Raw genomic sequence first — 72,089 nt, 5'->3', positions numbered from 1 at the left:
TTAGTCACTCCTTCATCAGCAAGATAACAAGATTTGTCTTTATTCTTCTTAAATTTGTATCTCTGATATTCAGGGTTAGACTTGTATGTTCTTCTAACTTCTTCTCTTAGTCTAGCATGTCTATCAGGGCATCTTAAGCCATATGACCAATCTTATTAGAGTTAAAACATTTAAAGGGTGCTTTACCTTCATACTTACTTCCAATTGGACCTTTAGGAATTTTCCTTGCAAATAGTGCTTCAAGTTCTTCAAGTTCTTCATTTTATTTTCTGCTTTCATCAAGTTCTCTTGCATAAAAGGCTTTCCAATCAGATTTATCAAATGATGATGCAGATGATGTTGATTCTTTAAAGGATAAATCTGTCTTTATAGTAGCAACAAGACCAAATTCCTCAATTTCAAAGGCTGAAAGTTTTCCAATCAATGTATCTCTAGTTACTGATGTATTAGGCATTGTTCTTAACTCATTTATAGCAGTGACCTTCATTTTATATACCGGTGGAAATCCTCTTAAAACTTTTGAAACAATTTCATCTTCACTTAAGGTTCCTCCACAACATTTAATACCCAAAACAATTTCATTAACTCTTTCCATAAAAGCAGAAATCCTTTCATCTTCTTCCATTTTTAGATTTTCATACCTAAACCAGAAGCTTTCAAGGTTTGCAATTTTCACTGTGGAATCTCCTTCATTCAATGTTTCCAAATGATCCTAAATAGCTTTAGTAGTTGATCTATCTGATAACCCCATGATTTGCTAATCTATTAATATGCTCAAATGTGCTTCTCTTGCTTTGCAATCATTTTCTTCATCTTTAGTCAAGTTAGGTGGATTAGGTTGGCTTTGAGTAGGAGCAATATAGCCATTCTTTGTAACATCCTAGATGTCCTTTCCAATTCAATTTAAACGTGTCTCCATTCTAATCTTCCATATGCCATAGTTGGTTCCATCAAGTTTAGGACTGTCCTTCCTGAAACAGTTAGTAGACATTGGATCTCCTCAAGCTGTTAAACTTCTACAAAAGAGGACTAAGCTTTGATACCAATTGTTAGGTCCTAGAGACAACTGAGAGGGTGGGGGGTTTGAATCAGTTGTCAAATAAATTCAAACAAAAACAACTTAACCAACTTACTACTTAAAACTGGTGAACCAGTCTTTTATACCGATGGACAGTTTTATCAGATAATTGCAATACCGATAAAGATTAATGCATGAAACAAAAAGACAAAGTCATCCACAATAGTTAACACCAATATTTGTACATGGAAACCCTGTAAGGGGAAAAACCACGGTGGAAAACCTTACCCACAATTAGATGATACTACTGCAGATAGTAAGTGTATACAAATAGGGTCTCCACATGCAGAAAGGCCAAGTGCCTAGAGCTCACTGCTCAAACACAAAGTAGGAGTCACATTGACTACAATTGGATGGTTAAATTCAATAAGGATGTACTACTCAAAATAGCATCTTCATATGCTAGATTCAGTACCAGTGTAGTTCTGATATGCTTTCACAAAAACCTTGCTTCACCTTCAAATAATGTCTGTGAGTATAGCTCTGCTTAATCTCGCATATACCTTCACACAATTCTTCTTCGCATTCCACATTCGATCTTACAAATAAGATCTTACATTTATATCATAACCTAGGACCAATTTTAGTAGGTTGGCTCTAAGAGATATTACAATAAAATCAATTTACAAATAAATTAATGCCCGATGCAATAACCGATTCAACATGTCGGCTTAATGCATTTACAACAATAATAAGTCATCTCCATAGCATGCCATGCTGATCTGGAAAAGATAAACCTGCCAGTGTATAACCTGGACCTATTTGTCGGTAACAGCAAATATGCAAATACGAATATGCTAATAAATGATTTTCTAAGACAAAGTGTCCAAATGATGTCTTCAACATAACCAAGTGTTTTCCATGCCATTCCAAGTGTTGGTGATCATTATATCCTACCGGTGTACTAGATACCGGTGACTGTACATAAGTCATTTGCTTGCTGGTGAATTTTGGTGATTCTTGAAAGTGCCAGAGTTGATAAGGTTTAGTAGGTGTTGACATCAATGACAAAACCATACCAAAATACCAAAAATCTATCGAGTTCTGGTAGAGTGGTTTGGATATGTCATTCATGTTATTCAGATGTGTATCACATTTAGTTGGTTCGAGATTTGGTGATCTGGAAGATATCATATATCCTACTAAGCCTTTTGGTTACCGGTAAGGGTTCTACCGACAGAGCTTTATTGAAGATATTTTGATGGATTTTATTGTTGGCAATTGACACTTATCTAGGTTATAAGTGTTATCATTGTTGGCAACTGATGGGGTTTACCTAGCCTGCTCAACACTCCACCTAGTTGGTGTTGCTCAATTCCACCAACTCACCGGGCCTAGTTGCACTCTAGACCTCCAAGTCCTTCTCAATCTCTTCTAGGGCTTTATTCTTGACCTTACTAAGGTATTTTCTTCAGGTGTTTTAGTTAGGAACCCTATCAATTCATTGTGCTTCTCAGGTGCTCAATTCTGGCCCCTTGGCTTCAACTTGTCAAAATGACCTCCAAGTGTTGTGAGAGGATGTAGAGGTGTAGAGAGGTCTTCTAACATGTTTTTAGTGCATTTGGGGTCCATTAGTGTTTTGTAACCTTGAGGTTCCTTAACGATTTCAAAATCTAGCCTAGAAAAGGGCTACAAGGAATGAGCCCTAATTAGGCCTCCAAAACCGGTTTTCTAGTGGTTGAGGGAAAATGATTCAAAGGACCCCCAAACAAGTTTGGTTTTTATTCAGAAATTCACCCATCCCTAAAGGATTTTTGTAGTTTTAGGCTCTGGTCTGACCGTACAATGTGTGAACCCCAAAATGAGGGTTCTGAGGGTTTATAAGTCCTTTAACTGACATTGAATGAACAACTTGGGGTTTTGATGTCAAATGGATATTTCAAGGCTCCTCCTTGAATATAAAAGTCTTCCCCAACTCCATGGACCACTCCAAACTCTGAAATAGTGATCTTGCACTCACCCTTGCACTTTATACCACTTTTTCACCTTATTTTCTCTAGTCGGGTTGCTCCTAGACTTGCCTAGAATAAGGGGGCAGTCATGTTTAAACACTTCTCCAGAACTTGAACCTAAATATGTAAAATTTAAAGGAGGTTTCCAATGGTGTCCCAACTATCTGTGATGGCAGCACAGGTGAGACTTATGAGGCAACCATATTTACAAGAAAATTACTATTTACAAGCCAACACTGGTTGTTTACAAACTTGAACAAGAAAACACATATGTACAATAATTACAAAGCTCTAAAATGAACCAAAAATACAAAAAAACACAAGATTAACTCAATCCATTGAAGGATCAAAGTATTCAATCCATATTCTATTGCAAAATTGAGTAAAACAAGCCAAAATGTTGTCAACAAGACTGAAAATGAGTAGTTTTAGTTGTTGGACTTACAAAAAACACTTCAACAACCTTGGAAAACATGAAAGAGAGGGTTTATATATCTTTCCCATGTATGGAGTCCTTCCATGGCATTGGTAAATCCCTAACTCCACTGCTAACCAATTTCAGGAAAGACGTTGTCATGACAACTTTCAAAAGTTGTCCTAACAACTTTTTGCAACTTTGTGATTTTTGCACTTTTGGTCTCTCCAACCTATGAGACCTACTTAAAGTCATCACATATGAAATTTCAAACATTTCTAAGACCTATTTAATCCTCTCTAATTCTTTTACCAACTTTTGACACTTTTGACCAATAAAAAGGCCAAATACCTACCCAAACTCACTATTTACACAAAAATGAAAACCTAAGTAAAATGAACTCAACCTAGGCCTATATTGACACAAAATACTCACTCTTGGACCCTCCTAGAGTCCTTATTCACTACTAACTTGGCTAGGGTTAGTACAAGCCAAAATTGTGAAAGTTAAATTGCCTAAGTCCTAGGTGCTCCTGCACCATTCTCCCAAACAAAAGAAGATTATGTCACCTCTTTGGGAATTAGATTCTGATCAATTCCAAGCTTTTGAAACTCTATCTCCATCACCCATGTAGCTTCAACATGATCCATACCCTTCCATTTGATTAGGTGCTCCCAATAGACTTGATGCCTTGTCTTCTTGGTGATCCTTGAACTCAACACCTTCTTGGCCTTTGGATTTGGTTTGGCTGGTAATTGAAGGTTGTTTACATCAACTAAAACCTATGAGTGACTACAATATGAACCTTGAACTAGTCCCTTATATGCAACTAAGTCTTCTATATTGAAAACTGGTGACAAGCCTATGTCACTAAGTAGATCCACCTGTTGTTCTCAAATTTTGATTTCCCCCAATCCTCTTTGTAAGAAAATTTGATAACTCTATTTGCATATGAAGAGGAAAACAAGAAATAGAATTCCAGAATAACATATAACAAGGTTTTAGCAAAACCTTCTACACTTTGAACTTATCCAAAGCTTAGGTGGGTATACCCTTTGTGAATACTTTCACACTTTTTAAATTGAGATCCATAGTAAACCAATGCTAAAAACCTATGGACTTCATCACCTCAATAATACTTAAAATATTAAAAGAAAACATGCGTTAATTTTCAGTTTTGACCTCCAAGAAAGATAGAAAAAACTCCACAACTGCTACTAATGTCTTATCCAGGCTACAGAGTCACCCAAATTAAAGAAGAGTTCCAAATTTGAACATTCTCATACATTTCATCACTTCGACTTTCATTAACCCTATACATGCCTGACATATATATAAGTTCTTTCCCTTTAAACTAAAACCATTTATCAAATTCACAACAGAAAACAATTGATTTACTGACAGAGATATTTCACACATATTTAATTCCTCTCTTGAAGAGAAAAGCTAGAAACATATGAATAAGATTTCCTTACAATCCATATTCAATTGAATAACTCTAAATTATTCAAAAGAAACCAGCAAACTAATGAATGCAGACCAGAAGACAACAAAGATTTAAGTTCAGAAAGTTTTGATCAGTATATTCATATTCATATTCATTTTGAAAATCTTACATAACTCAAGGTAATTTTTGAAAGAACCAAAAAGCCCTAGATATATTTCAGCAGAGTTTCTTTACAAATTCTTGTGATCATCTATTCTCAAGTCTTGGTATCTATTTATAATAATATGGATGCAAAACAAGCTTTGGAATTTCCTAGGAAAAGTTTGTTAGAAGCATGATTCTTGCTGAAAAGAAATTACAATCATTCCATTCCTAACGACCTTGAAATTGGTTATTCCACTGCAACATCTTCTAACTGTTCTTGAACCTCCACTTTTTGCACTGCATACTTGCTTTTACATTTTTGAAACACGTCATCACCTGGCCAGGAGAAGCTAACAATTTTCTTCTTCAACTTACTCAATCCTTTCCATGTGTTTCTTAGTTGCTTAACCTCTGTCTCCAAAAAACCATAATGTGATTTCATTTTCTCAATTTCTTCAATGGTCTGAATAAATAAAGATGTGTCATCTAAATTGATGACCTCATTTATTCATTGGGACAAGTTATGTCCTAGCTCATCAAGCCATACCTATTTATCTTTCAACTAATTTGGACTAACAAAACCCCTAGGAAACAGTTCAAACTTAGGGTCAGCATATTCCTTTTGATATAAGTTGGCCTTTCTCTCTAAACCAACTCTTCCTTCTGCTAACTTAGTCATGCCTTTTACTAAATCACAAGTGGATTTGATATTGGCATTAGCCTTTTCCTCTTCATGAGATGAATACATAAGTTCCAACTCCACATCCCTAGGCATCCACTTATTCAAAATTGGCTCTAGAGTAGCCTTATCTTCTTTCAAATCAGTCAATATGCTCACAATTCTTTTCATAAAAATGTACATAATGGAAGCCCCGATTGTGTTAGCAAAATTTAAGATTGTGCCTCTGACCTTTTCTTCATATTTACTTGCAAATAGGGCCTGAGCCTATTTTTACTTTTCCATTTCATCTTGTATGGTTTTAGTTGCTTGAAAACCAGAGGTCACAGGAGAAGGGGGAAATTCAATGATGGGACTGGTGGGTGGAGGTCTTGTTGGAGAAGAGGCAATCATTAGGGTAGAAGATTCACCTCTCTGGTATTGCCCTACCAGTTGACTCTTTAATTTGGCAATGATATTATTCCTGGTGGTTATCTCTCCTTTGGCCTCATTATAAGCCTTTAAAATTGTCTCTAGTTTTACCTGGAGATCATCCTTCTCCCTAGCTTCCTTCTCAGCTACTGTCACACTGAATTTTGTTGATTCTAAAACTGTGTTGGCAGCTTATACCACTCTTGTGTCTTGCACCCTTTTCACAATCATACCTCCAAGGTAGCTAGACCCTGAAGTGTCCTTTCTCTTTCTATTCTCATCCCTCCTTAGAGACCACATGACCAAAGCAACATGGTCCTTGCTAAAAGTCACCCCTTCCAAGGGCTTTGTTTCTTTCCTAACTGCTTCAAGCACTAGTGCATCTGCTATATCCCATTCAGGGAGAATTAAGACACCAGCTTTTGCTACCATTTCTCTCCCTGCTAGGGAGTAATGGTTTTGAACTCTGCCATCATTTCTTGTTTCACTTCCTCCTCCACTACAGTTGCATCTTTGTGGGGTTGTTCATCCTTCCTCTTCTCACATCTTGCTTTGAGTTGTTCAATATGTTGCCTCTAAACAAATTGCATAAAAGATCTCATTGTAACAAAATTATTATCAGCCAGAAACTCTTCACTGGCATGTTTGATGGTAGGGTCTAACTCTTTTCCTTTAAACTCATCTGCAGTCAAGTTCATTTCAGCACTTAGTGGCTCTTCAGGCATTCCTTCTTGTGTTTCTTCATAAGTATAGGCAATCTCCCTGAGACTTCCTAACTGCAACAATTGCTCAGCCACTGCATGTTCATCTCCCACAAGGATTGTGGATTGGGATGGAAAGTGCAAAGGATCACCAGTTTGTATCTCTTTTCCCACCCTTTTCCTTTTAGGGGAATATTAGATTTCAACCACATCTTCTATTGGTCTTTTCCCTTTTAAAGTGGAAGACTCATCTATGATTGGCACTAGCACACTGTACTTTGGCCTTTTGTGTATCACATATTCACCTGGAGGGATGGCCTTGGCAAAGGCAAGCTTGGCTAAAACCAACTTAGCCTTTTCAGAATCATTTCTCATTATAACTTCCCTCTTCTCCTTTAAGGTTTGCATTAAGTCTTCAAAATAAAGAATCAAGAATTTAGTTTTTTCCTCAAAGGGAGTAAAACTAGACAAAGGGTCATAATTGCTATCAAATTGGTGAATAAAATCAAGAGCCCTTTTGTATTCTATCCACTTTTCCTTTCTTAATTTTTGTTCATCAAGGCTGAATTCATTTCTGATTAGATCCTCAGGAAAATGGAACTAATGTGGTCTGCCTTTACATATAGCTCTCCTTTTGAACATGCCATTAAAGAAATCTTCAGGGTCAGCAAACCTAGACACTCTAGTAGACAACCTGTATGGCTGCAGGAAATCATCAAAATGTTTCCAACCACCCTTGGTGATTACAAATTGTACAATGGTGACAGTTGGGAAAATTGTTCCTTTCCCTCTATTCGTTAGTTCTGCCTCTTGCAAACCTCCGATTTGTCTCAAGACCTCTACAATTCCTATCTTCAATGGAACTTGATAGGGGAGCAAGTATGGAGTACCTCTAAAACCATAAACTCTGAACACAATAGAGACAGGGTATAAATATATATCAACCCAGTTGTGAACAATCTTGATATCTTTAGCGAATTCCTTAGGCCTAAGGAACTCTAAGAGAGCTTTGGGGATCCTAGGGTTTTGTGAGCACAAGAGGATCCTAATCCTAGATGTAAAACATCTATCAAACTTCAAGTAACTTGCATCCTCTCTGTCCCAAGAAAGAATTGTGCTCCACAATTGAACAAGCATCTCCTCACCATCCTTCTCCTTAACCAGGTCTATTTCCTTAGCAAAATAATCAGCACCTTTTAATAAAAACATGTGCATAATAAGAGAATACCATCCAAAAGGTCTGTCTACCTTAGAATTATTTATCCCTATCAGCCCTGCATTAATTGCATCAGTGAGATAAGGTGCAAAATCAAAAGTTACTACCAGAGAGGGGTTCAAAATCTGTGCTATCATTAGCATATAGTGGGTTGGCATGGTTGTTTCAGCATCTTCCCCAAAAATCTGACATAGGGACCAATACATCTCTTTAGCCCTCAAAGTGAATAAATTTAGAGAGAAGGGTTCCATGGTACTAGGGCCTACAATAGTCAGTCCTCCTATTTTGACAAAAAATTCTTTCAAAGGGCGACTCTTGAGGTGATCTCTATGCACATTATAGACATGTGCAAGTGTGTCATTGATCCAAGTGGATTTTCACTAAAACTATTCAACACTTCCCGCATCTTTCTCTCAACCAATCTGGCTCCAAGGATCTCAAGATACAAAATGGCAAGTTTAATATTTGTTAAGGGTGGGCCATGGAAATAGGGGCTCGGGTTTATCTGCATCCACACACACCCACCAATTTACATTATTTTAAAACCACATTATTTTAAAACCAAACAAATAAAGCCCAATCATATCATATTTATAGCCCCAACTAATAATGTAAGGCATGGGTATTATGCGGATATAAAGATTATATTATGAGCCTAGATTTATACGGGCCATTGTTTTTAAAGGGACAGGTTTATTTTAGAAGATTTATATGTTGTAAATAGAGGATATGGTTGATTTTCCAAATCATATGGTTTTAAGCCATATTGGGTAAAATTTGTGTATAAAAGGAGGGGTAAGTTGTGAGCTAGAGGTGGTAGTGAATTGTGAGGAAATTGGGAGAGAGTTGAAGATTGGAGGTTTGGTGAGAAAATTTCTTTTGGGTGTTTGATAGTGAATGGTTCATCTTTGTGCATTGGGAGCTTAAATTCAAGCTTGTTGTACGTGGGAAAAGGACTTTGTAATTCATTATCATCCAAGGAGAGATAAGGAGTCTTTGTAACCATTTTCTAGAGCTGAATCAAGGATCGGCCACTCCATTGGAGGGACCCAGAGACGTAGCCAATTGGCGAACTCCATTATCAACTTTTGTTTTGTCTTCTCACTTCTTTCCCTCTTCTGTTCAATCTATCATTATTTGATTATTTTGTTTATTTAAACAATTTGATTGTAATTTTAAGACCTTCATTTAATCATTGCAAAAGTTAACATTTCATGTGCAACAGTCATAGATCCTAACATCAGATCAAGTGGTATCAGAGCCTATTTGACTAGTGTTTGCAGAGGTGGATGTTAACACGATCTAAGAGACAATATGGTGAAGGCACACTTGCAGAGTATAATCCTGAGATTGTTAACCGAAAGACTTTTCCATTGAAGATGTCAGAAAGTGCAACTGAACAGGAATACCCCGAGCTTAGTGAAAGAGACTTTCAGAAAGCTTTATTTGAAATGAAGGCTATGGTAGAAGTGCTCTACAAAGAGAGGTAAGAACGAATGAAGCATGAAAAGGGAAAGTCATTGAAGGACCATGGAGATCAAGAGGATAAAGAAAAGTGATCGAGAGGTGGTGATTCACCACCAAAAACTCCTCCATCTCCTTCTCCTCCTTCTTCCCCTTCTTCTTCTTCTACTTCTATTAATCCTTTCAAGATCACATCTAAGCTTGTAATTAAACTGGATGTAAAATTTGAATTACCTAAGTACTCTAGGGAGTTAGATGCTGAAAAGTTAGATGATTAGGTCCAACAGGTAGAGGCGTATTGTAGGATACAAGGAATAGTAGAAGATGCCTCTAGGATCTAGTTAGCCACTCTCCGGTTGGGAGGAACAACTCTCACTTGGTGGGAGAGTAGGTCTAGAGAAGAAAGTGCTCGCCATGGTAATGTCGGTATGACTTGGATGGAATTTGTTGCTTCTCTCAAGAAGCAGTTCTACCCTTTGGGTCATATGCAACAATTGACAATGAATTGGCAAACCTTTAGGCAATCTAAGGGTCAGTCCATCCAAGATTACACCAATGAGTTCAGAAAATGGGCTATTGCTTTGAATGTTCCATTGTATACTCAGGATACACTGCTTAAGTACATAGGTGGTTTACATTCTTACCTAAGACACTCTATTTTGATGTTGAATCCTAGTAATTTGGATGAAGTTAGTGTTCAAGCCACACATCTAGAGTCTAGGGGTAAGAATTTTGACAATGATAATTTTGTGCAAAAGTCATTTAAGGTTGCAGAAACAAAAAGAGAAAAGAAGAGAGCTACTGTTAAGAAAGATTTCGCATGTTCGCATTATGACAAGAAAGGTCATGATGAAGACTGTTGTTGGCGGTTGCATCCAGAATTGAAACCTAAGTGGGATCAGAAACAAAAAGGTAAGGAGAAGGCCGCAAATGTTGTTATGGATCTTGGTTCGGAGTCTGAAGATGAAACTAAGATAACAACAATGGGTTTGAAAGGTAAGGCTCCTATTGCCAGTGTTTCCTTTGATAGTTGTGCTTCTACTTCTCAAGTTGACAATGTCCCTGAAGATAAGAAAAGAAATGAACTTTTTCATGTAAGGGTTGTTGCTAAACATACTAAAGTTGATGCACTCATAGATAGTGGATGCCAAACTAACTTAATCTTAGAAGATGTTGTAAGGAATTTGGGATTGAAAACTACTCCACATAAGAGACCTTATCCACTAGGTTGGGTTTGCAAAAGCAGTAAATTGCAAGTAACAAGGCAATGTACTTTAAGGTTCACAATCTCAAGTAAGTATGTTGATAAGGTACAGTTCAATGTGGTTCCACTAGATGTTTGAGTAATAGTGTTGGGTAGCCCTTATTTGTATGATCGGAAGGCTATTTTCTACAAAGAATTTAATCAATATCATTTGTTTAAAGATGGCATCAAGTATATTGTACACTCTCACAAGGTTAAGACTAATGAGTCTTTTGCAAACATAGGACAGTTAAAGAGGGTGATTAATGCAAGTAAAGATTTGTCTGTTATGTCTATCAAATTAGGTGATTCTAGGCATGAACTTGAAGCAATCAAGGCTAATCAAGATCAAATGCCACAAGCTATGCTAACAGTACAGTGTCAGGAGACAACAAATGAAAGCATTGATGATCCATGGCCTCAACTTATGGTTGAGAGTTTGGAGGTTCCCTTGGGGAAAAATGTTCCTGTTGTGAAAGCTAGACATGTTGTTGATTCAGTCAATTTTTTACCTACATTGTTATTCAGCTTGATATTAATCAGTAGTTATTGGTTAGTAGCTGGAGCAGTTGATGTACATGCTTATGGAAGTGATACAATGATGTACATGTTCAACAACACTGTTGCAGTCTTGATTGTGATAATGAGCCAAGTGTACAGATGGACAGATGATACAGGACAAGTGGGGAGGCCATGCCCTCACTTAATTTATGAATAAATGTAACTTTTGGAGGTCCAAAATTTCTCTAGTGGGGAGGATTGATCCAGGTGGATTTTCACTAAAACTATTCAACACTTCCCGCATCTTTCTCTCAACCAGTCTGGCTCCAAGGATCTCGGGATACAAAATGGCAAGTTTAATATTTGTTAAGTGTGAGCCATGGAAATAGTGGCTTAGGTTTATCTGCATCCACACAAACCCACCAATTTACATTATTTTAAAACCAAACAAATAAAACCCAATCATATCATATTTATAGCCCCAACTAATAATGTAAGGCATGAGTATTATGGGGATATAAAGATTATATTGTGAGCCTGGATTTATAAGGGCCATTGTTTTTAAAGGGGTAGGATTATTTTAGAAGATTTATATGTTGTAAATAGGGGATATGGTTGATTTTCCAAATCATATGGTTTTAATGCATATTGGGTAAAATTTGTGAGCTAGAGGTGGTAGTGAATTGTGAGGAAATTGGGAGGGAGTTGAAGATTGGAGATTTGGTGAGAAAATTTCTTTTGGGTGTTTGATAGTGAATGGTTCATCTTTGTGCATTGGGAGCTTAAATTCAAGCTTGTTGTATGTGGGAGAAGGACTTTGTAATTCATTATCATCCGTTATCAACTGGTGTTTTGTCTTCTCACTTCTTTCCCTCTTCTGTTCAAGCTATCGTTATTTGATTATTATGTTTATTTAAATAATTTGATTATAATTTTAAGACCTTCAATTAATCATTGCAAAAGTTAACATCTCACGTGCAACAGTCATAGATCCTAACATCAGATCAGTCAAAATTGATGTGCTCCAAGTAATTTGACATCTTATTGAGTTTGAACACTTTCCTTAACTCATCATCATTTATCTCAATTAAAGCTCCCCCGTTTACATTTCTAACACATTTGACAATAGGGTCATAATTATTGGCAATTTGGGTTAGCAAGTCTACATCCATGAAAACCCCAAGGACTATGAGCTTTCGTACATCTAACTCCCATATACTGTTCATTGGAGTAGGGGAATGTCTCTGGCCAAATCCCACTTTGAAGAGTCCCAGACCTGATATCCCTAACTGTGAATCTCTTAACCAGTTTCCTTTATCATACAAACCATCGCCAATTCTCAGACGGGGATCCTTGGGCACTAACTCTTTAATTTTAGTAGCGGAATTAGTAGACATGGTTAATTCTTCTAGAAAATCATCACATATGGCTCTCTCTTGGTAATTAACTTTCCTTGTGAAATCTCTTGGTAAGCTTCCTCTACTTCAAAATAATCTGTGTTGATGAGAAGGAGATGTCCTCTGAAATCAAACAAATATGGTTTTGAGACTAAGGAAGAAATCCCAAAGATTCCTAAGATCTATATGAGGATTCAAAGGAAGAAGCTCAAGGAAGGGAAGCTGCAGAAATCCATTCTCACTCCTCTGATAGCTCAGAAGAAAATTTTGAAGTAGAGGAAGCTTACTAAGAAAAGGAAACTGGCCAAGGAGTCTACTCCCACCCTCGGTAAGAAGAAGAAGTCAGATTTAGACATTGCTCTTGAATCTGGTAAAAGTGTAAAGGTTATTGCTCCTCTTTCTGTTGCTGAATTGATTGATCATATCATAAAGGATGGTATTTTGAGTAACATACAACACTATTATGGTGATATGGATGATAAGGAACAAAAGGAGATTGAGGAATTAGTTTTGTTATATTTAGACATATATAAGAAAGCTTTACTTGAAATTGAGACTCAAATACCTACATATTTGTATAATAAGTTAGATGCTAGGAGGTTATCGACTATTGAGGAGGATAAGCATATTAAGATTCAAGAATTGCTAACTGTTTGTGGTCCTATAACTGATGAAGAGATGCAAGAGTGTCTAGAGTTTGCTAATAAAATAATTTTACGGAGTAGACACTGGCATATAAGTCTGATGGTGGGAAGATTAAATGAAATTGTGAAAGAAACTCATGAGGCTTGGGTTAAATTCTTTGTGGATAAACCAAGTTTCTTTACATCACCAGATATTCTACCTAAGTCTAGCATTCCAGACATCCTGGTTGATGATAAAGGTAAAGGTATACTAGGTGGAGATCCACCAGTTTTAGAATGAAAAAGATCCGAGGACATTCCTCTAACAGTCACACTTGTATAGGATGTTGAGATCAGTAAACCAATAGATAATCCTCTGGTAATTGATGTTAATACGATTGAAGTTCATGAGGTTGAGGAAGTGGAAATAAATGCACCAAGTAGTGAAGCCACCAATGGCGAGGTAAAGGATGAAGTAGATTAGAAGGTTGAAGGTCAGGTTGATCAGACTAAGGTCCGGGTACTAGCACCTTCACCGGCTGTTGGTCCCTCATTATTGGCACTTGACTCATCCAGTCAAGAAGATTTTGGTCATCTTGGAAATAAGAATATTGAGCAGATGAGTAGTTTTGAATTGATGTTTGTTGCAACTCATAAATTAAGGAATGGTCAGAAGATAAGAAGGTTATTGAGAAAGCTATTCCTATTTTGTAGCATCTTGCACTAGAATGCAAGATTGATTAGGTAGCCAGTCCATCCGGTAAGTTGAAAGGTTTGATTGAGCACATTGCCAAAGAGTATAAAACTCTTCAACAGGTGTCAAATTGATAGTTGGTGGAAAGCTATAATGTAGCTAGGAAGTTCACCTGTGATAATATGATCACATCTGACAAGGCTAAGATGATAGATGAGATGACAAGGATTGATGAGGCTCTTCATCAATGCAGTCAGATATACTAGTCTTTCACTAACACAACAAAACTAACATCATAACTGGATAAAAAGGTTAAGGAGGATAAGGACAAGTTGGAACAACTTGTGGTAAGTTTTGATGGTACTAAATCATAGATCGACATGGTTGATGGTCAAATTTTTGTTTTAGAGTTTGAAATTTTAGCCCTGGAGAAGGAAAAAGACAAGTTAATATGGTGGGTCAGAGAGTTGAGAGGTTTGGTAAGTCCCCGACTAAATACTTTGTTACTTCATAAGTAGGAATGTATGGAACAAATGAGTTTTCCCACACCAGAAACCCTAACAAAGGAAGAAATGCACACTTACATTCTAAAAGGGTTTGTATCTATTTTGGGAACTTTGAAATCTGACAGGGATACTTATTTGGCATTTTTGAAGAGTGCTTATCCGGATATTTCCAAGTATATCTAGATCCCGTAATCACATTTTGGTTTGTACAAAACTTCATTTCTTATTCTTTTTGCTCCGGTCTTTGGCATTGCTATCAAAGGAGTTCAGGTGGATGTGAAAAATGTTTAGGGACATAAGAAGTAATGTATAGCTTAGGGGGACTAGTCTTCTAAGATCAATTTTGGGAGATTAGTTATTAGATGGGAACCGATACAGCACTTCAGTGATTCATTTTTCGTAGGAGTGTTGCCATCAGTGCCAAAGGGGAAGATTGTTGGCAATTGAAACTCATCTAGGTTATAAGTATTGTCATTACTAGTAACACACTTTATAGGAGATCTGACGATCAAGGTAGTTGACATTCACTTCACCAACATTTAGGGAACCGACAAACTTGGAATCAATATTCTAAGAACGACATAGGATATTGATCCTAATCGTTTTGATACTTAATATAAGTACAGATCCAATAGCCAACAAGATGAGAGGGGGGGGTGAATCATACAAACTTAATCATCCATAAAAACATCAGATTCAACCTCGGTAACATATATATCAATAATATAACCAAAACTGTTAAACATGCAAACTCAAAAGCATATGAACATCATAAACCTCATAACACTAGATTTAACGTGGAAACCCAAATAGGGAAAAACCACTATGGGATTTTGGATCCACTAAGAAATATACTCTTCTAGAGTATGCTCAATTAAAAGAAAATCCTATTAAAGATTACAAACACATTGCTAGATGTGACTCGGTTAAGGGATTTCCCTCAGATCTGTTAGGATATTCACTTTGTTAGAAGTGACCTTATTAAAGGATTTCAAACACTCAATCAGAATGTCACCTTGCTAGAGGGTTTACATATAAGACTGTTAAGTCCACTTGGTTAAGAGATTTTTTGTCACTTTCACAAAATAAAAGTAATAAAATCTATCTGCAACTTCACATCTAAAATGCTAAAGAAGATTCCTATTTGTTCAATACAATCTAGACATAGAACTAATCTTGTCTATCTACTAGGCTTCTATACTCTGTTATTCAAATAGGTCTTCAAGTTTCTATGCTCGGTAATCACTATGTAGCATCCCTATGCATACACTTGCTCGCATACATTGTTTATCAATAGTTTCCTATTTATAAACAATTAGGTAACCACTTAATCTCCTTGATCACATTTACCATGATCAATCATAGCCATCAGAACTTCAATCTTGTCCAGGTTCAATACATCTTTCGATCTGAAAACATTTTACCCCACCTTGGAACTTGCATAATAGTCTTGGAACTTGTGCCAGGGTATTGCGGTTCAATCTGAGCTATAGATCTTCATGCCGACTTTCCATTGCCTTAGATTCATTAACAAACTTCTTCCATGGCTCACCAATCATTGATTAGTTCCACCTCATTAGCTTCCTTCATTAAATACCTTATGTAAACATTTAATGCATTCTGTTATAGCTCGGTTACAACTCGGTAACAACTTGGTGAATACTAAAATTCACTTGGTAGACATTCCACCTTCATTAACCGATAGCGATAACCTTAGGGTTTACCAACTAGGTTCCTTAGGGTTTACCAACTAGGTTATTTGCTTGATAACATAGTATAGTATTAACCTTTACAATTTACAACATATTTATGATGTTAAAACAATCTAAAACATCATGATCTCATCATTGTCTGACTCGGTAATAGTTGCCCATTGAATACCTTATTCATCCCCTTATTCATCAAATTCTTTCCTGCGTCTTTTACGACATCTTTATAATCTTCATATCATACTTCTCAAGATATGGCAACATCATACTGAATTAGAAAATCAATTTCTTGACATCAATGACAAAATAATAATATCAAGACAGTAAAACATCTTTAATCAGTTATTTCCATAATCATCAACAACCTTCTCAATATCCTTGTGAAATGCCAACAATCTTTCATTGTTTGTTATAATGCAATATTGCCAACAATCTCCCCCTTTGGCATTGATGTAAAAACCAATTGATTTGACCTTAAAAGATTCGGATTGCTGTGATTCTGAAATGCTGAAATGCTCTCCCCCATACATTAGACTTCTCCTGTTTCAGTCTTCTTTCCAATCTGTAGTCTACTCAGTTTTCTTTAGTCTTCTCCCTTGATAGGTCTTCTTCCTCTTTATAGTAGTCTTCTCCCCCCTTTGACAACAATGCCAAAAAGAAAAGAACTAAAACATAATTTCTTTCTATAAGAAGTGATTTCCTGCTGTTGTGTATCAACTGAGTCTCGGTCAGAGCATTTGTCTTCAATTCCTGTTCCCTGTAATATTTCCTGTATTAATTCAAGTACACTTTTAGAAAACATCCTAAAGTGTATAACTCAGCATCAACTCCCAAAAGATATTCATTAGAGTCATCGGATTGGTGCTTTCACTGAACTCGATCAGTGAGTAGAAGATAGGGGTAGGACCCCTAACTTACTTCTGAGATATTCAAAAGTGTCCTTTGGTAGTGGCTTGGTGAAGATATCTGCTATTTGCTCCTTTGTGCTAACATACTCCAACACCACTTTCTTCTCTTGAGCTTCTTCTCTAAGATAATGATATTTGATAGATGTGTGCTTTGTCTTAGAGTGCATAACAAGATTCTTTGAAATATTAATGGCACTAGTATTGTCACAAAATATAGTTATTGGCTCGGTAACTTTCTCATTTATACCTTCCAACAGTTGTTTGATCCATGCAATGTTGGTACAATTCAATTCTGCAGAAACGTATTTAGCTTCTGCTATTGACTGTGAAACACATCCTTGTTTCTTGTTAAGCCAACTCACTAGTCTTTCTCGTAAAAAGAAAGCTCCTCCACTTGTGCTTTTCCTGTCATCAATGTTGCCTGCCCAATCAGCATCAGTATAAACTTTTAAATCAAAATCATTTCCTTTCTGATATTCTAAGCCATAATCCTCTATGCCTTTGAAGTATCTAAAAATTCTTTTGATTGCTATCATGTGTGTTTCCTTAGGATCTGCAGAGAATCTTGCAACTATACCTACTACATGTGCTATGTCTAGTCTACTGTGAACAACATATTGTAGTTTTCCAGTCATGGATCAATAGAGTGTCTCATCAACAGGTGCAGATTCATCATTCTTTGATAATTTGCAATTGGTAGTCATAGGAGTACTTACTGGTTTTGAATCATCCACTCCAAATTTCTTCAAGATTTCCTTTATGTACTTGGATTGAGTAATGAAAATCTCATTTTTCATTTGCAGTATCTGTAAACCTATAAAATACTTTATCTCACCGATTAATTACATCTCAAATTCTTTGCTCATTTCATTTCCAAAGTTCTTGCATAAAGAGTCATTTCCACAAAATATAATATCATCAATAAATATGGCTGAGATCAGTATTCCATTTTCATCATTCTTCATGTACATGTTGCTATTCTCACTTGTCCTTATAAAACCAATCTTAATCAAATAAGAGTGCAATCTTTCATACCATGCTCTTGGTGCTTGTTTCAAACCATATAAAGCTTTGTTCAACTTACATACCTGATCTTTATTATTGTCTTCAACAAATCCTTCAAGTTGTTCAATGAAAACTTCTTCTTCTAATATTCCATTCAGAAATGCAAATTTGACATCCATTTGATATATCTTGAAATTCTTGAAAGCAGCATAGGCCAACAATGTTCTTACTCCTTCAAGTCTAGCAACAGGTGCAAAAGTTTCACCATAATCAATTCCTTCTTCTTGAGCATAACCTTTGCAACCTAGTCTTGCTTTGTTTCGAATGACTTCACCTTTTTCATTTAGCTTGTTTCTGAAAATTCACTTTGTATCGATTACATTTTTGTCCTTCAGTCTTGGGATTAGTGTCCATGTGTCATTCTTCTTGATTTGATCAATCTCTTATATCATAGCATTTACCCAATCTTCACTATTAAATGCCTCTTTTACTATTCTTGGTTCAAATTCAGATATCAAACATGTGTTCTGTCTTAGTTTGTTCCCTGTCATCATTGGGTCATCCTTATCTCTTATAATCTAACTTGGTGCATGATTTCTTCTGACATACTTGGCTAATACAGACTCGGTAGGCTCTGTATAATCTTCTTCATCACTCGGTAACTAGATATCTTCTTCATTTTCTACAATAGTCTTCTCGGCAGGACTTCTCGGTTGAACATAGACAAATTCATCATAGTCTTCTGGTTCGTTGGAATTTCCTTCATCATTTCTTTCTACAAATTCATCAATTTTCACATTTGCACTTTCTACTATTTTGTTAGATGATTTGATCAGACATTTGAATGCTTTACTTGTAGAAGAGCAACCTAGAAACATTCCTTCTTCACTTTTCTGATCAAACTTGCCATTTCTATCATCTTTATGAACATAGCATCTACTTCCAAAGATTTTAAAATAACTAACATTAGGTTTCTTATCATACCAGATTTTATATGGTGTCTTCAATGTACCTTTCTTCAATTGAACTCGGTTCAAGGTGTAAACTATTGTGCTTATTGCTTCCCTCCAAAATGCTTGTGGCACCTTCTTTTCAATCATCAGTGTTCTAGCACAATCCACAATAGATCTGTTTCTTCTTTCAGCTATTCCATTCTGTTGTGGAGTTCTTGGTGCAGAGACTTGTCTTTTAATACCATGATCATTGCAAAATAAGTTGAACTCATCAGATGTGAATTCTCCTCTTGTATTTGATCTAAGACATTTTAGTTGTCTTCCTATTTCATTTTCAACTCTTGCCTTGTACCATTTAAACATTTGAAAAGCTTCTGATTTTTCTTTTAAAAATATTACTGACATCATCTTTGAATAGTCATCCACAAATAATATGAAATATTTATTACCATAATAACTTTGAACTTTCATAGGACCATAAAGATCAGTGTGCACTAGATCTAAAATTCCCTTAGAAGTGTAAGACTTACTTGTAAAGCTTGATCTTGTCATCTTACCCATTTGGCATCGTCGGCACATAGCATTCTCAAGTTTTTCAAGACTCGGTAGACCTCTTACTCTGTGCTTCTTACTTATTTTGATCAGATTATCAAAATTGACATGACAAAACCTTTTATGCCATAACCAGGTATCATCAATCTTTGCATGCAAACACTTATTCTGAGTTGAGTCAAGGTAAAATGTGTTACCTTTTGTTTGTGTCTCGGTAGCAGCTAGCTTTCCATTTTTGTCATGAACTTTGACAATTCCCTTCTGAAATTCTATTCGGTACCCTGTGTTGTTTAGCTATGCTACACTCAACAAATTGTAATTCAAATCTTCAACCCAATAAACATCATTGCATCTTGCATTATCAAGAAGTGTTATAGATCCTTTACCTTTTACTGAACATGGTTCATCATTACCAAATCTAACATAGCCTCCATCATAATCTTCTAATATAACAAACTTGTGTTTATCTCTTGTCATATGATGTGAGCATCCACTATCTCTAATCCAAGAATCATTAGTGTTTATGTGAGGTATTAGGGATTTTTCTTCATACCTCTCTTCATCTGATCCATCCTTGATAGCCACATAAACTTCTTCCTCTATATCAGTCTCATCTTTTTTTATCATTGTTAGATTCCTCATTAGCTATTAAGCATGTCTTTCTATCTCTTCTTCTGAAGTCTCGGTGTCCTCTGTAATGATTATCTTTTTGTCTATCATCTCAGTAATCTCTTCTTTCAGTAGAATCTTTGTTAGGATAGTTAGAAGCCATATGTCCTATCTTATCACAATTGAAACATTTCAAATGTAGTTTTCCTTTATACTTACTTTTTCCTCTCGGTAACCTTTTGGCTAATAGTGCTTCAAACTCTTCTTGCTTTCTGATTTCTTCATACAGTTTGTGTACTTCTTCCATGTTCTTCTAAAATCTTTCACTTGCTCCACTGTGATCTCCTTCAGAGTAGTTATACTTTCTTTCATTGTAATCATTAGATTCATCAAGATGAAAAGAACTAAATGCAGATTCAACTTTATTTATCGAAGATCCACTATTATCAAAATTACTTAACTCAAATGCATGGATCTTACCAATAGTAGCATCTAAAGAAACTGGCATATTAGGTACAAACCTCAATTCGTTGATTGTAGAGACTCGGATTGCATAAGGTGGTAGAAGGGTTCTTAACAACTTACTTGTTATATCCTTTTCTTCAATAGTTCCACCTGCTCCTTTGATTTGATTGACAATCTCCTTTAGTCTTGTACTGTACTAAGTTATGTTCTCACCTTCATTCCTCCTCATAGATTCAAGTTTTCCTCTTAGACTATCTACTTTTTCTCCTTGAACATGTTCATCTCCTCCATATACTAATATGAGCTTATCCCACATTGCCTTTGCATCATTGCAGCCTTCTAGATCATTAAACTCTGAATCGGTCAATGCAGATGTTATTTCAATCATTGCTTGAATATGTTCTTGCTTCGCCTTTATATCTTCCATAGTCAATGGATAGGTGCTCGGTGCAACAAAATCATTCTCCAGATAGTATACAACATATTCTCCAACTCCTGATAGATGTAGCTTAATCCTTTTCTACCATGTAGAGGAACTTGACTTGTTCAACTTTGGTGCATCCCTCTTATACATCTTTGGATCTTTAACTCAAGTACCTTTAAACTTTCCTTCTAGAGTCCAAAGCTCTAATACCAATTGATAGTTTTGATACTTAATATAAGTACAGATCCAATAGCCAACAAGATGAGAGTGGGGGGAGGGGGGGTGAATCATACAAACTTAATCATGCATAAAAACATCAGATTCAACCTCGATAACATATATATCAGTAATATAACCAAAACTATTAAACATGCAAACTCAAAAGCATATGAACATCATAAACCTCATAACACCAGATTTAACATGGAAACCCAAATAGGGAAAAACCACTGTGGGATTTCGGACCCACTAAGAAATATACTCTTCTAGAGTATGCTCAGTTAAAAGCAAATCCTTTTAATTATTACAAACACATTGCTAGATGTGACCCGGTTAAGGGATTTCCCTCAGATTTGTTAGGATCTTCACTTTGTTAGAAGTGACCTTGTTAAAGGATTTCAAACACTCAATCAGAATGTCACCTTGCTAGAGGGTTTACATATAAGACTGTTAAGTCCACTCGGTTAAGAGATTTTCTGTCACTTTCACAAAATAACAGTAATAAAATCTATCTGCAACTTCACATCTAAAATGCTAAAGCAGATTCCTATTTGTTCAATACAATCTAGACATAGAACTAATCTTGTCTATCTTCTGGGCTTCTATACTCTATTATTCAAATAGGTCTTCAAGTTTCTGTGCTTGGTAATCACTATGTAGCATCCATGTGCATACACTTGCCCACATACATTGTTTATCAACAGTTTCCTATTTATAAACAATTAGGTAACCGCTTAATCTCCTTGATCACATTTCCCATGATCAATCATAGCCATCAGATCTTGAATCTTGTCTAGGTGCAATGCATCTTTCAATCTGAAAATGTTTTACCTCACCTTGGAACTTGCATAATAGTCTTGGAACTTGTGCCAGGGTATTGCAGTTCAATCTGAGCTATAGATCTTCATGTTGACTTTCCATTGCCTTAGATTCATTAACAAACTTCTTCCACGGCTCACCAGTCATTGACCAGTTCTAGTTCATCAGCTTCCTTCATTAAATACCTTATGTAAACATTTAATGCATTCTGTTATAGCTCGGTTACAACTCAGTAACAACTCAATGAATACTAAACTTCACTCGGTAGACATTCCACCTTCATTAACCGATAGCGATAACCTTAGGGTTTATTGACTAGGTTCTTTGCTTGATAACATAGTATAGTATTAACGTTTACAATTTACAACATATGTATGATTTTAAAACAATCTAAAACATCATGATCTCATCATTGACTAACTCGGTAGTAGTTGCCCATTGAATACCTTATTCATCCCCTTATTCATCATATTCTTTCTCGTGTCTTTTACTGACATCTTTATAATCTTCATATCATACTTCTCAAGATATGGCAACATCATACTGAATTAGAAAATCAATTTCTTGACATCAATGACAAAATAATATTATCAAGACAGTAAAACATCTTTAATCAGTTATATCCATAATCATCAACAACCTCCTCAATATCCTTGTGAAATGCCAACAATCTTTCATTGTCTGTTATAATGCAATATTGCCAACAGATCCGACAAGCATGGAAGCGACAACGGTCATATTGTATTATGTTTATATTTTATCTAGGCCAACATGTGTCTTATCTTTTGGGATATGTTTGTAAGCTGACACAAGGCATTTGTGTTTATTCATGTAAATGGGTATATAAGTCAATCTAAGTTAGGTCATTTTGTATGATGATAATGATGGGGATATGTGGGAGATAAGTGATGTGAAAGGTTTTGTGATGTTATCTTGATCGATAAAATGTGAATGTAAAGATCTCCAATCGGTCTTGATTATTGGTCTAGAGGATTGGAAAGTGATCTAAGATACCAATAAGGGAGGTTATAGTTTAATTGGTACAGATAGTGCTTTAACCAGAGCTCATCTAGCATAGAAGATGCACATTCTGAGTTCATTTTTTTTTGTAATCCAGTATTTGGATCTGTAGTCAATGAGGCTCCTTTTGTGATGAGTAGTGTACTCTAGGTAGTACACCTTCCTGCATGTGCATGCCCCTCTTGTAATATTTATTCATTTGGCTAGTGGATAGATATTGTGGGTCACCAATCTCATCATGGTTTTTCCTCTTTGAGGTTTTCCATGTATAAATATATGTGTTACGGTGTTGATTCATGTGGTTGCATTGATATTACTTATTGTTATTCTCTTTTATGCATACCGATTAATAAGTGCATTTGTTAATAACATTAAAATTACTCTATCTAGCAGGACATTGATTCACCCCCCCTCTCAGTGTTCTTAGATTCCAACACTGATAAGTGGTGTTGGTGTGGCTTCTAGAAGGTTTTCAGGATGCTGATGGTTATTGTGTTTGTGTTCCAGTTGATTGGTGGTATTTAATTTGGCTTATGATGACCTATTTTAGGTCCAGTCTTATTCTACTAGGTTATGGACTAGTTTATGTAATGTGTTGGTGGATTCTCCCTATGCATTATCGGTTGGATTTATTGTTTGGTTAATGTTGTTTCAGTCTAAGGTAGACTTGGATTATCATTGGTTTGTGGGTTTATGTAATGGATTTATAGTATTATCTTTTAGGTGGCCGACCTAATTGTTTAGGTCCCAGGTTGGTATAAATATGATGTAAGATCTCTTTGTAGATCGCGGTTTGGGATTATGGTAATGAAATTATCTGTGTGTGAATAAAGTTGTAATCATATGCAGAAGGTTTGGTTGATCATAGGTGATCAAATTGGGTTTGTGTAAGAGGTTTAAGACCTCTGGCATTGAGCTTAACTAGAACTATACTTGGGCATAGGAGATGCTATTCTTGCAATTCATTCTTATTTTCGGATTGTAGTTTGGATTTTTTTTGTAGTCACTTAGTCTCCTTTTGTGATGAGCAGTGTACTCTAGGATGCTGGCCTTCCTGCATGTGCAAGCCCCTTATTGTAATCACGTACTTACTGCAAAAGTATCATCTAACTGTGGGTAGGCTTCCCACCGTGGTTTTTCCCTTTACTGGGTTTTCCATGTACAAATCTTGGTGTTATGTGTTGTGGATGCATGGTAATTGGTTTATGATTTATGTTTGTGCTTAATTGATATATATGTTATTCTTGTATTTGGTTTATGCATTCCGGTAAAAGGTTTTGTATGTTTAAAGTTTCATAATTTGTTAACAACTGATTCCCCCCCCCCCTCTTAGTTGTTCACTGGTTATCCTAACAATTGGTATCGGAGCTTGGTCCTCTCTGCAGAAACTTAACCACTTGAGGAAGATCCTATGGTGACTAATCATACAACTTCAATTGCTTACCAGAAGGACATCCCTAGGCTTGAAGGAACAAACTACAGAGTATGGAAGCTTTAGATGGAGACTCATTTGAGATGTCTTAGCAAGGAGATTTGTGATATCACTGAGAAAGGCTATACCCCTTATGATCTGACATCTAGCAACCCTCCTCCAAAAGACTTGGATAAGAAAATTGAAAATGACTGTAGAGCCAGAGAAGCCCTTTTGATCACCCTTTCAAATCAACAGGTAATGGGATTAACAGACAAATCATTTGCAAAAGCTATATGGGATAAGTTGGAGATCTTGAATGAAGTTGACCCTACTATTAAAATTGCTAAACTTCATGGTTACCGGGTAAGTTATGAAAACTTGAGAATGGAGAAAGATGAAAGAATTACTTCTTTTATGGAAAGAGTCAATGGAATCGTCTTGGGAATTCAATGTTGTGGTGGATCTCTGAGCAAAGATGAGATTGTTTCTAAAGTATTAAGAGATTTACCATCTGCTTACAAGATGAAGGCTACTACAATGAATGAGATGAGAACAATGTCTAACACTTTTGTCAATAGGGATAATTTGGTTGGAAAGCTATCTTCTTTTGAGCTTGAAGAATTCGGTCCTCAAGGAGCTGCAAAGACAGATTCTGCATTCAAGGCATCTACATCATCAATCGGCAAAAGTGATTGGAAAGCATTATATGTGAAGGAACTAGAGGATATGAGGAAACAAGATGAAGATCTTGAAGAACTTGAAGCCTTATTTTCTAGAAGAGTACCTAAAGGTCCGACATGAAGTATGTATGAAGGAAAATCACCTTTCAAATGTTTTGCATGTAATAAGATAGGTCATTTTACATCTAGATGTCCCAAGAGGATTTCAAGAATTGAGGAGAAAGCTTGAAGATATTTTAAGCCTAACCATGAATATCAGAACAAGCACGAGTACAAGAGGATCAAAGACAAATCATGCTGCTATGATGATGGGGAAGGTGTAACTAATGATTCTGATGATGAACCGACAAAAGATTCAGCTAGTGGATCCGGTAATGGAAATGAATGGATATTCTTAGCTATCAAGGAAGATGCTCTGGAACATGTCATTCAAAATGAAGAGAAGGCCCTTGTTGCTAGAGTTGAAGACAAGGACGAATGGGTAATAGATAGTGGATGTTCACATCATATGACTGGAGATAAAAGGAAGTTTTTATCTTTGAAAGAATTTGATGGTGGTCTAGTAAAATTTGGAGATGACAAAGCATGCATGATCAGAGGAAGAGGAACTATATCATTGGATGGTAAGAATAACACTTATAATGTTTATTATGTTGAAGGTTTAAGGCATAATCTTTTGAGTGTAGGAAAGTTGGCGGATAAGGGATTTCAATTACAGTTCAAGGATGGAAAATGCAAAATCATCAACTGATCTAGATTGGAGATTGCAACCGATACTCAGACCAGAGGTAACATATTTCATTTGAACTCCCATGAGAAGACATGTTTTATTGCACATATTGATAAGAGTTGGCTATGGCATAAGAGGTTGTGTAATGTGAATTTTGATTGCATTGCAAAGATCAGTTCAACTAAGGCAGTTAGAGATATACCTAAGATTGCGAAGCCTCATAATCCAGTATGTAAGGAATGTCAAATGGGAAAGAAAGTCATAACTTCTTTTAAGAGTATTCAAGATAAATCTAATGATGTTCTTGATCTTATTCATACTGATTTATGTGGTCCTGCTAGAATAAGAAGTTTTTAGGGTGATAGATATTTCATGCTAATCATTGATGACTATTCTAGAATGATGTGGGTTACTTTTCCAAGGGAGAAATCTAAAAACTTTGAAAAAATCAAGAAATTTAAAGATATGGTTCAGACAGAGATAGGATTCAAAATAAAATACTTAATATTTGATGAGGGCGGTGAATTCACATCTGGCAAATTTAACAGTTATTGTGAGAAACATGGGATAAGGAGACAATTGTCTGCACCTCGGACACCTCAACACAATGGTGTTGTGGAAAGAAAGAACATAACTATCTTGGATGCAGCTAGATCTATGATGATGGAAGCTAATTTGCCACATATCTATTGAAGAGAAGCTATGAGTATGATGATGTACATATTCAATAGAGTTTATATCAAAGGAGACACCAGTAAGACACCTTATGAGTTATGGTTTAATCATACACCTACAATTAAGTATTTCAGAATCTTTGGTAGTAAATTCTATATCAAAAGAGATGATTCCTTTGGAAAGTTTGATCCTAGATGTGATGAAGGAATATTTCTTGGTTATTCAAATGAAAGAAAAACATATAGATGTTATAATAGAAGATTGTAGAGAATTGTGGAAAGCGCTAATGTCAAGGTGGATGAGTAGTACAAAGGTCAAATAAGAACTTATGAGAGAGAACCAGAAGTGGAAATGATCATAACTGAACTGGTAACACCTGTACCAAAACAAAATGTTGAACCAGTTACCCCAACAGTATCAGAAAATTCAACAGTAACTAAAGATCAGAGCAGAGAGATAGAAAGTCAGAAGACTCCTCGGTATGTAAGGTTGAATCATTTAGAAAATCAGATCATTGGAGACAAGAGAAAAGGAGTGATGATGAGGAGAAGGTTGGCAACTGATGAGGTATGTTTAATTTCTCAAATTGAACCAACATCAATAGATGAATCATGTAAGGATGAATGTTGGATGAAATCTATGGAAGAGGAATTGGATTAGATAGAAAAGAACAACACATGGACTTTAGTTTCCCGACCTAAAAATAAGAATGTTATTGGAACTAAATGGGTTTTTAGGAATAAATTGAATGAAGATGGACAAGTTGTGAGGAACAAGGCTAGATTGGTATGCAAAGGATATTCTCATAAGGAAGGAATTGATTATGATGAAACTTTTTCTCTGGTAGCTAGGATTGAAGCTATGAGATTATTTCTTACTTATTCCACCCATAATAAATACAAGGTTTATTAGATGGATGTTAAGTGTGCATTTATAAATGAAGATCTTGAAGAGGAAGTCTACATTGAGAAACTTGATGGATTTTATCTTTCAGATGACAATAACATGGTTTGCAGACTAAGGAAAACTTTATATGGATTGAAGAAAGCACCTAGAGATTGGTATGCTAGATTGGATAAATATATTTTGAAGTTTGGTTTCAATAAAGGTAATATTGATAGTAATTTATATTATAAGATCACTGATGATGACATATGTATTATTGAGGTCTTTGTGGATGATATCATTTTTGGAGGTGAGGAAAAGTTATGTATGGAATTCTCTGACAATATGAAGAATGAATTTGAGATGTCTATGATTGGAGAAATGAGATTTTTCTTAGGTTTGTAGATTAATCAGACTAATAAAGGTATTTTCATCTATCAAACTAAGTATGCTAGAGAGTTAAAGAAATTTGGTAAGGAAAAATCTAAACCAGTTGGTACTCCTATGGTTACAAGTGAGAAATTGACAAAGAAAGATGTATTAGCTCCAGTAAATCCTACAAGGTATAGATCTATGATTGGAGTTCTATTATATTTGACTCAGACTAGACTGGATATAACGAATGATGTTTGTATTGTATCAAGATATCAGAGTGGTCCTAGAGAGAATCATGAGAGTGCAGTGAAAAGGATTTTCAGATATTTACATGGAACAATTGAATATGGTTTGTTCTATCCTAAAGATGATGACTTTACACTATGTTCATATACAGATGCAGATTGGGCTAGAGATATAGATGATTAGAAAAGCACATCCGGTGGAGCTTTCTTTATTGGAAAGAAACTTGTTTCATGGATCAACAAGAAATAGTCATGTACTTCTTTATCTACTATTGAAGCTGAGTATTTTGTTGCTACTACTAGTTGTACACAAGTTCTATGGATGAAGAAAATGCTAAAGGATATAAGGGTAGATTGTAATGAACCAGTAGTTATTCACTGTGATAACTCTGCTGCTATTGATATATCAAAGAATCTAGTATTTCATTCTAAGAAAAAGCACATATCAATCAAGTATAACTTTTTGAAGGAGAAGGTGGAAGAAAATGAAGTCAGATTGGTTTATGTGAACACTATAGAGCAGATTATAGATATCTTTACTTAATCTTTTCCCAAGGAATCATTTGAGTAATTTAGAGACAGATTGGGGGTCTTTGACCCTCTAGTTGAGACTTGAGTGATGCTAATTGGCATCAGTCTGGTATACATTATCAGAACTATTATTCATTTTGGATTGATGAGATGGCGCTACTACTCAGGGGGAGTAGTCAGCTATGTGGTTCAAAGGTTTTATGATTTTTCTTTGATGTTTATCTTAGATTTCTGGCATTGATGTCAAAGGGGGAGAGATATATATGTGGAAAACATAGCTTAACATAGATATCAGTCCCAGGGGGAGTTTGTTCTTTGGTTTGGTTATTTGGTTTAGAACTTCATTGATATATCATTTTTTGGATGTCTTCCATTGGGGGAGACTTGTTTCGCACTTCTTGGCACTTGGATGTTTTTCACATTTAGTGTTGCCATCAATGCCAAAGGGGGATATTGTTGGCAATTTGGAGGAATTGATTATGTGTTGTATTGATGTTTGTCATTGATGTCAACACTAGCTTCTTTGGTTATCTACTGAGTTCTGGTAGAGTGGTTGGACTTTTATGATGATCAAGATATTTGTCTCTGGTATATTCCAATTGGTGGAATTGGTTTGGATTGGTCATTCATGTTATTAGATGCATATCACATTCAGCTGGTTTAGGATTTGGTGATTCAGAAGCTATCATATGTTCTAGTAAGCCTTTTGGTTACCACTAAGGGTTCTACCGGCATAGCTTTATTGAAGATCTTTTGATGGATTCGATAAGTGGTGTTGGTGCAACTTCTAGAAGGTTTTTCAGGATGCTGATGGTTATCATGTTCATGTTCCACTTGATTGGTGTTATTTAATTTAGCTTATGGCAACCTATTTTAGGTTTGGTCTTATTCTACTAGGTTATGGATTAGTTTATGTAACGTGTTGGTGGATGCTTCTGATGCGTTACTGGTTGGATTTATTGTTTGGTTAATGTTGTTTCGGTCTTAGGCTGACTTGGATTATTATTGGTTTGCAGGTTTATGTAATAGATTTATTGTATTATCTACTAGGTGGCTGACCTAATTGTTTAGGTCCCAGGTTGGTATAAATATGATGTAAGATCTCTTTGTAGATTGTGGTCTGGGATTATGGTTATGGAATTATCTATGTGCGAATAAAGTTGTAATCATATGCAGAAGGTTTGGTCGATCATAGGTGATCCAATTAGGTTTGTGTAAGAGATTTAAGACCTTCGACATTGAGCTTAATTAGAACTGTACTTAGGCATAGGAGATGTTATTCTTGTAGTTCATTCTTATTTCAAAATTGTAGTCTGGATTTATTTTGTCGTCAATGAGGCTCCTATTATGATGAGTAATGCGCTCTAGGTTGTTGGCCTTCTTGCATGTGCAGGCCCCTTATTGTAATCACATACTTACTCTAAAAGTATCATCTAACTATGGGTAGGCATCCCACTGCATTTTTTCCCTTTATCAGGTTTTCCACGTACAAATCTTGGTGTTATGTGTTGTGGATGCATGGTAATTCATTTATGATTTATTTTTGTACTTAATTGATATATCTACTATTCCACTATTTGGTTTATGCATTCTGATAAAACATTTTGTGTGCTTAAAGTTTCATAATCTATTAACAACTAATTCACCCCCCCCCCCCCATCTCAGTTGTTCACCGATTATCCTAACACCCATTTTAGGTGTGCCTACATTTGGGTCAACAAGTTTCAAGTTGTGGGCTGAAGTTATTGCCATGAGATCTTAACCTTAGGGGTAAGAAGTGTTTGAAGTGTCTTCAATTGTGTTTAGACCCATGGAAATCGGGTTGATTTTAGCCAATTGAACATACACATTGTGCTCAAATTTTAGCAAAAATACCCATAGATATTGTTCCGTATTGTTTGATGTGTTTTCGTACTACAAAACATCACATATTCAGATCTGGTCACACCTTGAAACATTGCAAAATTCAGATAGATTGAGAGATTTTTTTTAAACCAAAAACACATCTATGATATTTTCCACTGTGTATATGAGAATTATGGTCACATTTCTATTCTTTTGTAGCATGTATTTGAGACTTACTATTTGTTTGTGAATTCTTGGTGCATATTTGGACAAAATTTGTTCAAAATTTACAATTGTGAAAATGTGTTTCTTAGACTTGTTTCTGCATATATGAAACATTCTGATGTGTATATGATTAATATTACTATGTATTTGGATAAGTTTTGAGAAGAAATTAAAAATGTGAAAATGCATTTTTGGACTTTGTTATCACGTATCTAAGACAGTCTGATGTTTCTATGGATTTCTTATTGCATCTATGGTCATAGAGATTTGAAGAGCTTCTATGGTTGATTCCTTAGGATTATTTATCGTTCAACCTTTAATTTGTACTTCTTTTCATTCATTTTCAAATGTTTTCAGACCTCCAAGACACATCATAAACACTATTCTAAAAAGAGTCAAAGAGTTTTTTTGTTATCCTCACATATCTTCAAACACATTTTAGATATCACTAGGTGGTTCCCACATCAAATTTATCATCTCAGGTACGATTTTTGTTATAATCTCAGATACTGGAGGAAAACTGAGAGGGTCGGGGGGTGAATCAGTTTTCCACAAATTAAACACTTAATGCAAATTATAAACCATTTACTAGAGAATAATAAAAACAACACAATGAAAGATAAAGCATGGAAGCACATAACACACAACAACAATATTTTGACGTGGAAAACCCGATAAAGGGAAAAACCATGGTGGGAAACCCTACTCACAGTCAGATAATACTTTTTTAGGAGTATGTGAAATAATTACAATGGGGATTGCACTTGCAATCAGGCCAACCACTTAGAGCACACTAATCAATACAAAAAGAAGGTCTCACTGACTTACATAAACATCAGACTACAATCCGAAGAAAAATGAACTGTGAAAATAACATCTCTTAATGCTTGATACAGTTCTGGTTAAGCACATATGTCTACCCTGCAATACCAAAACCTTCACAACCCTTCGTTGAATGATATAACCTTGTTCGGACAATTACCTCTCTCTGATAATGTAGACATAACCTTCAATCTTGAAATTACATGAATATATCACCTATAAATACAAATCATCAACCTTGATAACAAGGTCGGCTAAACCCTAAACCCATAAACCTTAATTACAAAAATTACATCACATGATACCACCAAACCAATATTATGATTTACATTACATAGCATGGACCTAATTCAAATTACCAAATAATTATATCCACTGGGAATTTAGCTAAGACCTATATCAACACGTTTCACCAACTGATAGAAACATTCACTGTAATAACACAGAATAACCAACCGGCTCCAAATAGGACCACCAAATCATCACGCCAACCAATGGGAAGCCACCAAACAATTAGGACATGATGAAGAACACCTTCATCATGTTAGGAACCATTTCTATAATCCAGAGAAAAATCACTTAACCAAATCATCGAATATTGCCAACCGGTAAAGCCAACCGGTGCCAAGAAATATCAACCGATAATCCAAAACAAAAGTGATAGCTTTCAGAGCACCAAATCATGAAACAAATAAATATGACAAGAATATAACCATCCAAAACCAAAAAAAAACCAATATGATCATACCAGATTAGAATCACAGATAACCAAGTCCAACCGGGATAGCAGTAACCAACCGGGACATAACCAAATCCAATTGGAGCATAATGTTGACATCATTGACAACACATAAGAAATTCCAACATATTGCCAACAATCTCCCCCTTTGGAATTGATGGCAACACTGAATGTGAAAAACATCCAAGTGCCAAGGAATGCCAACAATCTCCCCAAACAATAAAGAACCAACAAAATATCTCTCCCCCTAAGATTTTCTGATTTTAACATGAGCACTATTTCCCCTTTTGATATCAATGACAAAGGGCTGATGCCGAATCAAACAACTGACTACTCCCCCTGAGCAACAACATGATCACATCAACCCAGATCAAAAGATGTTTCTGATAAGCTCACCGAATTGATGCATCCCTGCATCTCTAAGTCTCTTCCGGAGGGGTGGTGACCCACAACTAATCTCAAAGATATTCAAAAGTATCTTTAGGCAATGGTTTGGTTAGAATATCTACAATCTATTCCTTAGTAGGCACATAAACCAATCTGAATTCCTTTGCTTGAACCTTTTCTTTCAAGAAATTATACCTTATAGAAATATATTTTGATTTGGAATGAAATACCGGATTATTTGACATGTCAATAGCAATAGTATTATCATAGTGAATAATAATAGGCTCATCATAAATTACTCTTATATCCTTCAACATTTGCTTCGTCCATAAAATATGAGTATAGTTAGTTGCAACAACTACATATTCAACTTCAATGGTAGATAATGAAGTGCACAATTGTTTCTTGCTAAGCCATGAACCAGTTTAATCCCAAGAAAGAATGCACCACTTGTAGTTCTCTTCTAGTCATCAAAATCTCTTGCCCAATCGGAGTATGTATAGGCACATAATATGAAATCATCATCCTTTGGATACCATAACCCATACTCTATTGTTCCTGCCCAATATCTGAATATTGTTTTAACAACAATATCATCACTTCCTCTTGGATCAGACTGAAATCTAGAAGCAATGCAAACAACATTTATTATATCCAGTCTAGATAGAGTTAAGTACAACAATCCACCAATCATTGATTTGTATCTATATGGGTTCACTCTTAGAGATTCATCTTCTTTAGACAATTTGAAACCGATTATCATAGGAGTACCAAATTGTTTTGAATTTTCAAGACCAAATTTATTAAGAGATTCCTTCACATACTTAGCTTGACAAATGAAAATACCCTTATCAGTCTGAGTAATCTGCAAACCTAAGAAAAATTTCATCTCTCCAATCATAGACATTTAAAATTCATTCTTCATATCATCAGCAAATTTCATGCATAAAATTTCTTCTCCTCCAAAAATGATATCATCAACAAAGACTTCAATGATTAGTATGTTATCATGTTCAATCTTATAATATAAGTTACTATTATCATTAACTTTGCTAAAACCGGGCTTTGAAATATATTTATCTAATCTAGAATACCATGCTCTAGGGGCTTGTTTCAATCCGTATAAATCTTTCTTAAATCTCCAAACCATGTCCTTGTCCTCTAATAATGAAAATCCATCAGGATGCTTAATGTAGACTTTCTCTTCAAGATCTCCATTTATAAATTCACATTTAACATCCATCTGATATACCTTGTAGTTCTTGTGTGCAACATAGGCAAGAAATACTCTTACTGCTTCAATCCTAGCAACCAGAGCATAAGTTTCATTATAATCAACTCCTTCCTATGAATATCCTTTGCAAACCAATCTAGCCTTGTTTCTTACAACCTGACCTTCCTCATTCAATTTATTCCTAAAAACCCATTTGGTATCTTTAGGCCTAGGAACCAATTCCCATGTTTTATTCTTTTTTATCTGATTCAATTCTTCATCCATAGCTCTCATCCAATTCTCATCTTTACTTGCTTCAATAAGATATTTTGGTTCACTTTGAGAAATTAAACATACCTCTTTAGCAGGTAACCTTCTTCTTGTCGTCACACCTTTCCTCTTATCTCCAATGATCTGATCTTTAGAATGATTCCACTTCACATACCTGGGAGTCCCTGAATTATCTTGACTTTCTGACTCTTTCTGCTCATCAACAGTCACTATGGAATTTTTTGATTTTACCAGAGCAACTGGATCAATGCTTTGAACCAATTCTTGCACAACCAAATATGATCTGACAATGTCATCTTCTGGTCCATAGTCATATGATCTGATCTGATTATTACCTTTCTCATCCACTTTGACATTTATGCTTTTTGTTATCCTATTCAGTCTTTTTCTATAACATCTATATGCTTTACTCTTAGTAGAATAACCCAAAAATATTCCTTCATCATATCTAGGATAAAATTTCCCTAATGCATCATCTCTTCTGATATAGCATTTACTTCCAAAAATTCTGAATTACCTGATAGTAGGAGTATGACCGAACTATAATTCATAAGGAGTCTTACCGGTATCACCTTTTATGTGTACTCTATTGAAAGTATATACCACAGTATTGATAGATTCTCTCCAATAGATATCAAACAATTTGGCTTCCATCATCATTGACCTTGTAGAATCTAAGATAGTTTTGTTCTTCCTTTCCACTATTCCATTCTGCTATGGAGTTCTAGGTGCAGAAAATTGTCTTATGATTCCATGCTTATCACAAAATTTGTTGAACTCACCGGATGTAAATTCACTTCCTTGATCTGATCTTAAACATTTTATCTTCAATCCTATTTCTGTCTCTACCATAGCCTTGAAAATTTTGAATTTCTCAAGAGCTTCTGATTTTTCTTTAAAAAATGCAGCCCACATCATTCTAGAGTAATCATAAATAAGCAACATAAAGTATCTATCACCTTGAAAACTTCTAGTCCCTGTCGGTCCACATAGATTAGTATGAATAAGCTCAAAAATTTCATTAGATTTATCATGTATTCTTCTGAAAGAAGTTCTAACTTTCTTACCCATTTGACACTCTCTGCATACCGGATTATATGGCTTGATAATCTTATATAAATCTCTGACAACCTGTGTCAAAATGATCTTCAATATGCAATCAAAACTCATGTGACACATCCTCTTATGCCATACCCAACTTTCATCAATATGAGCAATCAAACAAGTCTTCTCACCGGAGTTCAAATGAAAGATATTTCCTTTGGTCTGAGTTCCAGAGGAAATTTCCAATCCAGATATATTGATAATCTTGCATTTGTTAGGACCCGGAGGCAATTGAGAGGGGGGGGGTGAATCAGTTGACTATTAATTTCAACCCAAATATAACTTAACCAAAATTAATGCATAATATCGATAAACCAAACTTAATGTCGGTAGACATTTTAGCAGTTAATAACAGTACCGGTAAAGTTTAATGCATGAAACAAAAGACAAATAACATCCACAACACATAACACAGATATTTGTATGTGGAAACCCTGTAAGGGGAAAAACCACTGTGGCAAACCTTACCCATAATCATTTGATACTACTGCAGATAGTATGTGTGTACAAATGGGGTTTGCACATGTAGAAAGGCCAACTACCTAGAGCTCATTGCTCAATCACAAAATGAGAGTCACACTGACTACAATTGGATGGTTAAATCCAATGATAATGTACTACTCAAAATAGCATCTTCATATGTTGAATCTAGTACCAGTTAAGCTTTGATTGTCTTCTTCATACCTTCCTTGAATCTTCAAATGATGTTTGCGTATATAGCTCTTCTTATATTCACATATACCTTATTACAATCCTTTTTCCACAATCCTATTAATCTCACAAATGAGATCTTACATATATACCAAAACCTAAGACCAAATGTGTAGGTCGGCTCACTAAGATATTACAATTAAATCAATTACAAATGAATCAATATGTGATGCATGATGTTGGCTCAATGCATTTACAATAATAACCAATCAATAAAACATCTCCATAATGTGCCACATTGATCTGGAATAGATAACGCTTGCCGATCCATAACCTAGACCTATTTGCCGAAAATAACAAATATGCAAACTCAATTGTAACAATAATCAAATCACCAAAACCAAGTGTCCAAACAATGTCTTTGACATAACCAAGTAATCTCCAGATGATAATAGATCATCCTCAGTGTCAGTGAACAATATAACCTGTCGGTGAACCAGATACCGGTGACTGTGCATAAGTCACTGAACATGCTGGTTAACATAATGAAAGATCTCCAGAAGGATAAGTGTTGACATCAATGACAAAAGTAATGCAACACATCCATAATACCAACAATCTCCCCCTTTGGCATTGATGGCAACACAAGATGGAAAAACCATCTAAGTGCCAAAGCAGAAATGCCAAAAACCAAAAACCAACAATCTCCCAAAGAGATCATTAACTAGAAATCAAAATACAGATACAGAGAGTAAAAATCTCTCCCCCAATGAATAATATTTCCCATGAAGATAATGTGTTTTTCTATAGATATCTCTCCCCCTTTGACATCAAATGCCAAAGCAATACAAAACCAAATACAATCAGTTCATAGAACTTATTACAAATACCAAATTTATTCAATTTACTACCCTTGAGAAGTAGCTCTCCTTCATCAAAGCCAGAAAAATATTTCTCTATTAATTCTGTCGATCTGATGCCATGCTCCAACTGTCTAAGTTTCTATCGGTGAGGGTATAACTCCAAGCTGCTCTCTTAGATATTCAAAAGTTTCCTTAGGCAAAGGCTTAGTAAAGATATCTGCAATCTGCTCTTTAGTATTCACATAAACCAATTTCACTTCTTTTGCTTCAACATTCTCTTTCAGAAAATTGAATTTGATAGAAACATGTTTAGTTTTAGAGTGAAATACCAAATTATTTGATATATCAATTGCTACAATATTATCATAGTAAATGATTATAGGTTCTTTGCATTTTACCTTTATGTCCTTCAACATTTGTTTAATCCATAATATTTGAGTACAATTAGTTGCTACTGCAACATATTTTGATTCTGCTGTTGATAGTGATGTACAACTTTGTTTCTTTCTCAACCATGAAATTAGTCTACTGCTAAGAAAAAATGCTCCGTCGGTGGTGCTTTTTCTGTCATCTACATCTCCTGCCCAATCTGCATCTATGTATGCACATAAATCAAAATTTTCATCTTTAGGATACCATAAACCAAGATTTGTTGTGCCTTGTAGGTACCAAAAAATCCTTTTTACTATTAATTCATGATTTTCCTTAGGATTATTTTGAAATATTGAAACTGTTGTTCACCAAAATTGATAACCCAAGAACACCTGCAAATCTATCTATGAGATAGCCAACCTCAATCAATGAAACACTTCAGGGCTTGGACAACATAACACAGGATCCTAATGATCCTCCTGCACTTCAGGTTTTGCTAGACCTAGGGGGGGACACCCTTTGATGCATTAAATACAACGATTACAGACACATAACTGCATCAACAATAAGCAGATAGATCTTTCCACAAACTCACCAAATATAGAAACACACTATAGATTGGCTAGATCTGTATAAATCATAAATGAAAACAGAGCTTGGAATGAGAAGAACACACCCCTAAACATAAAGGGAAATAGGTTTGTCTTTAATTTGAATTAATCAGAAACTATCCCCAAATCTGCAAGACCAATGCCTTGTTCATTAGGCAATAGAGTCACACATAGAACTATAAATGTGCATCCTAGTCACAAATTGGTTCTCCTTAAATGATATTCCTGCATTAACACCTTATACTAATGCATTACTCAATTTATTCATAGAATTATCAGATCTGGGACACATATTTCATTTATTCATGATTGATTACAGAGTTTAAAACCTTCATTGAAGGATACCCACAAGCAATCACACAACCTCCTTGAAATTGACAAATTTCATCGTCCTTGAGGATTAAATTCATAATAATGAAATACTTACATAGAGACAATACTGTGGGAATTTTACTCATGCCTGACACAAGTAAGACCTGCAACTAGAAAACCACATCTACAACACTGCATTGCAATCTCTATACCCTGAAAAGATCCAAAGAATTGTACACATTTGGGTCAAGATATTTAGAAAATAGAAAGCATGAAAACTGGAGCACTTCCTCCAAAATTTTGGAACCCTTACAATTAAGAAGAATTGGGAATAAGAAGAGGAGGGAAAAATATCAGATCTACCAAAACATGCCAAGTGTCCCTTTTCCATAACTGCAAGAATATCTCATTTTCTTCCCATGGAAACTGCTCTTGAAATATCCCATATTTTTTAAAACAAACTTCAGAACTATATTCCTCATTCTGAGAGCTTTCCGATGATATATAATACTTCTACATTTGGCCAAAAATTATACCCTGGGTGAATTAATCTTGAACAACAGACCATCATTTAAATTTTTCGAATTTTCTCTATAGTTTCAACTATATCATTTAATTTTAATTTTTCACTCTTTTTTGGCCTGACGCCTTGTCACGTGGTGACCTCTGATTGGTCGATGGGATCCACCGGGCGCCACCTGGCATGATAAGGTGAAGAGTAAGACATGATTATTCCATGACTAGTACAAAATCTAACAAACTCTTCTGACCTGAAACTCATAGCATTGTCCATTACTAATTTTGCAGGTATTCCAAATCTAGTTATAACATTGTCCATTAGGAAGTCAATGACAACTTTACTTGTAGCTCTTCTTGTGGGAATAGCTTCAATCCATTTAGTAAAATAGTCAATGGCTACTATGATCCATCTATGACCTCTTCCTAATCTCTCAACAATCTCTCCAATAAAATCAATGCCCTATTAGACAAAAGGGGCTTCCACTGTGACTGGATTTAGGGGTAAAGCTCCTTCATACTTCAATTTGGATGAAAATTTCTGACATGGGTCACATTTTTGGACATGTTCATGAGCATCCTTGAATAAGGTAGGCCAATAGTAACCAGCCTGGATTATCTTACCAACAGTTGTCTTAGCAGAGTAATGGCCTCCATATACTCCGTCATGCATTTCAATCAACACCCTTTTAGCCTAGAATTCATCCAAACACATTAGCAGTTCTCCATCTCTTTTTCTCCAAAATAGATCACCTTGAATGAGAACATATATTTGTGACTTGAGTTTCAGAGTCCTTCTAAAAATGTAGCATCTCTTAAGAATCAGACTATCTCTGAATACCAAGGTTGCCTTTCAATACTAGTGACTGAAGTACTTTTGATTTCAACATTATGTATCTCAACATTCAGAAGATTAGATTCAGTCATGAGCTTGGCCAGACCTAAGCCTCTCTCCAATTTGGTGATCTTTATTTCCAAGTCAAATTCTTGGATTCTATTAATCCTTCTACACCTTTTTCTTGTAACCTCAGATTGGGATAAAATATCCTTGACTGCAGCATGTGGGACATAAGCAGTTATTTGTGCATTCACAAGGTATGGCCTAAAAGCTTTGACAACTTTAACTAAAGCATAAGCCTATTTCTCCATGGTTTCATACTTCAATTATGCTACTTGCAAATACTTTCTATAAAAGGCTATGGGATGTTCATATCCCTCATTATCTTTTTGTAACAACATTGCAGCTATTGTATGGTATGAAGCAAAAGAGAATAGAGAAAAGGGCTTACTGTAATCAGGAGATTTCAGCATTGGCGCTTCCTGAATGGCCCTTTTAATTTCAGCAAAAGCCTTTGAGGCTTCTTGATCCCAACAAAACTTGGTATCCTTCTTGAGCAACTTGACAATGGGTTTCACTATCTTTGCAAAATTTGCAATGAATCTTCTGACAAAATTGACCTTACCCCAAAATGATTGAATACCTTTAACATTCTTTGGTTCAGGCACTTTGTTTATTGCTTCAATTCTTTCAGGGTCTATTCTTACCCCTTCCTTGGAAACAATATGCCCCAATAATTTTCCTTCGGTGACCCCAAAATGACACTTCTTGGGATTTAATGACACACCAAATTCCAAAGCTTTATTGAACACCTTTTCCAAATGTCCACAATGATCATTGTCCTTTCCAGAGAAACAAGTTAGATCATCTTGATAAACCACCATGATGATATTGATGAATTCTTTGAAGGCTACATCCATAGCTCTCTGAAATGTAGCTCCAACATTTTTTAATCCAAATGACATTCTTACATAGACATATGTTCCCCATGGAGTAGTGAAAGCAGTTTTGAACTGTCCAGATTCTCTCACTGACACCTGATTGTATCTTGAAAAACCATCCATCATGGACAAAAGATCACAGCCTGTTACTCTCTGCAACATAGCTTCCATATTGGGGGAAGAGTTTTGTCTTTTAAAGAAGCAACATTCAAATTTCTAAAATCCACACACAATCTAATGTCTCCATTTTTCTTTCTTACTAGGACCAAATTGGAGACCCATGAAGAATGTCTTATGGGTTTGATAATCCCCCCTTCTCTTAACTTAGTTAATTCTTGCTGCATCTTAGTTTCCAATAGGGGATTAATAGGTCTCTTCTTCTATCTGAAAGGCTTAGCATCTGGAAGTAAAGGAGCTTCATGCTGAAAAAGGTCTTGTCTATAAACCTTTAGGTCTTCATAAGACCAAGCAAAAACATGTTTATATCTTTTCAATAAATTAATAGGATTAGTTCTGACATGAGGGGGTAATTTCTTCCCAATGTATACTAACTTAGGGGATGATTCAGTCCCCAGGTTTACCTCCTCCAACTCTTCTAACTTAGTGGTAGACTGTTGATGTAAGTGACTGTTATTGTAACTGAACATACTCTCTAGCTCTACCAACCCCTTAGGTATCTCATTTGTTTCCAACTGGACCAAGTCATTTCCAAACACTGTTTCCTTATTGTCAACCACCTCCACCAATGCATTGCAATCAATCTTTTGTCCATCATAATCATCAACACATTGAATGAGCCTAAGAATATCTTCATCATCAGTAAAAACTTGCCAATTATACACATTATCAAGGACGGCAAGCCTAGATTTTATTTCCGCAGTGGAGATGTCGGTTAGTGTTACATCATTATTTTTCAATGCAACATTAGCTAGAAATTTTGCCATAATATTCTTTGATCTCTCTATCCAATTAATAGAAAATGCACTAAAATGCTCAATAACATCCCAAACTGCATGTTTATACCTCTTTAATCTATCATTTTTGGATGCATATTTGGATCTTACCTGAGAGACAACCAATTCTGAGTCCCCTAAAACTTTCAACAGCTAGATTCCATGCCTTTTTGTAACTTCAAGCCCCAATAACAGGGCTTCATACTCTATAGTATTATTTGTGCACTAGAAAGCCAGTAAGAAAGAATACTTAAAAGTTATACCTAATGGAGATACAAAAAGAACTCCTACTCCAGATCCTGCTTTGGAGCAAGCTCCATCAAAATACATCTACCATAAACCATGTTGTTGTGATTCTAGTTCAACTACAACGGGGTCAGTATTCTTCAACTGAGGTAAAATTGGTTGTAGTTTGAAATTATCAAGGTCCACATCAATCATACAATTGAGCATACTAGGATCTATATTTTCAATTACCTTAGGAGCATGTGGTTCTCTGTACAACTTGATCTGATTCCCATTGATTGGAATGGTGGCATAAGATAAATCCAGTTGAACATTTCCTCCTACTGCTGCTACCCACTACCTGGACAACAACATACCATAATAGGGTTTAGTGTCAGTAACAATGATGTCCATTTTATAAGTTGCCTCAGCGAATGTTGCTATTTTTACTTCAACATCTCTCATTGTTCCTATCACAAGTACTTCCCTGTTATCCATAGCATAGCATTTTCCATAGACAGTGGTTACTGACAGTCCTAATTCTTTCATAGCACCATAGGGCATTACATTAGCAACAGCTCCTGAATCTATCATGCAATTTTTTATCAGCTGGTTATTTACTAACAAAGTAACATAAAAAGGATCTACCTATGAAGGCTCTTGAGTAATAGTGGTTCCAACATAAACCTCTAGGGTTTGGAGTTCCTGATCCTTTCCAATTTTAGCTGAACCGATGGGTAGGACCGTGTCACTGTCAGATACATTAGAAAACAAAGACAAAGTTGCATCCCTATGTTCTTTTATTTTTAGTAATTCTATTAATGGGACAGTAACCTTCATTTGTGTAAGAGCTTGAGCCATGTCAAATGTGGAACTACTGCTTAATTTAGTATTAGCTCTAACTCTTTCTGCCTTAAGCTAACTTGCCCTTTTTGCTATGGCAACTCCTTGTATACCATTGGTATTTTTATCATCTATACTCTTGGGTACATCTTTAACCTGTTCCTTCTTTTCTTGACCAATTTTAGGGAAAGTTGTAGCACTACTTGTTGCCCCCTTTTGAGTAACTTCTTTAATGAACATGGAGCCAGGTTCACCCTGATCAGTGTCCTTCTTGGTGCTCCTTAGGTTGTAATTGTGTTTTGCTTTAGCAATAACATCTTTGGTGAGATTTTTAACTTCTTCCTCACTAGGCCTTCTAAGATGAACTTCTTCATCTTCAATTGTTACCACATTCAAGGTAGGATGCCAGTCCAGTGTTAGTTATCCTTGAACAAACCTTTCATTATCCAACACATCACTATATTCACTTTGTACAGATTCCTCATCACTCTCTATAATAGTCTCAAACATGTTAATGTTAGGCTCAGCTTCTTGTCTCATGGACTCTTCAAGGGCTTGAGCTACTGCACACTGAAGCAGAGAATGTGGCCCATCACAAGAAATACACCAAGGAGTGTTTTCTATATTATGGACATTTTTCCCTTTTAAGGGATCTTGGGTATCCTGATTCTGAGCAATTTTAGGCTTCTCATTTTGGGGTTTGTCATCTTTCCAATTGGTATTATAATGCATGTCATGCAATCTAGGGGGTCTATCTTGCTAGTTATAATGAGGCTTATCATTTTTGTTTGCCTTGATAGTCAGATCCTTCATGGCAATAACCAACTTTTCTATCTTGTCCTCCTCCTTAGCAGCTTTGCTACATTGTTGTTTTGTTTCTTGCCATAACCTACCATCTGTTCTCCTTCCTAACTTCCCAGATGCTTTTCTATTGCTTTCCACATTAATGGCAACCCTAAATGCATCCCTCAAGTTATGTGGATTTTTATCCCTTAAGATATAGGCCATTTTAGAATCAAATGCATTATAATAGGTGTTCAAACACATGTTATCATCTAACCTCATCACCTGATACAATCTATGCATGGCCTTTTGAAATCTAGCATTGAAATCGGTGACCATTTCATTATCAAATTTTCTGATGTTATTAAATTCATTGAGCATGAAGCTCACATTTATTTTGTCACCATATTGTTCTTGAAAGCAATTCTTAAAGTCCTCCCATGACCCAATGCTATTAACTGGAAGACCTCTGTACCAATCTCTTGCATCATCAACCAGGGACTGAACAAACAATTTCATTATGACATCTTCATCCACTATCTCATAATCATTTATTAGGTCCCCAAAAGATTTTAAATGTTCCTCAGCACTAATTGCATTATTCCTGGCAAACTTATGGAGTCTATCCCTTAACTCAGTAGGAACATGGTTGGGATATCCTGGGATCCCATCAAAGAACAATTGTCTATACTGCTCCAAGTTGATAGGTCTCCTTTGAAAAGGGTTAGCAACATTATTGTTTCCCATGTTCATTTTGACTTTTGGAATTGGGGACTAAGATATTTGGCTATGCTGATTGTTCACAGGGATTTGACTAACTGTTGCTATATTAGTAGGCACAATAGGCTGAATTTTAACCGGGGGAAGGGAAATTTGCCGAGGATCAGGCTTACTAAGATCTTCTGATGGAAAAATGATAGGGGGAGCTTTTAGGTAACTAATCTTTCTTTTAACTTCCTGATTCGCTGCTTCCAACTCATCTTTCTCTAGCTCCATTTGTAGATCCTCTTTTTCCTTCCTCATTCTTTCCATCTCTCTCTCATGTGCTGATAGCCTATGAGAAATCTCCTCTATATTTCTAGATCCAGTTCCATCATCCACCCATTTTTGTTTCCCTTTATCAATATTGTTCCTAGGAGGCTGTGAATCACTAAGTACTTCCCTGCTTGGTTGGACTACTGACCTATATGTTGGCTTAGCTTTAGGGATTAGAATTTCTCTGATTACAGGGCCTTCCTCATCACTCTTTTCTTTTTCCTTAGCCAACACTTCAAGATCAGCTATCTGCCTAAGAAGCCTATCTCTCTCCATTAGTTTTGCTTTGACTTCTTTTTCCTTATTTGCTTCCTTTTGGGCTCTTAGGGAGATTAAGTGGTGAACCCTCCTATTTAAATCTTCTATTTCTTGTGACACTTTATCTTCATCAAGGAAATTCTCCTCAGAGTCAGATATATTGACTTGATCTATATCAATCAAGCTAATATTTCCATCAATTGTTCTAGGAACAGAATGTTTGATTGCATTTGAACTAGTCCTATCTCTCATAGACACACTAACATGAGATATATCTTGATTTAAAGTGTGAGCATTATCTATATTTCCAAACAATCCAGAATGGAAACCTAATATATCATGTTTAGATTCTCTGGAAGAAGAATTAGACTTTGCATAAACAGGTCGATCAGGTATCTTACCGATATTATTATTCTTTTGCACCCAAGTAGCATTTGATGGTTCGTGAAGCACTGATCTCTTCTAACCTCTTCATGACTGTTCTGGCAAACCTTCTTGCAAAGTTTCACAAGGATGCTTCTTCATGAATGATCTGGTGTTTTTTCCTCCTTGCATTATGCTTGTCTTCCTTATAGAATTTTATGTATTTCACAAGGACTAGTTCCAAGATAATAGTCGCCACCCACAAGATTATGGGAATTATGAGAACAAGCTTAGAATAAAATGTTGTAAAACCTCAGACCAAATCAAATATCAAAAGAAAATAGTGGGAACTTCCGAAAAGGGACCTCCACACACCACTGCTATATTCACTGAAGCACCAATTGATTCCACAAACACACAATGATTTTTCTTTATAAATCTAAGCACAAATCTGCGTCTGGATCCTTATTGTGACTCTCGCCAGCAAAGTCGCCACTTTTGTTGTTATCAAAATCTGATTCACTTTAAAATCCTTGTAATGATATGATAACTCTGTATGTAGAAGAGAGATTAAAGAGAAAGAAACATTCAGGACAACATATGACAAGGTTTGATTAACCTTCTACACTTCGAACTTATCCAAAGTTTAGGTGGGTATACCTTTGTGAATTGAATTCACACTTTTAAAAGATAAATCCATAGCAAACCAGTCCGAAAACTAGTGGATCTTATCACCTTAAAACTAATTGAAACAAATGAATGAAAATTGTACTCATGTTCAGTATTGATCTACAAGATGCATAGAAGATAACCTTAATAGATATCAGTGCCTTATCCAAGGTCACAAAGTCATCTAAGATCAAACAATACTTCCACAATCAAACATCTCTACATATTCCATCAGTTTGGCTTCTACAGATCCCTATATATGCCTGACACACATAAGAATTTATTCATACCAGACTAAACTATTTTCATCAAAATTCAAAGTATCCCACAAATAATTCATTGGTAAAAATGATTCCTGCGTATTTAATTCCCCTTCTGAAGAGAAAAGCTAAGAAACATATCTACTGAAAGTTGCCTTACAACCCATATTCAAATGAAATAACCCTAGATTATTCAGAATGAAATAGTAAACACTTGCAAACATACTTGAAGACAACACAAAGTTTAAACTCAGAACCAATGGTTTGTGTATTAATATTTCTTTTGAAAGTATTACAAAAACATTCGAATATTCTCCATCAAAAACTTGAAAAAAGCTCAGATAAATTTCTGCAGCATTTTCTTAAAATTCCTTGCAATCCTTTTTTCTACTAGTCCTGGTATCCATTTATAACAATATGGATGCACACATAGCTTTAGACTTTCCTAGGAGAGTTTGTTACAATCATTACTTATTAAGAAGAAGTTACAAAACCTTTTACAAATGCAGTTACAAGTCTCTTTCAACATCTGCGACTTCTTCCTCTTGTTGTTCTGTTGCAACATTTTCTAACTACTCCACATCAAGCACTGCATACTTTCTTGTCCATTCATGATACACCTCATTAGTAGGCCATGCGAAGTTAATTACTCTTGCTTTTGTCTTGGCTAATATTTTCCAAGAATTCCTCATTTTATTGACCTCTGAATTTAGGAAACCATAATGAGATTTGATTTTCTCAATCTCTTCAATTGTTTTGACAAATATGGAGGCATCCTCTGATTTAATAATTCCTTTTATTCTTAGTGACAATTTGGCTTCCAATTCCTTAAGCCATACTTTTTTGTCCTTTAATTGGGTTGGGGTGACAAAACCTCCTGGGAGTAATTCAAAAACTTGATCAGTGTACTCTTTCTTGTACAAGTTGATCTTTCTATCTACATTATCTACTCCTTCTGCCAACTTTACTAAATCCTTTGTCATATCATTGGTGGATTTAATAATAGGGTCAACCCTTGCCTCATCATAGGATACACAAATCAGTTCTATATCCTACTCTCTGGGTCTCCATTTATCAAAAATAGGCATTAAAACAGCCTTATCCCCATTTAACTCATCCCACATTTCCAAAATTTTACTCATGTTGTTATACATTAGTGAATACCCTATGGTGTCAGCAAAACTTAAAATTGTAGCCTTTACCCTCTCTTCATATTTCTTTGCATATATGGCCTGAGCCTGTTTTGAATTCTCCAACTCATGGGGAGTGATCTCAATCAACTGAGAACTAGAAGGTGCTGGAGATGGTGGGAACTCAATAATGGGGCTGGTAGGTGGAGGTCTTGCAAGAGAAGAGGAGATCATCAATGTTGAGGCCTCACCTTGATGGTATTGTCCTACCAACTAGCTTTGTAGCTTGGAAATGATGCTATCTTTACCCCTTACCTCTTCCTTGGCACTGTTGTAAGCTTTCAAAATTGTCTCCAACTTAACTTGGAGATCTGCCTTTTCCTTAGCCTCTCTTTCTACTACTGCAACACTAAACTTTGTTGTCTCTAGCACAGTGCTAGCAGCTTCCACTACCCCAGTGCTCTGCACTCTTTTCACTATCATTCCTCCAAGGTAACTTGACCCTGGGGTGTCCTTATTCCTCTTATTTTCATCTCTTTTAAGAAACCACATGACTAGTGCAACAATATCTTTGCTGAAAGTGACTCCCTCCATAGGTTTGGTCTCTTTTCTTATTGCCTCTAAAACCTAGGCATCTGCTATGTCCCATTCGGGGAGAATGAGTACCCCAACCTGTGCTACCATGTCTCTTCCCTATTCGGGAGTGATGGTCTTAAACTCATCAACCATTTCTTGCTTTATCTCTTCCTCCACCATAGTTGGATCTTTGTGGGGCTGCTCACCTTTCCTCTTTTCACACCTAGCATTAAATTTATCAATATTCTGCTTCCACACAAATTGCATGAAAGCTCCTGATGTGACAAAATTATTGTTAGCCAAGAAATCATCATTGGCTTGCTTGATCTCGGGATCCCACTCCTAGCCTTTGAACTCATTAGTAGTAATGTTCATCTCAGTAGTAAGGGGATCTTTTGGCATTCCCTCTTCTACTTCATCATATGTGTATGCTATCTCTCCAAGACTGCCAAACTATAACAGTTTCTTAGCTGCTGCCTGCTCATCTCCTATATGAATAGGGGATTGACATGGGGAATACAAGGGTTCATCAGATTGTAATTCCTTTCCCACTCTTTGTTTCTTTGGGCTATCTTGAATATCAATGACATCCTATATATTCCTCTTTCCTTTTGAGGTAGAGGGCTCCCCTGTTGTAGGCATCAACACACTGTAGTTGGACTTCTTATGCAACATGTAATCACCAAGAAGGATTGCTCTGGCAGATGCAGACCTATTTAGAACCAGTCTTGCCTTTTCAGGGTTGTTCTTAATTACAACCTCCCTCTTTTCTTTCAATGTTTGCATCACATCCTCAAAACAAAGAATTAAGAACTTTATCTTCTCTTCAAAGGGGTGAAAGCTAGACAAAGGGTCATAGCTAGTGTCAAATTGGTGCACAAAGTCTAAAGCCTTTTTGTAGGCCACCCACTTTTCTTTTCTCAGCTCTTGCTCATCTAAGTCAAACTCATTTCTAATGAGATCTTCAGGAAATTGGAATTGGTGGGGTCTACCTCTGCATATTGCCCTCTTTCTGAACATTTCGTTGAAGAAATATTTAGGGTTGGCACATCGGGATACTATAGTTGACAAATGATACGGTTGAAGGAAATCTTCAAAACACTTCCAACCTCCTTTAATTATCACAAATTGATGTGCTATGGTAACTATAGGGAAAATGGTCCCTTTACCTCTGCCTATTAACTCTGCCTCTTGCACACTACCAATTTGTCTGAGGATCTCTATAATTCCCACTTTAAGAGGGACCTGATAGGGCAACAAAAATGGAGTACCTTTGAAACCATATACTCTGAAAAATTTGGAGACAGGGTATAAGTAAATATCACCCCAATTGTGGACAATTTTAACATTCTCAGCAAACTCTTTTGGCCTAATGAATTCTAAGAGAACCTTAGGGACTCTTGGATTCTCTGAACAGATAAGAGTCCTAATCTTAGATGCAAAACATTTATCAAACTTTAAGAAGCTCGCATCTTCTCTGTCTCATGATAGCATTGTACTCCATAACTGCGCTGACATCTTCTCTCCATCTTTCTCTTTCACAATATCCATTCCACTTGCAAAATAGTCACCACCCTTGAACAAAAATAAATGCATAAGGAGGGAGTACCATCCAAAAGGCCTATCCACTTTCCCATTCTTTATTCCTATCAATCCTTCATGGATGGCATCAGTGATATAGGAAGCATAGTCAAAAGTCACTGCCAAAGAAGGGTTCAAAATTTGAGAAATCATTAACATATAATGAGTTGGCATATTTTCCTTAGCATCTTCTCCTAAAATTTGGCAGAGTGACCAGTACAATCCTTTGGCCCTAAGGGTAAACATATTTAAAGAAAAAGGCTCCTCAGTGTTAGGTCCTACAACTGTTAACCCGCCTATCTTCACAAAGAATTCTTTGAGAGGCCCATTTCTAAGGTGATTCCTCTGCACATTGTAAACCTAAGCTAGTGATTTAAAATTAATAGGCTCTAGAAAATTGGTAAACTCACTAAGCCCAAAAGCATTTCTGAACTCCTCATTATTTATTTCAATGAGGGTTTTCCCACTTATATCCTTAACACTTCTTGTGATTGGGTCATAGTTGTGTGCGATCTGAGTTAGGAGATCCACATCCATGAATACTCCAGGGACCACCAATTTGCCTACATCCAGCTCCCAGATACTATTAATTAGTGTTGGGGAGTTTCTCATACCAAACCCAACTTTAAATAATCCCAACCCAGACAACCCAATTTGAGGGTCTCTTAGCCAGTTGCCTTTGTCATACAATCCCTCTCCTATTTTTAAGCGAGGAGCTCTTGGCACTAGTTCTTTTACCTTTGCTACCACATTAGTTGACATTGTCAACTATTCTAGGAAATCATCATAGATAGCCCTCTCTTGGTAATTAACCTTTCCTGAGAATTCTCTTTTAGGTGCCATCTTAAAAACTATGCAAGTAATTTAACTACTACCCCCAACTGTTCTGTGACAAATCAAGACCCCAATTAAAACACACTGTTAAGTAATTGCCAAATAGGAGTACAAGACAACCTGTTTTTTGCTTGAAGAAATCTGCTCTGCAATTGAAGAAATTTGCTCTGCAAGTGAAGAAATTTTCTCTACAACCGCTTCTCTACAACAACTTTTCAAAATGATGCCTTCATTCAATTGATCCGAGATCATATACGGTAGTTAGGCTCTTAACTGCGACATTGATACCGCATGCTTTGGTCATCCTTTCAGAATTGAATTCATAGAAGAATTCAAAATTTTTGCTCCAACGGGTCACAACATGCTTGTATATTTTCTTTTTGCTCTTTTGCCATTTCGCAGAGCATAACATTCTAGCAATTTTGCCAAACGAAATCATGCCAGCCGTCCGATCAAATGAGACTTGATTGGTCTTTACACTATTTTAACCTCTTTGCCTGTGCATCAGGCCCTACCTCCTTTTTGCCATTTTGCAAGCTTTATCTCGCGAGCACTTTCCTTTCGGGAAGCTATGCCAAGCATTAGGCGGAATTCTAACTGCCCGGCCTTTAACTCCTACTGGGACCATCAACTTTTTCACTAACCGCGCCGTATCCTGACGGCTAACAGTTTTTTGCTATTTCACAGAGGTTAATCCGCTTACATCTTTGGGCCACAAAACAACGCGAAGCATTGGATTAGTCTTGAGATGACCATCTTTTAGGTGAGACCTTTATCCAGACATTGTTTACCCTACTTGTTCACTAGTTAACAAGTGCCACATGGCATTTGGCCATTAGCCCTAGAAAACTCTTTGGGTTTAGTTCAGAGTCAACCACGTGTCTTACTTCCTGCATAACCACTGGTTACACCTTGGTGGGCCCTTAATCACCTTTTGAAACTATGTGTCAATCAACACATCACCATCAAGCTTTACCAGAAGTAACAACTGTCATTCCACGTCATGCCGAGAGGAACCTCTTTTTCTCTCTCACCATTTCACGGGCCTTAATCCTCAGTTGATTTGCAGCCACGAAGCAACGAGATCCCTTGGATCAAAATAGAGTTGATCTCCTTTTATCTTTATGCTTTATCTATTCTTCGGGCCCACTAGCTCTTTCACCATTTTGCAAGCCTTAAAACACCAGCACCTTACCTTCATGAATTCACGTGAGCTGTTAGATCATATCAAACTTTCTTGATTCTTAACAACCTACTTGAATCCGGCCTACGTGGGTCGTCTGACTTAGCGTTATCCACCTGGTGTCTAGTCACTCCCGAACTGACATGTCAACCTTTTATTCGTTGAGAGGAAACATCGGGATCCACTCTATCCTTGCCACCTATATCTACCAGGTCACTTCTTATCCCATAGCATGACTCATCTTCTTGGACCCACCCGTTAGTCCTTAAATCCAATCCACTGACCACTTTGATTTTTGACCACGTGTCATTAACTTATTTGCCATCTCAACTAGCTAGACTGCTTTCTTGGAACACCATGTCATTTCGTTGTTTTGCGAAAGCTATCTTTCGAGCATCTTTCTCCTATGAAACTGCACTAGCCATTAGATCTTTGAGAACCTGCGCATCTATTATGCTTCTTATAAACCTCTTTTGCCCAGGCCAAAAAACCTTTTGCTGTTTCACAGAGCATAACATGTGAGCATCTATCAGCCATGAAACAACGCGAGCCGTTGATTTCTTTTAAACTTGATCGCCTTTTAGCCATGGAAAAGTCTTCACCATTGGGTCCCGCCAAACCTTTTCGCCATTTTGCGAAAGATAACTTACTCACTTGTTTCAGCTGCAAATCAACACCAGCCGTTAGATCTTGAGCAAGATGGAGTCTCGTTAAACCAGATCCAATGCACACAACCGAACATGCTTTTTCCTTTCGCTATTTTGCATAGCTTAACACACCCGCAACTTTGCCTAATGAAATAGTGAAAGTCATAGATTCATCTAGAAGTTGCACGACACTTACTGGACCCGACAACATTAGAAGGAAAAAGGCATAAGGCGTAGATTTTTCACAATTATTTAACAACCACCTCAGCAAATAACAAGGGGGGACACTTCACACGACCCCAAGACCCATTACTTAAGTGAATAAAGTAATGCAAGAATAGAAACCAGAGGGTTTTGATCAAACATTTGAGCAATTTAAAACTAAAACCCTTAACCCTTAAAGACTTAAAATAAATTTGAAGCAATTAATAGCATACCTGACTCAAAATTTCAAAAACCTAACCAATCATGGGAAAAGAAAACCCATTTCTTTAACACTAATAACATGGGGTCCACTTGTCGCCGCTCAGTCAGCCTCCTTGGTTGCCTTGGGAAGTGTGCCCATGCACGTGGGCTCCACCTTGGGCGCCCAACGGGCACCGTCCATCAAAAGCCTTGAGGCTTTGACATATTACTTGTGTGGAGATTTGTATTTAAATATCAAAATATCCTTTTCCCAGCGAATGTCGGACAAATAGTTTTAGCTTGGAACTTCATTTTTGAAGCTTTCTCTGCAACTTTAATGGCGCTTTTGTCATTTTATTTTACTTGGAACATTTGATGCAAGAGTTTTAATCCTTTACCCTGCCACGTAGAGGAGAGACACGCAAAAAAGGGGAGGTTATGGCTTTATAACAGCCAATTGCATTTGATTTAAACTTCATCGCTGAAAGGAGCATCTGGAGATCTTCATTTACTTTAACCCCCACCACTCTCCATTGGCTTCCACACAGGGAGGCAATTTACATTTGCTTTGGCGATTTATGCCTTCCTCAAGACATCACATAGGAGGAGGCAATGGTTTTGTTATGTTTTACACCTACCAAATGTCTTCGTTGAAAAACTTGCTGCTGTATAACCCACACAAAGGGCGAGCACATGAGGAGGTTTGAATGGAATTGAAATTGTCATTTGTTAAAGCTGCTTGCATTAACTCTCCAATACTCCATGCAAAGGGGAGGATTTGCTTCTGAATTTCTGAACTTTTCATTCCAGGGAGTATGCTGGCCAAACATCACGTGGAGCTTGCTTTGTTAGAATGGTTTTAATTGCTACTCCCTTATCTCCATGTCACATTAACCTACTCTGCAAACCTTCCAACACACCACGTGAGCACTTGAGATGTGCAGGTCGTGGGGGAAGGATACCAACATTTTGTTTGCATTTGCTTGAAACTATCAATGCCCAACCACTGATTTTCCTCCTCTCATGTTGCATTAATTTGGAGTTTAAAAAAAAAATGTCTCGCCAATCATCACGTGAGAGGAAGCCAACAAGGGTTACAGATTTGTCATTACATCTGCCAATTGAATTCTTCTGGAGATGACTGCTACAATCTGGGTGCTATGATTTGGTGTCTTTTGACAAAGATTTGACAACTTACTAATCAATGCCATTGCTTGGGACTCTTACCATAAAAACTATCCTAAGTCAATAGTCATTTATTTTCAAGGCTTTGGTGTTGTTCATACTAAAACTATCCTATAGATTCACTATTCTTTTGGTCAAAATCTAGCTTCTATTTGATGGTTTGAAAGGACTGTGAAGGGCTTGTAGAAATACAAGACATGATCTCCTTCATTTGAGCTACATTGTTAAACCTCGAATTCACAATGTCTTTTACCTTGAATCTTCAATGGCTGCTACCCATATGAACTTTACTTGATTGTGACTTGTGAATTGCATCATTATTTGAATATTCTGAAATTCCCCCAGTAAGCAAAAATCACCATTAAAAACAATGCATGGGCATAGGCCAGGTCGGACCCCAAAGTGGGTCCGACTAAATTTTTTTTTGTTTTCATGCAACTGACCTCTGGAATATCTCAGGAACCTTAAACTTACCTTTGGAAATGATCGGCATCGTTTTCGCATCATCAGACTGAATTTTGCAACCTTCAGGCGATTACGCCACATTTTCGCATTTAATCACGAAGACATAATTTTCAAAATGGTCAAAGCACCTTTTTGGACCTCGCCATCTGACAGGTATGTACTCTAATATACAAGCATGAACACTGCCAAGTGGTTTCTCACGATGAGTCCCGAGCGAAGAGATATTAATTGGTGAAAATGACCAACTAGCTTTGTCGACACTACGGACCTAATGAAGTCAATGTTCTGGCAACACATGATGCCTTTCCTAAAAATATCAAACGACCTCCGTAGGCCCTCAGATTTGAAACATAGGTACCTTGAAGTACATACTAAAACTTTGAATTCTCAGTTCGACCAAAAGCCCGACTGGATGCAAATGGTGCGCTCATAAAAATAGCTACTTTAATTGATATAGCATTGAAAGTATGTATAACTGAAAACGATGGTTAAATGAACCCTTTTGAAAACTGATCAAATGGATTGGCAAAGGCTTTAAAATTGAAACATAGCTTGTCATTTATACCAGCATTAACCTGGAAGAAACATTTTGGCATGACACTCACTGAGGCAACTTTTACACTTGGGCAAAATAGGGCTCCGACTAGTTGTCGAAACAGGGACTTGTCAAACCACACAAACTGCAAATGGATTGATCTTCAAAAACTGAGCAGATGGATTCATTAGGACCTAAAATTTTACAAGATAACTCACATATATGCATAAAATTTAATCCATTTTGAAATTCTCCATGGCAATCAACATGGCAAAATATATAAACACGCAAAGTAAGCTACTCAATAAAAACTGGATTTGTGCCTAAGATGCACTTTCAACTCACCTCTTGAAATGGGTACCTCATAAACTGATCCAAATTGAATTCTGAAAGTTGCACATCACTGCATAGGCCAAATGAAAGGTGTACAACAAGTTTCCCAAGCCTTACCCTCTGAAAATCAACTGGTTCCATTTTACCCTCTCACAAACTAGGGCATTCAAACTGACTTATTTGGAAATGCAAAGCAAAAATTTGAATTGGGCCTCAAAAATTGACTCAATTTAATGAGTCCCAATAGTGGCTTTGACTGGGGATGGTTGATTGCTAGATCAACACAAGAATCTAGAATCTATGGTTAAGCAGACCACCCAAAAAATGGATCACTCTTCTTCTCAGATACAAAGGGCTCCTTATTCAACCCAAACAACAGGGCACTTTATTGAAAACAATACAACTGCAGAAAGCAACTGTACAAAATACACAACTTATAAATGGCCCTGGGCCATTAAAATTGAAATCAATTCTTACCTCTTTCAAACACATGATTTTCGTTTCCACAAATCAAAGGTAAGCTGAAATCATCATTCACATCTGCCTGTTCAAAAACACTTCCACTTCTAATCAGCTGATCACATAAAACATAATCATCAGCATGTTCATAATCAATCAATCTTTGAAAACCAAACGAATGCTGAAAGGGCTGATTACTAGGTGACATAAGAGTGCCATACTCTTTACCATTCTTTCCTAGCTGAAATGAAAAGTAATCCGACTCCCTCTGAAAGTTGGGAATATCAGACAAATCCTTATTGCTAGTTTGCTAAAATAATAAACACTCTTTCACAATAATATCCTACAAACTAGAGAGGAAAACTTCCTCATAACATGACTGCACTTCAACTTGCTGATCACAAAAACTATCAGCATTTTGCACACATGAAAATACATGATTTTTACTTGCCATTGGCTCATTCCCTCCTTGCAAATCTGAGAAAAACACCTCAGATTTGTCATGTCTTTGAAAAGGTAGATCCACATAATGCATATCAAAGCCAGAGTTCATATCAACATATGAATCTACATCACCATACCTATCAACCATATATGCATTATCATTTTGTCTATCAAACATAGGAAGAGAATCAACATCATATGTATCATTTTTTACACCCTCAAAAACATTATTAGTATCAAAACATATACTGAATGGGTATGAAAGATTGGGCACATTTTTGAATCCATATCTCTGAAAATCAGCAGCTAAGAGTTCTGAAATTTGCTCACTACATAGTGAACCTCCTTCATTTTCATTTTCCTTGGCTTCATCCTTTGAGATGTAAACATTGTCCCAATCTGATAAAGGTATTGGATCTGCAGTTCTCATGTCTCTATGCACATTTATTTCATCATCACAACAACTTGCATCTGCATCATATCCTTGATCACACTACTCATAATGTGTTGCTACATGTTGCAACATAGTTTCACAACTTTGTTTGCCAACATTTTGTGGATTGAAATCAACAACAAGGTGATCTACATCATTAGCATCTGAAACCTCAACGGGCTCACGATTAGTTCAACAATTACTGTTCTCACAAATTTCTTCTCGCTCTGAATACACATCTAAACTGTCATACTGAGAATAATCACATTCAACATCATAGGAGGTACATCCACTCAGGGTCTCATCTCCTTCATTATTTTTAATCTTGTGTATATTTTCAGATTGAATTCTTTCAATCATATCTATCCATTCTTTAATACATTCAACGCATTCTTCTCTGAAGGCAGTAGACCAATTAACTGAGTCAGGCTCATAAAGCTCTAAGAATAACTCAATCAAAATAGATTCATGGGGTCTAGCATTAGCTGAAAGCCCATTTGATGTAGCTAAAAATCTTGCATAGAAAACATATGATGATTCTTCTTTTTTTCTTGTCCCTACTTTCCTTTTTAATAACCAGACAAATCTCTCTTGGATCATTTGAAGACATATTATAATTTCTCTATTGATCTCTTTCAGACTTGACAAAGGATTCTTGGATCTAGGAACAACATCTAGATCCATCAGTTTTATAGCATTCACTAAACCATTATCATGCATCTTACTATTTTATAAATTATGTTAAAACCTTGTAGTCATTAACTTCAAAACTACATACTTCTTTGATCATTTAACTGAAATTTATTTCAAAAACATGAAGTATGCATACTGTAAATTTATTTTCCTTTTAACGGCGACTTTTTCACCTCATAAGGAACATGAATTATCTCATTAATACTTTGACGAATACCTGGAGAAAAATTTGTTGCTGCTGTTCTCTTCACTTCTAACTGGAAATTTGAAGAACTCCTCCAAATCTCAAATTCGTTTTTATAGAGTTGCCACCTCCCTGAAGAGGAATAAAATTAAAAACCACTGATGTACACTCTAAAACACTTTCAGATTTCTGGGTCTCACTACACACAACAAAGTCACATAATATTTTCCAATTTTTCATAGCAACAAGAGTTTCCAGGATACACACTTTCAAATCTGAAAATGAATTTCAGATTTGTACACTTCTAAGACTCTTCCCCAAATGAATTTTGGCACAACTCTGGGATTCGATTCAACATGAATTATTACAACACTTCCCCAGCAGAGTCACCATTTTTGTTGTTCACCAAAAGTGATAACCCAAGAACACCTGCAAATCTATCTATGAGATAGCCAACCTCAATCAATGAAACACTTTAGGGATTGGACAACATAACATAGGATCCTAATGATCCTCCTACACTTCAGGTTCTACTAGGCCTAGGGGGGGACACCCTTTAATGCATTAAATACAATGATTACAGACACATAACTGCATCAACAATAAGTAGATAGATCATTCCACAAACTCACCAAATCTAGAAACACACTACGGATTGGTTAGATCTGTATAAATCATAAATGAAAACAGATCTTGGAATGAGAAGAACACACCCCTAAACATAAAGGGAAATAGATTTGTCTTTAATTTGAATTAATCTGAAACTATCCCCAAATCTGCAAGACCAATGCCTTGTTCATTGGGCAACAGAGTCACACACAGAACTGTAAATATGCATCCTAGTCACAAATTGGTTCTCCTTAAATGATATTCCTACATTAACACCTTATACTAATGCATTACTCAATTTATTCACAGAATTATCAGATCTAGGACACATATTTCATTTATTCATGACTGATTACAGAGTTTAAAACCTTCATTGAAGGATACCCACAAGCAATCACACAACCTCCTTGAAATTGACAAATTTCATCCTCCTTGAGGATTAAATTCATAATAATGAAATACTTACACAAAGACAATACTGTGGGAATTTTACTCATGCCTGACACAAGTAAGACCTGCAACTAGAAAACCACATCTACAACACTTCACTGCAATCTCTATACCTTGAAAAGATCCATAGAATTGTACACATCTGGGTCAAGATATTTAGAAAATGGAAACCATGAAAACTAGAGCACTTCCTCCAAAATTTTGGAACCCTTACAATTGAGAAGAATTGCGAATAAGAAGAGGAGGGAAAAATATCAGATCTACCAGAACATGCCAAGTGTCCCTTTTTCATAACTGCAAGAATATCTCATTTTTTTTCCCATGGAAGCTTCTCTTTAAATATCCCATATTTGTTAAAACAAACTTCATAACTACATTTCTCATTTTGAGGGCTTTCCGGTGATATATAATACTTCTACATTTGACCAAAAATTAAACCCTAGGCAAATTAATCTTGAACAATAGGCCATCACTTAAATTTTTTGAATTTTCTCTATAGTTTCAACTATATCATTTAATTTTAATTTTTCACTCTTTTTTGGCTTGACGCCTTGTCACATGGTAACCTCTGATTGGTCGATGGGATCCACCGGGCACCACCTGGCATGACACCTCATCTTTTGCCACTTGTCAGTCACATCACCGCCACTGGGCTGCTTGCTTGTACGCCATGTCATTGCCACCTCAGCATCACTGGGCACCACATCATCGCCATTAGACAGGACCCACGAGTTGTCTTTCTACCTAGACCCGCCACCTGGCTTTCGCCATTTCACAATGGCTAACGGGCGAGCAACTTCGGGCTCTGAAATCATGCGAGCCGTTGGATCTTCTTAAACTGCTCGATCTTTACCTCGGTTTTCACGCACGTGGTCTTTTGCCATTTCACAACCCTTAATTGGTGATCATCTTTCTTTCACGAATCCACGTGCATCATCCAATCTCCTGAACCTATAGGGTCTTTAACCATCACTGAGCTTTTCGCCATTTTGCGGACTTTAACCGGTGAGCACCTTTGGCCTGCAAATCAATGCGCTTTGTCGGATCCTCTGCAACCTGCTCACTGGTTAAGCCAATCCTCCTCTGCAAAATTTGCCCGCTTGCCTCAAGATCCGTGCATGTGTGGGGCCCACTTGTTGCCACTCAGTCAACCTCCTTGGTCACCTTGGGAAGTGCACCCATGTGTGTGGGGTCCACCTTGGGCGCCCAATGGGCACTGTCTGTCGAAAGCCTTGAGGCTTTGACATATTACTTGTGTGGAGCTTTGCATTTAAATATCAAAATATCCTTTGCCCAGTGAATGTGGGACAAATAGTTTTAGCCTGGAACTTCATTTTTGAAGCTTTCTCTGCAACTTTAATGGCGCTTTTGTCATTTTCTTTTGCTTGAAACATTTGAGGCAAGATTTTTAATCCTTTACCCTGCCATGTAGAGGAGATACATGCAAAAAAGTGGAGGTTATGGCTTTATACTAGCCAGTTGCATTTGATTTAAACTTCATCGCTGAAAGGAGGATCTAGAGATCTTCATTTACTTTAGGCCCCCCCACTCTCCATTGGTTTCCATGCAGGGAGGCTATTTGCATTTGCTTTGGAGATTTTTGCGTTCCTCAAGACATCACGCAGGAGGAGGCAATGGTTTTGTTATGTTTTACACCTACCAAATGTCTTCATTGAAAAACTTGTTGTTGTATAACCCACACAAAGGGAGAGCACATGAGGAGGTTCGAATGGCATTGAAATTGTCATTTGCTAAAGCTGCTTGCATTAACTCTCCAATACTCCACACAAAGGGGAGGATTTGCTTCTGAATTTCAGAACTTTTCATTGCAGGGAGTGTGCTGGCCAAACATCACGTGGAGCTTGCTTTGTTAGAATGGTTTTAATTGCTGCTCCCTTATCTCCATGTCACATTAACCTACTCTACAAACCTTCCAACACACCACATGAGCACTCAAGATGTTTGGTCGTGGGGGAAGGATACCAACATTTTGTTTGCATTTGCTTGAAACTATCAATCCCCAACCACTGATTTTCCTCCTCTCATGTTGCATTAATTTGGAGTTTTTAAAAAAAATGTCTCACCAATCATCACGTGAGAGGAAGCCAGCAAGGTTTACAGATTTGTCATTACATCTGCCAATTGAATGCTTCTAGAGATGATTGCTACAATCTGGGTGCTATGATTTGGTGTCTTTTGACAAAGATTTGACAACTTACTAATCAATGCCATTGCTTGGGACTCTTACCATAAAAACTATCCTAAGTCAATAGTCATTTATTTTCGAGGCTTTGGTGTTGTTCATACTAAAACTATCCTATAGATTCACTATTCTTTCGGTCAAAATCTAGCTTCTATTTGATGGTTTGAAAGGACTGTGAAGGGCTTGTAGAAATACAAGACATGATCTCCTTCATTTGAGCTACATTGTTAAACCTCGAATTCACAACATCTTTTACCTTGAATCTTCAATGGCTTCTACCCATATGAACTTTACTTGATTGTGACTTGTGAATTGCATCATTATTTGAATATTCTAAAATTCCCCCAGTAAGCAAAAATCGCCATTAAAAACAATGCACGGGCATAGGCCAGGTCGGGCCCCAAAGTGGGTCCGACTAAAAAAAATTTCGTTTTCATGCAACTGACCTCTGGAAATGATCGGGATCATTTTCGGATCATCAAACTAAATTTTGCAACCTTCAGGCGATTATGCCACATTTTCACATTTAATTGCAAAGATGTAATTTTCAAAATGGTCAAAGCACCTTTTTGGACCTTGCCATCTGACAAGTATGTACTCTGATATACAAGCATGAACACTACTAAGCGGTTTCTCAAGATGAGTCCCGAGCGAAGAGATATTAATTGGCCAAAATGACCAACTGGCTTTGTCGACACTGCGGACTTGATGAAGTCAATGTTCTGGCAACATATGATGCCTTTCTTAAAAATATCAAATGAACTCCATAGGCCCTCGGATTTGAAACACAGGTACCTTGAAGTACACACTAAATCTTTGAATTCTCAGTTCTACCAAAAGCCTGTCTGGATGCAAATGGTGCACGCATAAAAATAGCTACTTTAATTGATATAGCACTAAAAGTACGGATAACTAAAAACGATGGTTAAATGAACCCTTTTGAAACCCAATCAAATAGATTGGCAGAGGCTTGAAAATTGAAACATAGCTTGTCATTTATACCAGCATTAACCCAAAAGAAACATTTTGGCATGACACTCACTGAGGAAACTTTTACACTTGTGCAAATTAGGGCCCCGACTAGCTGTTGAAACAGGGACTTGTCAAACCACACAAACTACAAATGGATTGATCTTCAAAAACTGAGCAAATGGATTCATTCAGACCTGAACTTTTGCAAGATAACTCACATTTATGCATAAAATTGAATCCATTTTGAAATTCTCCATTGAAATCAACAGGTCAAAAGATATAAACACCCAAAGTAAGTTACTCAATAAAAACTGCATTTGTGCCTAAGATGCACTTTCAGCTCACCCCTTGAAATGGGTACCTCATAAACTGATCCAAACTAAATTCTGAAAGTTGTACATCACTACATAGGCCAAATGAAAGGTGTACACCAAGTTTCCCAAGCCTTACCCTCTGAAAATCAACCGGTTCCATTTTACCCTCTCACAAACTAGGCCATTCAAATTGACTTATTTGGAAATGCAAAGCAATAGAAACAATACATACTGCATTCATAATATTAGGTCTTGTTTGTGTCAAATACAGTAAACCTCCTATCATAGACTTGTATCTTGTCGGATTAACAGGTGTTGATTCATCCTTCAATGATAGTTTATCAGTTGTAGTCATAGGTGTGCTTACTGGTTTAGAGTTTTCCATGTGAAATTTCTTAAGTAATTCCTTCTTTTTGTGAATATCCATTACGCACTAATCTTGCTTTGTTTCTGATTACCTTACCATTTTCATTAAGTTTATTTTTGAATACCCATTTAGTTCCAATTATAGTTTTGTTTGTAGGTCAGGGAACCAATGTCCATGTGTTATTCTTTTCAATTTGTTCCAATTCATCTTCCATAGCCTTAATCCAATGTTTATCTTCACATGCCTCATTAATAGTTGCTAGTTCAATTTGAGAAATTAGACATACCTCTTCATTTGACAATCTTCCTATAGTCATAACTCCTTGATACTTATTCCCAATTATCTGACTTTTAGAGTGATTCAATATTACATACCTGGGTGTATTCACTTGCTGCCATTCTTCAGTCACTGTGGAATTCTTAGATGATGTCGGTGTGACTAGATTAACATTCTATATCGGTGTACTCATTTTGATTATCTCAACTGTCGGTTCAAACTCCATAGACCTTCTAAACTGTTCATCAATCTTCACATTTACACTTTCAATGATTTTTTGTAATCTCTTATTAAAACATCTATATGCCTTTCTCTTAGATGAATAACCAAGAAATATTCCTTCATCACTTCTAGGATCAAATTTGCCAATATAATCATCTCTCCTAATATAACATTTGCTTCCAAATATTCTGAAATATTTTAGAGTAGGAGTATTACCAAACCATAGTTCATGAGGGGTCTTACCGGTTTCACCTTTGATGTGAACTCTGTTGAATGTATAAATAGTTGTATTGACTGCTTCTCTCCAATACACATGAGGTAGGTTTTCTTCTAATATCATGCTTCTAGCTTCATCCAAAATAGTTATATTCTTCCTTTCCACAACTTCATTTTGTTGGGGTGTCTGAGGTGTTGATAATTGTCTCTGATTCCATTCACTTCACAGAATGTATTAAATTCCTTAGATGTGAATTCACCTCCTTGATCTAATCTCAAACATTTGATTTTCTTACCGGTTTCATTCTCTACCATGACCTTGAATAGTTTGAATTTCCCAAAAGCTTCTGATTTCACCTTGAGAAAAGTAACCCAACACATTCTAGAATAATCATCAATGATTAGCATAAATATCTATCTCCTTGTAAACTTCTAGTTCTTGTTGGACCACATAAATCAGTATGAATTAAGTCAAGAGCATTATTGGATTTTTCTAGAATACTCTTAAAAGTTTCTCTAACTTGCTTTCCAAATTGACATTCCTTACACACCAGATTGTGAGGTTTAATAATCTTAGGTAAATCCCTTACTACCTTAGTTGTACTAATTTTCACAATGCAATCAAAATTTACATGACAAAGTATCTTATGCCATAACCAACTTTCATCAATATGTGCAATCAAGCATGTCTTCTCATTGTTATTCAAATGAAAGATATTACCTCTAGTCTGATTACCAGTTGCAATTTCCAAACCAGTTCTATTCATGATTTTGCATTTACCATTCTTTAATTGTAATTGAAATCCCTTTTCAACTAATTGACCAACACTCAAAAGATTATGTTTCAAGCCTTCAACATAGTAAACATTATCAATATTGTGCTTACCATCAAAAGATAGAGTGCCTTTTCCTCTGATCAAACAAGCGTTTTTAATCCCCAAATATTACTAGACCTCCATTGTATTCCTGAAAGGTTAAGAATTTACTCTTTTCACTAGTTATATGATGTGAACATCCAGAATCAATGATCCATTGATCCTTTTCTTCAATTTTAGCTGCCAGGGCCTGCTCTACCAGTTGATCTTCTATTATTGCAACAAAAGCCAGTCCATTGTCTATCGGTTCCTCATTAGAATCATCAGGAACTCCTTCATCAGTATTGTAACATGATTTGTCTCTATTCTTCTTAAATCTGTATCTTTAATATTCAGGGTTAGGCTTATATGTTCTTTTAGCTTCTTCTTTCAATCTTGCATGTCTGTCAGGACACCTAGATTCCATATGACCAATTTTATTGCAGTTAAAACATTTAAATGGTTCTTTACCTTCATACTTACTTCCAACTGGACCTTTATGCATTTTCCTTGCAAATAGTGCTTCAAGCTCTTCAAGTTCTTCATTCTCTCTTTTGAATTCTTCAAGTTATCTAGCATAGAGTGCTTTCCAATCAAATTTTTCAGATGATGATGATGATACTTCAAATAATGAAGCTTTGGAAGCCAAATCTATCTTAATTGTAGCAATAGGACCAAACTCCTCAATTTCAAAGGCTGAAAGTTTTCCAACCAAAGTATCTCTAGATACTGATGCATTAGGCATTGTTCTCAATTCATTAATATCAGTTACTTTCATTTTGTATATTGGTGGCAATTCTCTTAAAACTTTTGAAACAATTTCATCTTCACTTAAGGATCCTCCACAACATTGTACACCCAAAACAATTTCATTAACTCTTTCCATAAAAGCAGAAATCCTTTCATCTTCTTCCATTTTCAAATTCTCATACCTGACCTGAAAGCATTCTAGTTTTGCAATTTTGATAGTGGTATCACCTTCATTTAATGTCTCCAATTCATCCCAAATAGCTTTAGCAGTAGATCGGTCTGATAATCCCATGATTTGTTGATCTGACAATATGCTCAAAGTGCTTCTCTTTCTTTGCAATCATTCTCCTGATCTTTAGCCAAGGTTGGTGGATTAGGTTGACTCTGTGTAGGACCAACATAGCCATTCTTTGTAACATCCCATATGTCTTTTCCAATGAAATTCAGATGAGTCTCCATTCTGATCTTCCATATACCATAGTTAGTTCCATCAAGCTTCAGATTGTCTTTCCTGAAATAGTTAGTTGCCATAGAATCTCCTCAAGCTGTTAAACTTCTGCAAAAAGAGGACTTAGGATTTGATACCAATTGTTAGGACCCAAAGGCAATAGAGAGGGGGGGGGGTGTGAATCAGTTGACTATTAATTTCAACCCAAATATAACTTAACCAAACTTAATGCATAATAGCGGTAAGACAAACTTAATGTTGGTAGATAGTTTAGAAGTTAATAACAGTACCAGTAATGTTTAATGCATGAAACAAAAGACAAATAGCATCCACAACACATAACACGTATATTTGTACGTGGAAACCCTATAAGGGGAAAAACCATGGTGAGAAACCTTACCCACAATCAGATGATACTACTCCAGATAGTACGTGTGTACAAATGGGGTCTAGACATGCAGAAAGGCCAACTGCCTAGAGCTCACTGCTCAATCACAAAATGGGAGTCACACTGACTACAATTGGATGGTTACATCCAATGATAATGTACTGATCAAAATAGCATCTTCATATGTTGAATTCAGTACTGGTTAAGCTCTGATTGTCTTCTTCATACCTTCCTTGAATCTTCAAATAATGTCTACGTGTATAGCTCTTCTTATATTCGCATATACCTTATTAAAATCCTTTTTCCACAATCCTATTAATGTCACAAATGAGATCTTACATATATACCAAAACCTAAGACCAAATGTGTAGGTTGGCTCACTAAGATATTACAATTAAATCAATTACAAATAAATCAATATGTGATGCATGATGTTAGCTCAATGCATTTACAATAATAACCAATTAGTAAAATATCTCCATAACGTGCCATGCTGATTTGGAATAGATAATGCTTGTCGGTCCATAACCTAGACCTATTTGCCGGTAACAACAAATATGAAAACTCGATTGTACCTATTGGTCTCAAATTTTGATTCCTCTCTTATCTCTTGTAAGAAAATAATAACTCTATCTGCAAATAAAGAGATCAAAGAAAAAGAACCTCAGAGCAACATATGACAAGGTTTCAAGAACCTTCTACACTTTGAACTTATCCAAAGTTCAGGAGGGTATACCTTCTCTGAATAATTTCACACTTTCAAACAAGATCCACAGTAAACCAATGTCCAAAAAGCCAATGGATCTTATCGCCTCAACATAAACTGAAAAAATAAAGAAAAGCTTATGCTCATTTTTAGTATTGATCTTCAAGAGATGCAGAAAGATAACTACAAATGATACCATTGCCTTATCTAGGCTACAGAGTCATCTAAATAAAACAAGGATTCCACAATTAAACATCTCCATACATCTCATCACTTCGGCTTCTATCAACCCCATGCATGCCTGACATACATAAGAGTCCTTCCTTGTTAAACTAAATAGTGTTCATCAAATTCAAAGTCTCTAACAAAATAACCTACTGACAGAGATATTTCTTGCGTATTTAATTCCCCTCCTAAAGAAGAAAGCTAAGAAAAATATCTATAAAGACTGCATTACAATCCATGTTCAATTGAATAACCCTAGATTACCCAAATGAAACCAGTATATTATTGAAATCACACCAGAAGACAACACAAATTCTAGGATCGAAAGTTTATGGTCTGTATATTGATATTCATTTTGAAAAAATCTTACAAAACTCAGAATATTCTCTGTAAACTTAGAAAAACCCAGATATATTTCTACAGAGTTTCTTTAGAAATTCTTGTGATCACTTTTTAACTAGTTTTGGTATCCATTTATAATAGTATGGATGCATACAAGCTTTAGACCTTTTCAGAAAAGTTTGTTACAACAATCTTCTTGTTTCAACAAGAAGTTACAAATATTTTCCATATTCTAACGGCCCCCTTTCACCAGTTATCATTCTGCAACTTCTTCTTGAACTTCTACATCCGGCACCACATATTTTCTTGTCCATTCTTGGTACACGTCATCAGAAGGCCATGAGAAGTTAATAACTTTCCCTCTTGTCTTGGCCAATCTCTTCAAAGAGTTTCTCATTTTATTTACCTCTGAGTTTAGACAGCCATAGTGTGATTTTATCTTCTCTATCTCCTCAATTGTTTGGACAAATAGGGAAGTATCATCAGTGCTAATGATTCCCTTTATCCTTAATGAAAACTTGGCCCCTAATTCATTAAGCGATACTTGTTTGTCCTTCAATTGAGCTTGACTAGAAAAACCCCCAGGAAATAATTCAAATTCCTGCTCAATGTATTCCTTTTTATACAAATTGATCTTCCTCTCTACATTATCTATTCCTTCTGCTAGCTTTGTCAGATCCTTTGTTATGTTATAGGTGGATTTGATAATGGGGTCAGCCCCTGCCTGATCATAGGATACACATATGAGTCCTAGGTTCACCTCCCTAGGCATCCACTTTTCCAAAATGGGCATCAGAATAGCCTTGTCTCTATTGAGTTCATTCCACATATCTAAAACTTTACCCATATTGTTATACACTAGTGAGGATCCTATAGTGTCAGCAAAACTCAAAATTGTGGCCCTCACTCTCTCTTCATATTTATTTACAAATAGGGTTTGAGCCTATTTTAGCTTCTCCAACTCCTGAGGAGTGATCTTAACTGATTGGGAACCAGAAGGTGTAGGAGAAGGTGGGAATTCAATGATAGGGCTAGTAGATGGAGGTTATGCAGGAGAAGAAGCAATCATTAAGGTTGAGGACTCACCTTGATGGTATTGTCCTACCAATTGGCTTTTCAATTTAGCAATAATGGTGTCTCGGCTCATTACCTCTCCTTTGGCATCATTGTAAGCCTTCAAAATTGTCTCCAACTTAGCTTGGAGATTTGACCTTTCCTTTGCTTCCTTCTCTGCCACTGCAACACTGAATTTTACAGTTTCCAAGACTGTGCTAGTAGCTTCCACCACTCCAGTATTTTGCACCCTCTTTACTATCATACCTCCAAGGTAGTTAGACTCTGGGGTATCCTTTCTTTTTTTATTTTCATTTCTTTTCAGAGACCACATAACTAGGGTTGCATCATCCTTGTTGAAGGTTACACCTTCCATAGGCTTGGTCTCTTTCCTGACTACCTCTAAAACAAAGGCATCTGCTATATCCCATTCAAGAAGGATGAGAACACCAACCTTTGCTACCATTTCCCTTCCTTGCTCAGGAGTGATGGTCTTAAATTTAGTGAACATTTCTTGTTTTATTTCTTCCTCCACCATAGCTGCATCCTTGTGAGGCTGCTCATTCTTTCTCTTCTCACACCTGGCATTGAACTTATCAATATTCTGCTTCCACACAAATTGCATGAAAGCTCCTGAGGTAACAAAGTTACTATCAGCTAAGAATTCTTCACTGGCACGTTTAATGGCAGGATCTAGTTCCTTGCCTTTGAACTCATTGGTGGTTATGTCCATCTCAGCATCTTCTGGCTCCTCAGGCATTCCATCCTTTACTTCATCATATGTATAGGCGATCTCCCCTAGACTCCCCAACTGGAACAATTAGTCAGCTGCTGTATGCTCATCTCCTATATAAATGGGGGATTGAGATGGGGAATACAGGGGCTCATTAGTTTGCACTTCCTTTCCCACCCTTTTCTTCTTTGGGGAGTCCTGAATGTCAATGACATCTTGTATTTTCCTCTTCCCTTTTGAAGTAGAAGGCTCCCCTGTTGTTGGCATCAACACACTGTACTTGGATTTTCTATGTAATACATAATCACCAGAAAGGATTGCTTTAACAGATGCAGACCTAGCTAGAACTAGTCTTGCCTTCTCAGGGTTGTTTTTAATCACTACTTCCCTATTCTCTTTTAGTGTTTTCATTACATCTTCAAAGAAAAGAATTAGGAATTTATCCTTTTCCTTAAAGGGGTGAAAACTAGATAAAGGGTCAAAGCTATTGTCAAATTGGTGTATAAAATCAAGAGCCTTCTTGTAGGCCAACCATTTCTCTTTCCTTAGCTCTTGCTCATCCAAATAAAACTCATTTCTAATGTGATCTTCAGGGAATTGGAATTGGTGGGGTCTGCCTTTGCATACTACCCTTTTCCTAAACATACCATTAAAGAAATCTTCAGGGTCAGAAAACCTTGACACTGCAGTGGACAAATGGTATTGTTGAAAGAAATCCTCAAAGCACTTCCATCCACCCTTACTAATCACAAATTGATGTGCTATTGTTACTATAGGGAAAATGTTCCCTTTTCTTCTATTGGATAACTCTACCTCTTGTACACTCCCAATCTGCCTGAGGACCTCTGCAATTCCTATTTTTAGTGGGACCTAATAAGGTAACAAAAAAGGAGTGCCTCTGAAACCGTACACTCTGAAAACTATGGAAACAGGGTACAAGTATATGTCACCCCTATTGTGGACAATTTTGATTTCTTCAGCAAACTCCTTAGGCCTAAGAAACTCCAAAAGAGCTTTAGGGACCCTTGGATTCTCTGAGCATAAGAGAATTTTGATTTTGGATGCAAAGCACTTATCAAACTTTAGGTAGCTGGCATCCTCCCTATCCCATGACAATACCGTTATCCATAGTTGAACTAGCATTTTCTCCCCATCCTTTTCCTTCACTAGATCCATGTCATTATAAAAGTAGTCACCACCCTTGAATAAAAATAGATGCATGAGGAGGGAATACCATCCAAAAGGCCTATCCACCCTACCATTCTTTATCCCTATCAAGCCTTTATGAATTGCATCAGTAATGTAGGGGGCATAATCAAATGTTACTGCCAGAGAAGGATTTAAAATTTGTGCTATCATTAACATGTAATGACTTGGCATGTTCACTTCAGCATCCTCTCCAAAAATCTGGCAGAGTGACTAGTATAATCATTTGGCTCTAAGAGTGAACCAATTTAGGGAGAAAGGCTCCATAGTATTAGGTCCCACAACAGTCAGCCCTCCTATTTTGACAAAAAATTCTTTAAGAGGCCCATTTCTAAGGTTTTTTCTCTGTGCACTGTAGACTTGAGCTAATGATTCAAAATTAATGGGCTCCAAATAATTAGACACCTCGCTGAGCCCAAATACATTTATGAATTCATCATCATTTACTTCAATGAGGGTTTTTCCATTTATATCCCTAACACTTTTGGTAATAGGGTCATAGTTGTGTGCAATCTGAGTTAGGAGATCCACATCCATGAAAACTCTAGGGACCACCAATTTACCTACAACTAACTCCCAGATACTGTTCATTGGGGCAGGGGAGTGTCTCATACCAAATCCAACCTTGAATAGACCCAAACTAGACAACCCTATCTGTGGATCTCTCAGCCAATTGCCCTTGTCATATAATCCTTCTCCTATTCTCAAGCGAGGAGCCTTGGGCACTGATTCCTTAACTTTAGCTGCTACATTTGTGGACATAGACAATTTTCTAGGAAATCATCTCAAATTGCTCTCTCTCCTGGTAATTAACTTTCCTTGTGAAGTCCCTTCTAGGTGCCATCTCAATAATATGCAAGTAATTCAATTACTAAATACAACAATTCTTTAACAGAACAAAACCACAATTCATCAATCTTTCAAGTAATTGGTAAGCAAAATACAAGAAAACCTATTTTCGGCCTAAAGAACTCTACTCTGCATCAACTTTTCTGCAACAACTCTTTGAAATGATACTTACTTTCAATTGATATGAGCATATATACGACAATTGGGTTCTTAACTGCAACATTAACATGACATGCTTCGGCCATCACCTTAGAATTGAACATTTCACTCCAATGGATCATAAAATGTCTATGTTTCTATCACTTTGTTGTTTCACCATTTCATGAAGCCTAAAATCCACACATCTTCATCTAGGGAAATCACGCCAACCGTCAGATCCAATGAAACTTCACGGCCTTTACTTTATTGACTATTCTTCATTTGGTGATGGGCTCAGATCTCTTTCACTATTTCACGAAGGCTAAACATTATGCACATTCGCCCAGTGAAACCGCATGGGCCATCCCATCAAAAGGAACTTGATCGGTCTTTATCCTATTCTATGACTGGCAGTTTACCCCACTAACCATGCACCAAGCCTTGAAGGCTAATGGTTTTCACTATTTCGTGAACGATAATTACCCTGCAACTTCGGTCTGCGAAATGGCACCCACCATCAGATCCTCCTTGAGATACTCGCCTTTTTACAAATCTAACCCATCAGAAGTGGGCCTTCTAAGTCAACACCATCCAACCTGGCAACTAACTGGTAAAAGAAACTGACATGTCAATCATGTATTTGTCAAAAACCTTCCACAGGATCCACTTCGGGACTTCCACATGCATCTGACAAGTTGCCTTTTCATCCGCAGTCTGATCCATCTGTTCTGCCACGAAACTGACCAATGGGCTGCCATGTCACTTCACCATTTTGTGAATGTTAACTCTTGGTCACCTTAGGGCTGCAAAATGGCACTGACCGTCTGATCAAAAAGAACTTGACCGGCCTTTACTTTCAATCTTCACTACCTTGCGGATCCAATTTCCTTTTTGCCACTTTCTAAAGCCTAAAACCCGTGCACCTTTGTCTTGCGAAATAGCGCGAGCCGTCCGATCAAAAGGAACTTGATTGGTCTTTACCTTAGTTAAAACTTGGATGCTGCACCCACTTCCACCTTTCGCCACTTCGCGAATGGTAACTCATGGGCATCTTTGAACTACGAATTCACATGCGCCTTTAGATTAAAAAGAACTTGTGCGATGGTTAGGAAGCCTGATTAAACATTAAAAACTTTAGGAAAGACTTAAGAGAATATATAAAGCATTGCTAGACTGGCCTAGGAAGAAATAAAAAGGGGGAGACACTTCTCACGACAGATGGACCCTTCCTTAAGTGATAAAAGTAACACAAAATTAGAATGAAAGGGTTTTTCTCAAACATAGGAAGGGTTGAAACTTAAACCTTAAACCCTCTTTGGACCTAAAACAATCGGAGGTAACAATGCCCTACCAGATTCAAATTTTCAGACTTTTAGCCAATTATGGGACAAGAATACCCATTTTTTAAATAGTGATAATAGTACTAATAATCAAATCATCAAAACCAAGTGTCCAAACAATGTCTTCGACATAACCAAGTAATCTCCAGATGATAATAGATCATCCTCAATGCTGGTGAACAATATAACTTGTCAGTGGACCAGATACCAATGACTGTGCATAAGTCACTGAGCATGCTGATTAACATAACCAGAGATCTCCAGAAGGATAAGTGTTGACATCAATGACAAAACCAATGCAACACATCCATAATACCAGGAACATTTTCCATCTTTGAATTACAAATGAAATCATCTATCCACCATCTAACCTACACTCAAAATATTATGCTTCAAACCTTCAACATAATAAACATTGTTAGTAGTAGTCTTACCATCCAAAGATATTGTTCATTTGGCTTTAATCCTGCCAGCCTTGTTGTCTCTAAATCTGACTAGTCCACCATCAAATTCTTGCAAAGTCAAGAATTTCC

This window comes from Cryptomeria japonica, chromosome 7, assembly GCF_030272615.1.
Source record: "Cryptomeria japonica chromosome 7, Sugi_1.0, whole genome shotgun sequence".
Classification (NCBI taxonomy): domain Eukaryota; kingdom Viridiplantae; phylum Streptophyta; class Pinopsida; order Cupressales; family Cupressaceae; genus Cryptomeria; species Cryptomeria japonica.
The sequence above is the reverse complement of the archived record's forward strand: the minus strand, read 5'-3'. Positions refer to the sequence as shown.